The sequence below is a fragment of the Pongo pygmaeus genome, chromosome 5 (assembly GCF_028885625.2).
Source record: "Pongo pygmaeus isolate AG05252 chromosome 5, NHGRI_mPonPyg2-v2.0_pri, whole genome shotgun sequence".
In the NCBI taxonomy this organism is placed as follows: Eukaryota; Metazoa; Chordata; class Mammalia; order Primates; family Hominidae; genus Pongo; species Pongo pygmaeus.
In genome coordinates, this window is record NC_072378.2 from 112,030,482 (window position 1) to 112,091,429 (window position 60,948).

Here is a 60,948-nt window from a genome sequence, read left to right on the forward strand (position 1 = left end):
CTAAAAATTTAATGCCCTTGCTTAATTAGAGGTGGGACTGAAGGAATGCATGAACCGAAAATGCTGGCTAACAAAACAAAGTGTTTATACATGGAAATGCTTCAAGAGCCCCAAAACAGAGCTCCCATGTTCTCCACGGTGGGAAAGTTTCCATCCTTCCTCTTTTTGTAACTGTCCAGAAAAGACAGAATGTTTTTGATCAAAGTGGCTTTGAATCTTTAGCATTACTTTGTCCCATTAGAACAGAACTTTTTCCCATGCAGTGCCAATTCACACATTTAGTTTCTGCAGCAACTTAGTTTTATTTGGAATGGGGGTGGGGGTGGTGGCACCATCTTGTTTGAAAGGGTTTACAGCTGATACTACCGTTTACAGTAAATTCCTAGAGTGGGAGGAGGAAGTGGCACATTTTTGGAGCAGCTAGGTGGCTGGAAGAGATTCTCCTCCCCCAAGACTGGTCAGAGGTCCTGTGAGAATGGGAGCTGCTCACCTCTCCTTGGCAGTGTGCTGGGCTGGGGAGGTGCCAAGATATCCCTAGCAGCGACTCCAGCCAGGGAGATTGGTCCCTAGATGCAGCATCTTCCAGTGCACCAATGTTCTCATGCCCCAAGGCTGATACTGAAATAGCAGGATTGTCAAACCTGAGGGAACCATTGCCTGTGGGCTGCAGGGACCTGGAACACTGACCCAAACCAGGATGGAGGAGGTGCCCAAAAATGATTATGACTCAGCTGTCCAACAGCTCAATAAAAGGGGGACTTGGAGTTACATGCAACTTGATTTAAGGGATTCTAAAAATATTTGATATTTATTGTGAACCTGAGTTTAAGAACTGATATTCTTGCTTACTGAAGTTGGACATACTAAGTTTGGACATAAAACCTGAGGGGCAGGTAAGGGCAGTGTCTGTGTGCCTGGCATGCACAGGACACAGATGACATTCTGAAAGCCACCATCCAGGACTGAAGAGTTGCTTTCCACACTCTGAAACTGTGACACGAGGTTCACTTTGGAGAGTCTTTTGTGGATGAGCCTCATCGATTAACAGTCCTAGTGTGTGTAAGCGTGAGCTCAGTTTTGTTCTGTCAAGTCTTAAGACAGCATTTGATTTAGCAATTGATTCAATTACTTGTGGATTTGGAAAAGTGGTGTGTGTGGGGGTGTGTGTGTGTGTGTGTGTGTGTGTGTATTTCTTTTAAACAATGATGTAACCTTTCTGAATTCAGGTGGAAGCTGTCTTGATTGACCTCCGCCTACCAGGACAGATTAATTAACTCTCAGTTTCTTTCGTGAAACATACGAACACGCCCTGAGCTCACTGAGAGCTCACAGCCGGTAGGATAGGAGGCTCCTCTTTAGTAGGCCCAGTGTGTTGTTTGCCTCTTTCCTAATCTGTTCATTCCACTTAATTGTATCCCGATAACGACTCAATTTGAGCAAATATTACTAATACTGATGATACACAGATACATGAAGAAAGATATTTCCAATGGAAAGGAAAAGCAAAATGCTTGGGAATGATTCAACAGGAAAAGCTGCTTTAAATGTGTTGTTGAATTATATTTGATGGTTATGAGTACAGAATCTAAGATTCTTTAGTCAAGATGCTTTACACTGTCTCTAAATTCTCATTTCACAAAGGAAACTCAAATGAGACAACATGGAGGATGCATTATATGTGTAGCTCATAAAGAGAGGGAACAATACAGCACTCTAATCAGCACATCTATATTCAAAGAAAGGCATTGGCTAAATAAAAACACTCGTGAGTAAATAGACAACTCAGTTCCCTGCTAAAATAAAATGTTTGTATAGGCAGGACTCCTGCGAGAGCCCCTTTGACTGCCCGTTGAGCGCCCTCTGCTGGCCCGGAGGGAAGGGTGCCACGGAGTGGACGGCGTGGAGGCCCCACCCACGGGTTTAGTTTCAGATCAGCGCTTTTCAGTTCCAAGATGCAGATTTCCGGTTCCAATGAATGCCGGTTGAAAATACGGCCGTGGTTTTAAATATCATGAAACTATTTTACGTCCGTAGTACTTTCATCTATTTTTATAAGAATGTTTTGTAACTGAGAAACCTAAAGGGATGATGAATTTCCCCCACCGCCCCCGACTATTTTGCCTTTCAGTGACTCGGTAATATTTTACGATAGGTGCCGATTCAAATCAGTGGCTTTCAGAAAGTACAGCTGCTATTCTTTGGTGCCGCTATTCAGAATGACAATGTGAAATAAAAGTGATTCTGACTATGGGAAGGTCTGATCTTCCTATGAATGAAAACAATCATGTGGGCTACAGAGAGCTCTCTCCAGCTATCGAGGGGCTTTTTGCAGAGAGAGAAAAGGATCCTAAAGCCATGTTCCCGATACTGCAGACTTGGCGAGATGGCGTCGGGCTCCTCCCACCTCTGCGGCAGCGTCACAATCAATAATGCAGGGCTCTGCGGCAGAGGAAGCGCCTGCTTTTATAGAGGGGCGCCCGGACCCCAGAGCAGGGCTGGTCCCTTAACCCATTCCGCCATCTAGCGTCCGCAGGGGCTCATGGCAGGTTGGAGCCGGACAGTCTGGAAACTGCAATCTAGATTTTGCAGAAGGGTGACCTTTAGCCTTCTGCAAAACCTAGATCTCACTTAATGTAGATCTCACTTAAGAAGGCAAATAAAAAGTGAGTGGAGTGTTTATTCATTTGCCTGTAATATTAGTAATTTTAAGGCTAGAAACTATAAAGTAAATATTTACCAAGCCCCTGCTGTAGGTCAGTCATGTTGTGGGTACCAAGGCTATGAAGATGTCTCAGTCTCTATTTTCAGTGAGCCAGTCTAGTAGGGACAAGCCGCATGAACATATGCCCAGTTAAATTTGAATTTCAGGTTAACAAGGAATTTGTGTATGTGTGTGTGTGTGTGTGTCCCATATATGCTAAAGCAGTTAACTGGGCATCTATTATTATCATTATTTTTATAAGCAAAATCTTGCAACCGTGCATTTAAACAGATGATTGCAGTATGGGTTTTACAAGGGCAGGGTGGCACACTAATTGCTTGAGGAGCTTTGCTGTGGGTGCTGGTTAGGAAGCCTTCTCAGGGGAGAAGTCATTTGTGCAAACCGCTTATCAGATAAAGCAGTGGGCAGGGTTGTCCCGGTAGAATCGCATAAGCAAAAGCAAGAGGCTGGGGGACTCACAGTACAACAGGTCTGTGCTACCCCAGCTGGCAGGTGAGGCAAGGATAGCGCAGGGGTGAGGTTGCTTCATTGTGGAAGGCCTTCTACTGTGCTTCCCAGGAGCTGGGTTCTATTCCAGGGGGAGTGAAAAAGGGTTTTGAGTGGGAAAGTGACATGCTCTAATTTGTGTTTAAGAAAAAGAGATCAAATAGCAATGTTGAGGCTGGACTGAGGGAGGTAGGAAGCTTGGAGGCAGGGAGGCCTGAAGGAAATTGTCTGAGGCGAATGAGCTCAGAAAAGTAGCAGAGCTTGAATGTGAATGAGGGTCTTTTGACTCCAAGTCCAGGATGCCTGTCACTGTCCCCATCTAATTGAATTATGATTCACTTGTGCAAGCATTTTACAAATCAGGAATGACACACCACATTATGCATACTTTTCCTTCTCTGAAAGATTAGCTTCACCCACATTTGGAAATACTGGAAATTTTTCTGTCCTCCTCTTCTCTCGCTTCTCCTTTGCATGTGGTCAGCCTCGGTGTCTGCCTGTAACTCAGCCCTGTTTCCCACACAGAGCTCCCCCTGCAAACCAGACTAACAAGGTCAAGTGACAAAATGAATTATAAACCTCTGAGATATTTGGCCTTGTTTTCCTTGGGCCACAGCCTGACTTTTTTAAAGGCCCTTGGAATGAGGACACCTGCTTATTTTCAAGGAGACTCTGACCCAAGCCCCACGCAGATGGCTGGGCAGAACATTTTGTGGTGGTCAGAGGTTGCTCATTTTTGGACCTGGTTTATTAAAAGTTGGACAGGGGACCAAGCAGAGCCTGACACCTCTTTGTCCCTCCATCTATGGTGGGGGGCATTGGCAGCACCTTAGCACGCACAAAACAGCCCCTCAGAGAATGCACAGGTGTTGATTAACAAGGCTTGTATACGCGTTAGTGGAGAAAGAAGAGAAAAGAAACCTACTCTCTCATGCACATGTGACTAGAGTCATGTTGGGATCTTGAAGTTAGTGCTTTGTAAAAAAAAAAAAATGAGATGCTTTTAACAGAAAGACATATAGGAAAAAAGGTAAGTGAGATGTGCAATACAGTCACATGTCACACAATGACGTTTTAGTAAATGACAGGCCTCATATACAAAAGTGGTCTCATAAGGTTATAGTGTAGCTGAAAAACTCCAATCACCTAGTGACATTGCAGCCATTCCAACATCACAGTGCAATGCATTATATGTTTGTGGTAATGCTGGTATAAACAAACCAACTGCACTGCCAGTCATATAAAAGTATAGCACATACAATTATGTACAGTACATAATACTTGAGAATGATAATAAATACTACATTATTGGTTTATATATTTACTATACTATATTTTTATCATTATTTTTGAGTGTAATCCTTCTACTTATTAAAAAAAGTTAGCTACAACACAGGACAGGCAGATCCTTCAGAAGGCATCGTTATCATAGGAGATGACAGCTCCATGCATGTTTTTGCCCCTGAAGACCTTCCAGTGGGACAGGATGTTGAGGTGAAAGACAGTGATATTGATGATCCTGACCCTGTGTAGGCCTAGGCTAATGTGGGTGTTTGTGTCTTCGTTTTTACTAAGAAAAGTTTTAAAAGTAAGAAAAAAACATTAGAAAAAAGAATACAGAATAAGGATACAAATAAATTATTTGTGTATAGCAGTACAATGTGTTTTAAGCTGTGTTATAAAAGAGTCAAAAAGTTGGCCAGGCACGGTGGCTCATGCCTGTAATCCCAGCACTTTGGGAGGCCAAGGTGGGTGGATCATTTGAAGTCAGGAGTTTGATACCAGCCTGGCCAACATGGTGAAACCCCGTCTCTACTAAAAATACAGAAATTAGCCAGGTGTGGTGGCAGGTGCCTGTAGTCCCAGCTACTCGGGAGGCTGAGGCAGGAGAATAGCTTGAACCCAGGAGGTGGAGGTTGCAGTGATCTAAGACTGTGCCACTGCACTCCAGCCTGGGGGACAAAGTGAGACTGTCTCAAAAAAAAAAAAATCAAAAAGTTAAAAAAAAAGATAAAAAGTCTATAAAGTAAAAAAGGTACAGTAAGCTAAGGTTAATTTATTATTAAAGAAAAAATAGGCTATACTAAATCTATTTGTTCGTCAAGTCTACAGTAGTGCACAGTAATAATGTCCTAGGCCTTCCCATTCACTCACCACTCACTCACCCAGAGCAACTTCCTGTCCGGCAAGCTCCATTCACAGCAAATGTCTTCTATAGGTGGATCATTTTTAATCTTTTATATGATCTCTTTACTGTACCTCTTGTATGTTTAGATATGTTTAGATACACAAATACTTATCATTGTGCTACAATTGCTGACAATATTTAGTAAAGTAAATACAGGTTTGTAGCTTAGGTGCAGCAGGCTCTACCATACAGCCTAGGTATGTAGAAGGCTATGTCATGTAGGTTTGTGTAAGTTCACTCTATGATGTTTGCACAACGACAAAATTACGTAACAATGCACATCTTAGAACATATCCCTATCTTTAAGGGACATATGACTGTAATGGTAATGTTTGCAAATGGCAGGAAAGAATGCAATGGATAAATGTATGCAAAATTATAGACATGCTTAGCTTTGGTAGTATGCAGTATGTAGTATAAGGTGATTTAAAAGGACTCTCTTTTGAATCACCAAGTTTCTATTGAGCACCTACCAAGCAAACGTCCTTCAGCCTTGTTGGGCCTGCAGTAGCAACCTGGTGGGCAGAGTTGCTGCATTATTAGAGACCCAGTTGCAGGCTGGGCCAGGAGTGAACAGAGAGTCATGGGAGACAGTACAGATGCTCCGACATCGGTTTTGGTTCTGAGTTCTGTGAATTTTCAGGGGAGAGTCCACACTCCAGGAGAATGGCTATTTTGTGAAGCTTGTGGTATTTGTAGCAAGTATGAGTATGACTTCACAAATTCATTTTCTTTAATTCAAATTAAACCAGGCTCTGAACCCTCCTCCCCTGCCTCCATCCTGAGATGAATTTATTCTAAGGTATCACTGGTGCATTCCTCCCCACCCCCAATACCATGGCCACCATCATGGCCACCCACCCACCCACACCACTGCCACCATGAATGGGGGTTGAATGACAGCCCAGCAGGCCTCCAAGCTGCCTAGAAAGGGGCCAGGCCTCTGATGATCAGTTCCTAAGTTTTCTGCCAATACTTGTATCATCCAAATATGCATAGACACTTGAGGCTTTGCATCCTCACAAAGTTCTCTGAGGAACTTAGCCAGTGCAGGGCACCCTGGTACTGGGTCAGCCTCCTGGAAGCACCATGAATCATCAAGTCCCTCTGAGCTTTAGCCACCTCCCCGGGCTGCTGCACAGGGAGGCCTGAATGTTCAGTCCTCACCCAACCCTCGGCTGCACTCCTCTTCCTCCCCCTCGTCTCCCAGCGTCACCTCTCACCAGTGAGAACAAGGCAGGATCTCAAAAGGCAAGATAAAGCATGCCAGCAGCTTCCATCCTGTGCTTAGAGGATGGATAGGTGGGAACCCTAAAGGGCCTCACTAACTTCTTGAAATCCAGGAGAGGAGCAGGTGGAAGAAAAATAAAGAGAACTCAATGCAAATTAATATATCTATCAATCATCCTGCTACTGATCATGGTATCATTTACAGGCCATGCAGAGAGCAGCAGAGCATAGTAATGAAATTCTTGGAATCTTGGTTCTACCTCTTGCTAACCGTGTGACCTTGCCCCAGTTTCCTAATAAGTAAACCAAAGATGGTAATCATAGAACACAGGCCTAGTGTTGCTGAAGGATCAGATGAGTTAATACATACACAGCACTCAGTACAATATTGAGACACAGTGACACTCGGCCAATGTTAGCTCTTATTATTATTATACTTTTTTTTTGAGACAGGGTTTCTCTCTATTTCCCAGGCTGGAGTACAGTGGTATGATCATAGCTCATTGTTGCCTCAACATCCCGGGCTCAAGCAATCTTCCTGTCTCAGCTTCCCAAGTAGCTAGGACTACAGGTATTGCACCACGACACCTGGCTAATTTTTTTACTTTCTGTTTTGTAAAGATGGGGTCTCACTATGTTGCCCAAGCTGTGTTATTGTTACTATATCTCTATTTCACAGGAGCAAATATTGACCCCTCTCACAGCACACATTCAATACATTACTTCCACAAACAATATCTTCTCTTTTCTCAAGGCTGTCAATACACCCTTCTCCACAACCAGTAAGATAGGAAGATAAGGAAAGAGGGGATGAGGAAAGGAAGACTCATACTGTACTAAGCTTGCTGACCACAGGCATGGGCTCCAAACACTGCCTGCCCGGACGGCTGGTACTCCCAGGAGAAGGGACTATTCTAGCTGTGATGATGCTCCTAACAGAATGATTTTAGGAATCTTATGGGAAAAGGAGTGGGATGTGCTCTGTGCAGGGGAGCTCACCACCATTAGAGGTGTGCATCTTGCCAGTGGAAGGAGTCCTGGACTGGGAGTCGTCTCCCGACTCTTCATCTAGCTTCATCTCTTGACTCTTTAAGTATCACTTCCTCAGATGTCCTCTCTGCCCCCAATGTAAATTAGCTCTCACCTGTCATTCTCTCTTATAGTTTCTTCTTTGCTCTTATTAGCCTTTATTCAACTTTCAATGACGGACATTTTGTGTGTTTATTTGTTCAGCGTCTTCTCTCCCAGTAGATTATTTAGCTGTAGAGGGCAGAGATTAAGTGTGTTTTATTGACCAAGTATAATTGCTTAGCTTTCACTTTTTAATCCGTTAAATGAGGATGGTAATACTGCTTTTGCCCACCTCACTGAGCTGTGAAATTTAAAAATGTAATACACAGGAAACTTCTTTGTAAATCATAGAACCTTGTGCACATTGAATTATGCTTAGCGCCATGTCTATTGAAACGTACATCACAAACTGAACACTTGTGAAATGAGCTCCTGGACAGATTAGCATTCTGTTAAATGAGATAATAGGGAAACAAGCTCAGAACAGGACACACACTGTGAAAGCTCTTATTGTGTAAGGTCAAAAATAGCAGCCCCGACCTCTAAAACTACCATATCCACGGAGTCCACACACAGTCGGCTGGAAAGAGTTAAATAGGAGCTCCCACAGCCAAAGATGTCTAAACACATGTGGGAGTGAGTAACCCAGCGCCAGTGTGTTCTGGAGCTGGGGGAGGTTTTGCAGGTCACCTTTCAAGCAAGATGTTCCTTTCCTACCAAGAGGCAAGGATGGTCAACATCTGTCTTCCCCTGCTCCACGTCAGTGAGACTGCAGAGGGATGGAAGACGATTCCAGAAAAATGCCTGCTGCCACCAGCATTTCACAGACAGCAAACGGGAGGAGGGTGAAACTCCCTTAAATTCAAAAATTGCGCAGATATGTGCATTACTATATGTGGAACCGGGAGAGCTGGAGCTGGAGAGATACAGTTGATGAATACCCCAGTGTTGGGATGCGACTCCTCTGCTTTTCATAGACAAACCAGAAACATGAAATTATCCATCATGACGGCCGGTGTGGTGTGGGAATCACAGGCTGGGACCCACAGACCAATGGTGCTAACCAGGAAGATAAAAAGAAAAAGATCAGATTGGACACTGATGGGTCTTGACTCTTTATCCAATTTGCCAGTCTGTGTCTTTTAATTGAAGCATTTAGCCCATTTACATTTAAGGTTAATATTGTTAAGTGTGAAGGTTAATATTGTTATGTGTGAATTTGATCCACATTATGATGTTAGCTGGTTATTTTGCTTGTTAGTTGATGCAGTTTCTTCCTAGCATCAATGGTCTTTACAATTTGGCATGTTTTTGCAGTGGTTGGTACCAGTTGTTCCTCTCCACGTTTAGTGCTTCCTTCAGGAGCTCTTGTAGGGCAGGCCTAGTGGTGACAAAATCTCTCAGCATTTGCTTGTCTGTAAAGGATTTTATTTCTCCCTCACTTATGAAGCTTAGTTTGGCTGGACATGAAATTCTGGGTTGAAAATTCTTTTCTTTAAGAATGTTGAATATTGGCCCCCACTCTCTTCTGGCTTGTAGAGTTTCTGCCGAGAGATCCGCTGCTGTTAGTCTGATGGGCTTCCCTTTGTGGGTAACCCGACCTTTCTCTCTTGCTGCCCTTAACATTTTTTCCTTCATTTCAACTTTGGCGAATCTGACAATTATGTGTCTTGGAGTTGCTTTTCTTGAGAAGTATCTTTGTGGCGTTCTCTGTATTTCCTGAAGTTGAATGTTGGCCTGCCTTGCTTGGTTGGGGAAGTTCTCCTGGATAATATCCTGAAGAGTGTTTTCCATCTTGGTTCCATTCTCCCCGTCACTTTCAGGTACACCAATCAGACGTAGATTTGGTCTTTTCACATAGTGTCATATTTCTTGGAGGATTTGTTCATTTCTTTTTATTCTTTTTTCTCTAAACTTCTCTTCTCGCTTCATTTCATTCATTTGATCTTCCATCACTGATACCCTTTCTTCCAGTTGATCGAATCGGCTATTGAAGCTTGTGCATTCGTCACGTAGTACTCGTGCCATGGTTTTCAGCTCCATCAGGTCATTTAAGGACTTCCCTACAATGAGAACACTTGGACACAGGAAGGGGAACATCACACACCGGGGCCTGTTGTGGGGTGGGGAGAGGGGGGAGGGATAGCATTAAGAGATATGCCTAATGCTAAAGGACAAGTTAACGGGTGCAGCACACCAACATGGCACATGTATACATATGTAACAAACCTGCACATTGTGCACATGTACCCTAGAACTTAAAGTATAATAATAAAAAAAAAAAAAAGAAAAGAAAAAGATCAGATTGGACCAAAACAGACAAATTTTCTTCACTGCTCCGTTATCTGGTTTTGTCCTATTTCTTAGGGAGGCAGGATAAGGCGTTGGCACCCTAACTGCAGTGGGTGTTCCTTGTTGTTTGATGTGTGTGTACTTACAGTTTAACGACTCCTTAGTAAGCTCTGTGTGATCTGCAGGTTTTAGGGTGTCCATGGTTCTCCAAGGACACCAAATTCTCTGTGGTAGAGGACAGCCTCGTTTTTCCCAGGCCCTCAGCTCAGGCCTAAGCGCGGCTTGACGTTGTCTTTATACAGTAGTGACTGCCTTGAACAGAAACAAAGGTGAGCAATGGGTATAGGATAGGTAAGGCAGCAGGAAAGGAGGGATAGGTAACTGATCAAAGGAAATAGAAATAGGCCTTGGGATGGGGGCAGGCAGGTGGGACTCCTCAGGGACCTGAGAGGGACAAAGCACCACGGCAGCTGCAATTGAAGTTGGGAACACAGACCCAGGCTGAGAACATGGAGAAGCGAAGGTCCCACATGATGACACAGGAGGAGATGCGCTGGTGGCCACACCTTTCAGGGAGGTGAGTATGAAGAAGAGGAGTACAAACCTCTCAAAATTTTATTTTTAAATTTTTTTTTTTTTTTTGAGACTAAGTCTCACTCTTGTCCCCCAGGCTGGAGTGCAATGGTGTGATCTTGACTCACTGCAACCTCCGCCTCCCAGGTTCAAGCGATTCTCCTGCCTCAGCCTCCCAAGCAGCTGGGATTACAGGTGCCTGCCACCACACCCAGCTAATTTTTGTATCTTTTTTTTTTTTTTTTTTTTTTTTTAGCAGAGACGGGATTTCATCATATTGGCCAGGCTTATTTTTAATCTTAATTCATTAAATGAATGATTGCTACCAGTGTAATTGTTTTATTTTAGGCCCAGAAAAATGGAGGTTAACTTCATTGTCATCTGTCACGGAACTGTGGCCACAAAAAGAGGCGTCTCTCAGGCCAGGTACTGTAGGAGTCCGCCCCCTGCTCCATCTGTATTTTTTCCACTCACAGTCCGCCTGGCATGAGAAAGGTGTTGGGATAAAGCTGAGCCCAGGGCACTGTGGGTGCCTCTGAGAGAATCTGAGCTGGGGGAGTCAGGGTCCTTCGAGAGCCTGCCATTAACATGGAGGAGGAAAGCCAGGGCTAGGCTGCGATGGGTGCTGTGAGGGGACCAGGCCTGCACTCTGTACGTGAGGGTGAAGCGGGAGAAGGAAGCAGCCTAGAGAGGACCCGGAGCAGGGCAAACACAGATGGAGAAGCTGAGGGCAAGGAAGGGAATGACGTGGGACCTCACCCGCTGTCGGGGGCAGGCTCTGCTCTCCAGGAACAGGTAACACAGTCACTTAGAGAACAGTCACTACTTGCCCTGCCCTCCTGAGTCACGGGAGGAAAGTGCTCGCCCGCTCCTGACCTGTGACACGCTCACTGCGAAGGCAGGTATTAGAAGAGTCCCATGAAAGTAAACAGGGTGTTAAAACGGATTCTTAAAAATGAAAGTGCAGGCTGAAAGTTGGTAGTGTGGGAGGTAGAGGGTGTGTGTTCTTGTGCAGAGGAGCGTGGGGTTTGCAGAGGAGACAGGGGAGCTTTGTGTACCCGAAGCAATGAACAAGCGGCGACTTCTCTACCCCTCAGGGTGGCTCCACGGTCCCAGCGACATGCAGGGGCTCCTCTTCTCCACTCTTCTGCTTGCTGGCCTGGCACAGGTAAGTCCTCTCCCCCGACTCTTTCCCTTCCGGAGACTACAGCCATCCTTAGTTCTTCAGGCCCAAAACTAAACAAAATGAAGACGGGGAAGAGGGAGGATCAATGGCTTGTAGAACTACTTCACAAGAAATAGGAAGCCATTTTTCTTTCCAAATAAAGTTCTGTGCTCGTTCATGAGCTTCATGAAAGAAATGTAAAACATTTCTCCCTTTCAGGTAATGGCACTGAAGCCTCCTTTCGCTGTGTTTGAACAGCCCCATGCTTTCTTATATATTTTTGTAGCAGAGCCTAAGGCACATCCCGGCACAGTGCGGGAAACAGTGTCTCTCCATGCCAGCTCCAGGCGGAGGCTCAACTTTCCATTGCTGTTTGCAAAATGTGCAAAGAGCCCCTGGAAAAACGAATTTTGACAGCGACTTTTTCCAGTTAAGCCTGTCCTTGTTTGAAAGGGGCACTTTGGAATAAACATTTACATTTTTAAAACATTCTCTTACTTTGTCTTTTCTCAGTCCATGTGTTTCTCACTTCCTGAAAGGGAAGCAGTCCATGGAGGCTTGGAAATATTTCAAGCAACAGACCAAAGGGAAGTTTAACTTACTATGAGCAATTCATTGCCTTAGTCTTTTGAAATAAGAAGACGAAAACAAGGTGACTTAATTGTTGATTTATTTACACGGTAGACAGGAGACAGAGCTTTTGAAATCTGGTGATTTAGAAAACATGGGTGTGTCTGTGAGATAGTAGTTGATTGGCGCCGTAAGTGTAGATATATCTTAGAAAACAAGGAATTGGAAATTGTTATACCATATAGAGAGAGATTTACGATTTCAAAAGAATCATGCAAGAATATCAGTGGTCCGGGTAATTGCTGCCCTGTCTGTGTGTCTCCTATTCCACTGTTCTTGAGAAAAAGCCTGTCATTGTGGATTGAGAGCAGCTAGATGTTCTTAGACAGCAAGTATTCCAACACAGAGAGATGTGTACAAAATAAACAACAACAAACACAGAAAGGTGTTACACACAGAGCAGTAAGAATGGATTATTTTGTGCTTAACTTTGCTTTTATGAATTCATAAATTCATGAAATATCTAATAATACCTAGCATTTACTGAATATCTGCTATATGCCAAATAATGTGCTGGGTGCTTTATTTATTTGTTTATTTATTTAAAGACAGCCTCACTCTGTCGTTCCAGGCTGGAGTGCAGTGGTGCAGTCTCGGATTACTGCAACCTCCACCTCCTGTGTTCAAGCGATTGTTGAGCCTCAGCCTCCTAAGTAGCTGGGATTACAGGCCTGCACCACCATGCCCAGCCAATTTTTGTATTTTAGTAGAGATAGGGTTTTGCCCTGTTGGCCAAGCTGGTCTCAAACTCCTGATCTCAAGTGATCCGTGCACCTCGGCCTCCCAAAGTGTTGGGATTGCAGGTGTGAGCCACCACCTCTGGCCCAAGGGTGCTTTAGTTATTATCTTAATTATCAAAACAACTTTACAAGGTGGGCATTATTAATTCCATATTACAGAGGAGATCAAATGATGGGAAGTTCTGTAAGATCACAGAGCTATTGCAAAGCTCGGATCTGTTTTCAAAATGCTTATTCTTTCTATTGCACCATTCTAGTGATGCTTGTTGTCTTGAAATTTTGCTGTTGAAAACAATCAAAATATGCCTGAGGAAAAGAGAAAAATATAAGATTCTTTATATTTACCCACATATTGACTATGTCTAGGCCTCTTCATTTCTTCCTATATTTCTAAGTTACTATCATAACAGGAGATCTTCAGACTGAAGATCCTCCTTTAGTATTTCTTGTGAGGCAGATCGGCTAGCAACAATTTCTCTTAGGTTTTGTTTACCCAGAAACTGTTTTTATTTCACCGTCATCTTTGAAAGATGGTTTCACTGGCTATATAATTCTGTGTTGACAGGATTTTTTTTTCCCCGTTTAACATTGTCTCTGGGCATCTTGTTCTTCTCCATCTCTCCCTCCTCCTCCTTCTTTTAATGAGAAGTCAGATCTCAGTTTTATTGTACTTCTGTATGTAATGCTTCCCCCTTTTCTCAGTCTACTGTTATGATTTTCTTTATTTTGAGGCAGAATCTCCCTCTGTTGCCCAGGCTGGAGTGCAGTGGTGCGTCTTGGCTCACTGCAACCTCTGCCTCCTGGGTTCAAGCGATTCTCCTGTCTCAGCCTCCCGAGTAGCTGGGACTACAGGTGCCCACCGCCACGCCTGGCTAAGTTTTTGTATTTTTAGTAGAGATGGGGTTTCGCCATGTTGGCCAAGCTAGTGTTGAACTCCTCACCTCAAGCGATCCACCTGCCTCGGCCTCCCAAAGTGCTGGGATTACAGGCTATTTCAGCTTCATTTTTGAAAGATAGTTTCACTGGCCCTATAATTCTGGGTTGACAGGTTGTTTTTTTTTTTCCTTTCAACATTGTCTTTGGGCATATTCTTCTCCATCTCTTCCTCTTCCACCGTCTTTTGATGAGAAATCAGATCTCATTTTTAATGTAATTCAGTATGTAATGCTTTTCTCAGTCTACTGTTATGATTTTCTCTTTATCCTTGGATTTCAACAGTGTTGCCTTTTGACCTCAGAGATTATCAGGAAATGCTTCAAAACTGGAAAGATAAAGAGGCATCCGGGGGCAGTTTTGGGAGTGTGCATTTCATTAGAAAGAACACAAGAAAAAGCAGGGAGGAGAAAACCAACTCGGGGAGTCCAGCAAATGGCATGGCATGGAAGGAGAGTGTGTGAGAGCTAAAGCTCAAGAGGTAGGCAGGAGAGGGCTTTGGATACCTGGCTCAGAAGTTTAGGCTGCACAGTATAGACTGTGGGGAACCCCGATGGGCTTTAAGGAGAGAAGTAATACAACCAGACATGTTCTTTAAAGAGATTCCTCCAGTGGCAACGTAGTAGATGCACTTGAAAAGTCATTCTGGAGGGAGGAAGGTCAGTCAGGAACTCGTAGTGATGGTGCTTACTTAGTAGCAATGAAATGGGGAAGAGTGTCTAGTTCTGGGAAGACAAGGACAACAGAATACATAGGAGAGGTCACTGAATGGCCATAGGAGGTGAGAGAGAGGAAGACAACCTAGATGAATCCAGCTTCCTGACTCCAAACTTTGAAGAGTGAAATGATGACTTTCGGACTTGAGTATTTCCTGGAGGACATTTGGGTGGAGATGTCCAGTAGGTAGTTAGCTCATGGGTCTAGGCTCAGTGGAAAAGTCCAGGCTGGAAATTTAGTTTTGAAACTTGCATAGGATGAAAACTGAAGGCAAGGGTGTGAGTGAGATTGCCAAGATACAGTGTAGAATGAGGCAAGCAATACATTAAAGCTATGAAACACCAATAGGCCTAAATTTAAGTCAAATTCAGGGTAACAGGAGCCTGTGGAGGAGATTGAGAAAGTATGTTGAAAAGTAAGGGGAGGACTGGGGACACCAGATGTAATGAAATCCAAGGTAGAGGAGAGTCAAATGCCTTAGAGAGGTGGGGCAAGAGGAGGACTGAAGAGATTTCACGGATGTGAGACCAGCAAAGAGGCCACTGAACCTGGCATCCTGAATCACTGGTGGCTATAGCTGAACCTGTGCAAAATTGAGAAGTAGGCAAAATTTTTTTAAGTTTAAATTTTTTTTTAGGATTCTAGCTTCACTATTTCTACTCCCTTCTCCATTTTGGTGTTTCCTTTTCCCCTGCTCCTTCTCCAGAAGCCCAGCAGTGTCCTATCCTCCCCATCAAAACCCATTCTCATGTTGTGCATGCAACTTTTGAATCGCAGCTGAAATGTTACTCTTTACTGAGGCATGTGTGTTTTACCAGTGGTAAGAAAAAAGGCTGAGGGTTTAACATTAGGTGGAATTTCATACAGATACTTCTAAATGTAGAATTTTTGAGCTGCAAATGGACTTAGATCTAGGAATCAATTCAACAGTCCCCGGTTCCATCAAATAAACATTAAGGGTTATTTACATAAGTGAATTGCCAGGCACTGTGCTAGGTGCTGGTAGTATACTCACAAACAAACCACAAGCACCTGAGGTTGGGTGGCTTTATGGCTAGTGGAAGAGATAGGCACTTACATGGGTAATTTCAGTTTAAAAATGTGTGCAAGGCAGGGAAGTTATAGGAACCTTTCTGGAAAAGATGATACTGAAACAGAACCTTGAAGGATAACTAGATGAAGAAGGAGCTGGGTCTGGGCAGAATGTCCCAGGCAGGAGGAACAGCATCATATATGCAGGGAACTGCATGCACTTTAACTTTCTGGAACCTAATGCATACAAGAACTGCAAGACACGAGGAGGGCCCTGAATGCTGTGCGTAAGTGCTTGCACATTTCCTGTAGGTCAGACACTTTCAGGTGTGAAGGATGAGGGAGAGGAAGAAATCCAGATGGTTTTCAGCTTCCTGACTAGGGGACCTGAGTGGATGGTGATGCCATTCACTAAAATGGGAACTGCTAGTTGAGGAGCAGTTTGTCAGGGGGAGGGTACTTGTAGAACCTCAAAGTGCATATGTCCAGTAGCAACTAATAAGTTGTAAGCTTAAGGGATGAGGTCTAGGCTGGATAAATAGATGCAGAGATTTGGTGATTTGTTCTGTATCAAAACTGGGTTGCAGTATGATTTGGACTAGGAAAGGAAGGAGGGTAAATGTTGAGAGCTTAGGCTCTGGAACCTGCCTGCCTGATTTAAATCACTCTTCTACCACTTACTTCATATGTCACACAGGACAACTTAAATAATTTGAGTCTCAGGGTCCTCATTTACAAAATGGAGTATACAGTTTCCTATTGCTGCTGTAAGAAATCACCAACTTGAATGGCTTAAAACAACATGATTATCTACAGTTCTGGACATCTGATGTCCAAAAATGGGTCTTACAGGGCTAAAATCAAGTGTTGGCAGGACTGCCTCCCTTCTGGAGGTGGCAGGGGAGAATTCATTCTTTGCCTGTTCCAGCTTTTAAAGGCTGTCTGGCTTCCTTGGACCATGACCCATTTCAGCAATGGCATCGCTCCTACCTCTGCTTCTGCCATCACATCTTCTCTGACATGCCTTCCTCCTTCCCCAGTGGACCGAATGTACTTGTGATTACCTTGGGCCCACCTGGATAATCGAGAGTGATAACCTCAAGATTCTTAAGTTGATCACATATGCAAAAATCCCCTTCAATGTTTTAGGTAACATATATGCACAGGCCCCAGGGATCAGGACATGGACATCTTTGAGGGGACCATTATCTGCCTATCACATGGTATAATCACCACTGCACACTGTTACTATGAAGTTTGATTGAAATAACCATGTAAAGTGATTTATAAAGATGGCAGTCATCAAGACAGACATTAGGCAAAGACCTTGCTTTCAAGATGCTCACATTCTTGGTGCAGATATCAGAAAGTAAATAGCTGAAATATGTAGGTAATAAGAAAGGTGGTAAACTCTACGGCAAAAGGACTGGGATAGGGTGCCCTTTCACAAAGAGTGATCAAAGAGGGCCTCGCTGAGAAATTTGAGCACAGACCTAAAGACAGTAAAAGAGTGAGCCATGAAGATATCTAGGGGCAGAGTGTGCTTGGAGTCAGAGAACAAGGACGCTGGTGTGGCTGGTGTGGAGGCAGCAAGGGGGTGAGTGGCAGTGGGCAAAGTAATGTGGGGAGGGGGGACCACGGGATGCAGGGCCATGGTGGCACTTTGAATTTTACATTGAAATGGGAGGCCATGAGGAAGTCACTCCATATGAGCAAAGAGTGATATGAACTGGCTTATTTTAAAAGAATCATTCTGGATGTCAAGTGGACAAAGGAGCAAGCAAGGTGAACACTCAGGAGGCTATTGTAATCATCCAAGTGAACACTGGTGACTTGGATTATGATGGTAACAGAGAGGGTATCAATAAATGATCAAGGTGGGTATTTTTAAAGGTGTAATAAACAGGATTTACTGATGGAATTAGATGTAAAATATGAAAGAGAAGAGTCAAGCATGATCTGATCTCAAGGTATTTTGGAAATATATTGGCATTTGCTCAAATAGGGAAGTGTGTGGAAGAGCAGATTGGAGGGGGAAGCTTGGGAGCTTGTTTTTGGTCATATTAAATTTGCTATACCTATTAAACATCAAAGTGGAGATGTTAAGTAGGCAGTTTGAGTCTGAGTTCAGAAGAGGGGTATGAGTCGGAGATAAGAGATATAGTGAGGGAAGATACTTTAGAGGCCTTATCCATGGGGCTCTGAGGTTTACAGATTAAGAGGATGAGAAGAAACTGACAAAGGAGAGTGAGAAGGAGCAGTCAGTGATAAAGGAGGAGTAAGAGTGGAATAAGAGGAATAAGAGCCTCCAACAGTCTTGGAGGCTGAGTGAAGAATAGTTTAAGAAGAGTAATTGTGTCAAATGCTGATAGGTATTATTATAATGATTGTAACTCACCACTCTGTATACTACCTGTTTGGGGGAAATCTTCTATTCCTGTTATACTATTACATAGAGAAGCTATTTCTAACATCACCTTTATTATCAAATGAAGTTCTGCTGCAGGGCACAGGGCACTGGACCATTAGATACAACACCTGAAGGAAGGCCTGGAGAAGTGTCAGATGCACCTCAGCGTAAACAGTTTTGTCACTGGCCCTGCAAATGCCCTCATCGGAAGCCCCGTTGCCCTCCTGGAGTGAGCCTGGTGAGAGACGGCTGTGGATGCTGTAAAATCTGTGCCAAGCAACCAGGGGAAATCTGCAATGAAGCTGACCTCTGTGACCCACACAAAGGGCTGTATTGTGACTACTCAGTAGACAGGCCTAGGTACGAGACTGGAGTGTGTGCATGTAAGTGTCTTCTTCTGGACCTTCTGGAAAAGATTGAGTCTAGACAGAACTTTTTTTCCTGCAATTGTTAGCTTGGAGTGATCAGCTTAGTTTGGCTAAATATGAGGTGGGTTTAGTTTTCATGCACCAGTGGGACTGGCTCCATTGTATTGGATACTATGTGAAATTAGCAGATGCTTACACACATTCAGAAGCCCATTATTTTCATTGCATTGAGGTGATCTTGCAGTTCTTCTCAGGTAATTGCTTTTAATGATAGAAAATAAAAGGAATTATCTAGAGTCTGACTTTTTAAAGAGCTACAAAATGACAGCTTTTGTTAATACTGTCAAAAACAATCCGAATTCAGCCTTTTCTGTAATAAAAAATGATCTGCTTAAAAATATTAGAATGTATACCCAGTATTCAGACACACAACTTTAACCTCAGCTTTGCCAACTAATGACCGAGTTGCTGTGCTTTTTACTTCAGCAGATTTGTAAAAAAAGAAGGTGAGGTCACCCCAAACCACAACCTGACCCTCAGCCTTATGTGACTAAGCTCTGGAGACTGATTCAGACCATCTAAACATTGACACTAATTCAGGGTGCCAAATTATTTAGGATTAAACAAATAAAATTTATAAGGGAAGAGAAACACTCATCTCACCTGGGCAGTTTAGTCTGTCTGTAGAAAAGTCAAAGTAGGAAGGCAAATTACTATCAGAAGTTTGGTTATGAGCCACGGAATGAGAGCCTATCTTTGGAGTCAGACTGAATGTGTAGAGCGCTCAAGCTTGATAGCCTGATGCCCCTGCCAGCACTGTATTGTATGGTTAAAAACGTGGGATCTAGGTTCAAGTCCTGACTGCTCTGCTAACTGAATACACTTGATCAAGTTGTTCATTCTCTGTGTGCCTCAGTTACATAATATGTACTTCCTATTTTATAGAGTTGCTAGGAGGATCAAATAAAATAATGACATAAAACACCTAGCACAATAGCTGGTATTCAGTAGGCTCTCAAAAATGTTATTTATTGGAATCCTATAACGAAAACATGACCTATCAAACAACGTGGCATTCAGGACACCCATTTTTCCCAAGCTGGGCAGGTTATTTCATTAACCCAACAAACACTTAGTGACCATCCACTACAGAGCCAAGCACTGTGGCCAGCAACTGAGGACATGACAGGAAAAACAAGAGATACAGGCCTTGGCCTCAGAGAATGAAATATTAAGGTGTCAGACCTTTCCATAAGTAATTTCACACAAAATGTGATGAGACTTTTAACAGGGCATAGCCACGAGGATAGGAATGGGGATAATCTATAACTGGGGTCCCAAACTATGACCTGAGAGTCAAATCTAGCCAACAGCCTGTTTTCGTAAATAATGCTTTATTGGAACATGGCACATTAATGTAGAGTCTATGGCTGCTTTGCAATGGCAGAGTCAGTAGTTTTGACCAAACACTCTCTGGCTTGCAAAGGCTAAGATATTTTCTAGTTGGCTCTTTTCAGAAAACCTGATGATCCCTGATCAAGAGCAACATTTTAAAAGCTTTTTGATCTGCGGACCCCTTTATGGTCTTAGAAATTACCCCTTTATACTCTTAGAAATTAATGAGGACCTAAAGAGGTTTTATGTGGGTTTTATCCATTGATATTTGATGGATTAGAAATTTAGAAATATTTATTCACTTAAAAAGAATAAACCCATTGCAGATTAATAAGAATAACGTTTTTATGAAAAATCATATAACTTATTTTCCAAAGAAAAATTTAGTAAAAGAGTGTCATTGTTTTACATTTTTTGCAAATCTCTCTAGTGTCTAGCTCAATAGAAGATAGCTAGAGTCACACATTTGCTGCTTCTTTCAATCTGTTACTATGTGTTTTTCTGGTTGAAATATGTGAAGAAAATCTGGCATCACACAGATATGTAATTTGAAAAGGGAGGAATATTTTAACAGGCTTTTCAGATCATTGTGTATATACTTTTATGTTTATTGATATTATATTAAAACTTGGCAAGTGACACTGTCTTAAAAATTAGCTGCATCATGGAATCTGAAACCACATCAATGAACTTTCAACTCTGTGACATTAAAATGCATTGGTCTATCCAAGACCCATTTGGAATAGACCTTTTAGTCATGCATAATTTTGCCATTCTATGCATTGTTCATTTGGAAAATATGTTTACTGTGTTGTAGAGGTGTTCAAAATATTGATACACTTAATTATGTAATATCTAAAAAAAAATCACATTAATATCATCCTCACCAGAAAAGTCTACATATTGGATAAATATAAAGTTTTCAGTGATGGATACAAGTTTTCCAAAATTCTAATTTTTCCTTGAAATCTTGAATTCTCTCATCGGCAAAAAATGCTGTCACAGTTGTTTTCCTTGAAGTGACAGGCTCAGTTTGCTCATCTTCAAAAAAAATTTCCAAAATACACAAGTCTGAATAACCAGTTTATCATCAGTCATTTCTTCAAGTAAAATTCCCACTAAAAAAAGTGGTTAGCTCAGCTCACAACTTTACCAATGACATAGTTCCTTAAGTTTCCCTGAGACAGCCATTTGCTGAAGTTTCAAGGCAGCTGTTGCACTAAAATATTCTATGTATATTTCCTATTTTGTCACATAGAATATTAAACAGACCAGTATTTGATGATTAAGATTTAATAAAATGAATACTTTTTGCTATGTCATCAAGGACATTCTTAGGTAAAACTCCCCCCACCCCTTTTAAAGTATAAGTACCTGGCAAGGAAAAATACAAGATTACCTTTACAGTTTGATTCATGCCAAGGCACCAGCAGTTCAGTTTTAGCCACAGTTGCTTTTGTAGCACCAGTGCAAATACCAACACAGTGAAAAAGGCCAGCCACATCTTAGTATTTGGAAAAGAGTTTTGACCTTGCAGATCCCCTAAAAGTGTCTCAGGTACTGCCAAGGGATTAGAGGACCACACTTGGGGAACAGCCTATCCAGAAGGTCAAGAATACCCCTCAGAGGAAGGGAAACTCTCCTGCAATCTCTTAACAAAAACCATCAGTACCTTGCAGTTCTGTAGTGAACTAACATATAGTTTCTTCAGACATCCACTTATCCTGTCTTCCTAAGACTGTGTCCTAGCCTATTGTTGGAAGTCTGAGAAAACCTGTTTCACTAGGCATCAACATCAACTGCTACACTTATGGTGATTTTACAGGGTCTTTACTTGGTCTTAATTCTGGAAGTGACCATGTGGGGTTTATAGCCTGCAATATAATAAAAATGCCTCACTTTAGAAACCTTTCTACAGATGTCCTGTGAAGGAGGTTCCAAATGGAACCTAAGAGGTTGAGAGCTATACTTCATACAGGAGATAATCCATTTCTTCTTAGGTTTATAATTGGAGGTCTAGACTGTCACAGGTTATGGCTTCTTTGGCAATTTTGCTCTTTTCTCTTTTCAGACCTTGTAGCTGTTGGGTGCGAGTTCAACCAGGTACATTATCATAATGGCCAAGTGTTTCAGCCCAACCCCTTGTTTAGCTGCCTCTGTGTGAGTGGGGCCATTGGATGCACACCTCTGTTCATACCAAAGCTGGCTGGCAGTCACTGCTCTGGAGCTAAAGGTGGAAAGAAGTCTGATCAGTCAAACTGTAGCCTGGAACCATTACTACAGCAGCTTTCAACAAGCTACGAAACAATGCCAGGTGCTCAAAAGTAGAACTATTTTTCATGTATGACCTTGGTGGTATTCCTTCATGTTCCTTTTATGTATCATAGATACTCAGTAAGTACTTATTGATTGGTGGTCAGAGTGAGATATAGTTTGAGTGTATCATTTTACTTAATCTTTGCCTCAGACAGGGATAAATATCGGAAAAGGAAATTTTATAATGTTTTAGAATTTTCTGGTAAAACATTTAAAAACATTTTAAAAACATCTACTAGGTCAGGAAGCTCTTCTAAAATCTTACACCTCTGCTTATTCCTAACCTCTTCTCAGGAAAATTGACCAAATATTGTTCACATGTACCCTAGAACAACTTATTTTTTATTGTTCTATTATGGACAAGAAGTTTGACCATTCACTTCCCCAAATTTTAAAAGGCAACATTTCCATGTGATACAGGCAGAAATGGGAGGCTACTGCTGAAAAATATTTAAGAAATGACACATATTTTGAACTTGTAAATATTATTTCTAAAAATAGAAATCTCATAGGAAGTCCTTTCACTCACTCTGAAATTGAAGCTCAGTTGCTAATCTCTCTGTAAACACACACACACACACGCACACACACACACAGGCATTTTTAAGTAGGTTACCCATGTATCTATGTTCTCATAAAAATGAAGTGTGATCCTTCATTACTCATCTTGTGTATCTGGCCATTTCAAACAGCTTAAGTATATTTATAAACCTTGTATTCTGGTCTGCTCTAAGTTAGCATTTTATTTAAGCATCAGCATATTTTGGGAACAGGAGTTTCAAAACCACCAGCAAATAAAGTGTAGAGGAGGAAGGACTCAAAAGGGCCAACATCGAAGTCTGGTTCTTGTTCACATCTCTGTGTTCTCATCCAGAAATCAAGAATGCCTTTTTCTTAAAGTTTAGAGCTTAGTGAGAGGTGCCATGGAAATGCAGAATACTTGTATATGTTAACAACTCATAAGTTCACTTTTATTAAGTGGATATTTAATAAAGGCAACTATAAGCAGAGAAATGAGTTTAGATATTTAAAAACTAACTCTATGAAAGGAACATCCTCAGCAACTGCAGTTTTGTCAGTAAATTAGAAAAAAAATTTACTAGGTTGTAGTGAATTTGCATTTACTATACATGTTCAGTTGACAGCATGACACTGTTAATGCTCTGAAACCTCTGAAATTATAAGCCATGTCCTTATTTTTTTTTTCAAAATGTACAGAACAGTTGGTTTTCTGCATTGGATTTTAGTGATTCAATATAAGGCTCTTAGAACCCACACATAAACTTCCCTGGAAAGACTGCCTTGGAGCAGTTTTCCACAAGTGAAGCCCTTCGGATCAAGTTCAAGTTGGTCTCATTTTAGAAGTTAGAGCAGTTCAGTGGATTCACTTTGACCTTGGTTGGGAGAGGCATCAGATAGTCAGTCTTAGTAGTTAGTGCTTTGTCAGGTAAAACAAGAAAATCTCCTGAAGCGTTTTCTGGTATTTATGATTTAGACCTAGATGTGATTCAAATGAAGTATATGTTCAGTCTAATGTCTCTTCTTTGCTTAACTGTGAAATTATATTTATGGCCCACACAGGAATTTGGCTTTTAAAATTAACCATAATGACAAAAACACATACTTTAAGATATATTTATGACAGTAATTTATAGTCTATGGTTGGAATCTAGCTTTTGCTAGGTCAGTATGAAGCATGCAATGACATAATGCCCTCATGCTTTTTTCAATGCTCACAAAACACTAAGCTTCATTTAAAAAATCTCTTCTAGTTTTCTTGCTTTTTAATGAATGGTAAATTCCTGAACCACAGCTCTTGGTTTAACAAGTGGGATTACTGGTAACACGGTAATCTAACCTGCCTTTATTTATTGCAGATGTGTGCCAAGCTTCTAATCTGCTTCCTGCACTGAGGTCTTTAAACTGTTGTCTACCTTCCAGGTATCTTCACGTTTCTGCTTCCTCTCCTCAGTTCTATGTGCAATTGCAAGAGACTCTACTGTAATAACACTGAAAGCAGTGTCATGGTATCAATTAAAATAGAGCACATACTTTAAAGAGACTACTTCCTATGAAGAAGGCTTTTTTTTTTTCTGGGTCTTTTTCGAGTTTTAAATAGATTTTTTTGAAGTAATATAGCCAGAATTTTGCTGTGCAGACTCAAATCACAACCGTACTCCCAAAGCACCCATTTCAAGATGCACATTAACCTTAAGGAAATGCCTTGAGACAGTAAGTCAATATGTAGTTTGCTTAAAATGAGCCAAGGGCCTGATTCACTTATAACAAGAAGCTCCCAGTGACCTTACATGGAAATGGGAGCATTATTATATCCTCTTATATTCTCTTTTCCCCTCCTATTTCTCCTTAGCAGCAGACATTGGAGGGGCTCTGTCTACTCACTCACTGACCCATCTATTGATCCATCCATTCTCTCTGTTTTTTCATAAGTAATTTGAAATCTTAGCCAATTGGAGAGTGCTTTGGGCCTAAGAACATAGGGAGTGTGACAATTAAGTTGAATGAATGAAATTATACACTTGCAATGACTTTGTATATAAATGATTAGTTTAGTTCAGTGTAGTATTACTTAATTAGACAGTTTTCTAAAAGACTAGATTAAAACAAATGGAAGAAATCTGGTCTCACTGATAGTCTCATTCTCAAATATAATTTTTGTATTTTAGATTTTAACATATTATGAAAGTTAACATTAAGATCACACTGTTCTGATCAAATTCCCTAATTTTTATTTCAACGTCTGTTAGAAATGATGAAGCAAGAACAAGGGAAAAGACAACTCAACAGGAACATAAGCTTAGGTTTAGTATTCAGAGGACAGGCAAAGCAGAAAAATGCACATGAGTAAATCTTCTCAGTCTTTCAAAGATAAAGTATTTTGATTCCTCCTAAGGGACTGGACTATAATACTTGATTGAAAGTTAATTTTGGGGTTGGGAAAGAGGGAGATAGAATGATAAATTAGACCATCAGCTTCTTTTATTCTGAGTTATATTATACAAAAATACTCAGATTTCTTAAACATTAAACATGATTAAAATTATCTATTTATACAAGTACATTTATATGTATAAATATGTACTTTTCTCCCTTTGTTTTAGCTTATAGAAATCTCCCACTTATTTGGAAAAAAAAATGTCTTGTGCAAGCAACAAAGTGGACTCCCTGCTCCAGAACATGTGGGATGGGAATATCTAATAGGGTGACCAATGAAAACAGCAACTGTGAAATGAGAAAAGAGAAAAGACTGTGTTACATTCAGCCTTGCGACAGCAATATATTAAAGACAATAAAGGTAAAGTTTAAATATATTTAACTTAATTCAATATTAAGAGATTCCTGAAAAGTAAGCATGTGTGTGTTTTGGAGGGTGGGATGGTGTTCAGTTCTTAGAAAAATGAAACCATCTCATTATAATGCTTAAAGTCAAACTATTTCAGAGGAAAACAGGTATTAACTGCATGTTGTGGGGAAAATTTTACCAACCAGAGCAGATTCTAACTTCTTTTTTCTATGTTAATGAATAAAAGATTTTGGTTGCTACACTATAATTATGAAAACAGATATTATGAACATCAGAGAAGTCCTGATCTTAGATATATATCACTAACTTGGAAGGAAGCCACACCATTTCCAAAATGCTCTATGCTTACACAGTAAACTTGCTAAAACACTACAATAAAATATTTATCCTAAGATTGTTTGATATAACTAGAGCTGGTCCTACTTCTTGAATGAGGCAGTAAATATGTCTCAAAAAGGGTAATTTTTAGAAATGCTACACAATCCTTCTACCCCAAAGTTATTCTCTATCATATCAGCAAGTTGACAATTCAGTTTTAAAGAAAGATTAGGATAATTATTTATCTATGCATCCACTGAAAACTGTCTGGGCTGTGTTATGGAATTTGCTAAGTCTTAGATAAATATTTAATAAGACATGACTCTTGATATTAAACAAAACAAATTTCTATTTATTGTAAAATTGAGTCAAGAATAGATAGCAAAAAACATTGAGGAGTAGGTGCTATAATATGATGAAGAATAGAGAGGACAGACCTCTGATGAGAAGGGGATCTTAAGGGTAAAGAGAGTGCTGTAAATCACTACATAGCAACTTTTATTAATGCCTCCAAATAATTATATTTGTACTATAAAATATTCTACATGTTGATTTCCGAAACTACTGTAATAAAATTTAAAGAATGACTTCAATTTATGTATCTTTTCAGATTCCCAAAGGAAAAACATGCCAACCTACTTTCCAACTCTCCAAAGCTGAAAAATTTGTCTTTTCTGGATGCTCAAGTATTCAGAGTTACAAACCCACTTTTTGTGGAATATGCTTGGATAAGAGATGCTGTATCCCTAATAAGTCTAAAATGATTACTATTCAATTTGATTGCCCAAATGAGGGGTCATTTAAATGGAAGATGCTGTGGATTACATCTTGTGTATGTCAGAGAAACTGCAGAGAACCTGGAGATATATTTTCTGAGCTCAAGATTCTGTAAAACCAAGCAAATGGGGGAAAAGTTAGTCAATCCTGTCATATAATAAAAAAATTAGTGAGTATAAAATGGTGGCAAATTACTTTGTTTAAAACAGTATGAATGCCTATTCTCAGATCACTACATTTAAGGCATTAGAAGCTTTTAAAAAGTTATCCTAAAAATATACATAAAATTTGAAAAACTTAAAAATTGAACTCATTTCTAAAATATATCCTATAATTATATAATACACAGACATTTGGTACCATCTAAGCATTTTGTATATGAAAAAATCATGTAATTTACAAGAAAATATTTTACAAAATAATCTGGAATACTTGCTAAAGCTGTATAAAAAGCATATTAAATTTTAGGCTGGGCATGGTGGCTCATGCCTGCAATCTCAGCACTTCGGGAGGCCAAGGTGGGCAGATCATTTGAGGTCAGGAGTTTGAGATCAGCCTGGCCAACATGGTGAAACCCTGTCTGTAATAAAAAAAATACAAAAATTAGCCAAGTGTGGTGGTGTGCATCTGTAATCCCAGCTACTCGGGAGGCTGAGGCAGAAGAATTGCTTGAACCCAGGTGGTGGAGGTTGCAGTGAGCTGAGATCGCACCACTGCACTGGCACAGAGGAGCGAGACTCCTTTGGGGGGAAGAAAACATACTAAATTTTAAAAACTTAATCTATATTTGACAATGTAGCCTAAGGTGCCCATTAGCTGATACATCATTATAGGACAAGTGAAATTCTAGATTAATTCTTGAACAGAAATAAGATTAAGCTGTAAATATATTTAGACTTTTCACTGCCTGATCTTGAATATCAGTTTCTTTTGGAAAGGAGAAAATGCAACTTTTCTGGCCACTGTTAACAACTGCAATCTAAATTTTTTTATATGAAATATTGTAAAAAATTAAATTTCCAAGACAAAGACCAAGAACAGTATCATTACTTTGCAAAGGAAAGAAATATAAAGAATAAAACTTAAAATTAACCTGTGGATCTGAAATATAAATTGTTATTAAAAATAAATTAATGTTAAGGCTAGAACTGAAGATTATAGTAACTGGAACAATTATAGCCATTTATTACAAAGTTTGGAAGATATCAAGCCTAGTAACATTCTGTTCATTTGTATAAATGTCATGCAGAATAACAAGTAGCACTGTTGAAAAACATAGACATTTATTATAAAATCAATTGGTTTGATAAGAAAGTAATTATTTAAAAAGTTTAATGCAAATACATGTAAAGTGTACAAATTAGGATTCTTTTAAGCAAACAAGTTGTTATCTAAAGAAGAAGCAAAACCTCCTTAACAGTTGTAATAAAACCTATGCCTGAAAAGTTAGTGGATATTACATGGAAATATTTATATTGTGTTCTTCTACTCCCAGTAACTACTTTTAAAGAATCAGGATAACTTAACTTAGAGTATCAAAATATAAATTATAAATAATTATAAAAATATATCTGTACAAGATTTTTATTGAAGACACATCAGTGCATAAATGCCTAAATATGAGGCTATAAATACAGCAAAATATTCAAGAACTCTGTTCTCTCAATTTTAGAAAAGGGAACTTTTCTGAAGAGAAATGTTTGAAGTTAAGGTACTAAGATTTCACTAATTTCACACATTGGTATTACCAACAAATTGTGATTAAACAGAAATCACTCTTTTAGACAAAAATATTTCCTGATAACATGAAAAAAACTGGAGTTTCCAAATTAGAAAAATGTTGAAACAGAAAGGTCAGAAAAAACAACGTGAAATTAAGAAAGTTTTTTGAGGGTTTCTTTTTCACATAGCTATGCTTAGTCTGGGTAAATCTCGCACAGGCATGTTTTTTGTTGTGTCCAGTTGGTCATATTCCTGTATGAGTGCTGATAAAGATGACACAGCTTCTGTGAAACAGCTTTTTTCTACCCCTTCAACTTGTAGATAGTGATGAAGGTGAGCCTATAAATTAAAAAATTAGGTAACGTTTACCATTTCAGGAACTTTAATACATAAAACTATCCTAAAAGGTAAATATTCCTTATTAAAATTAGAGTTCATTCAACGCTACATTTGAAAGAGAACTTGTGTCAAATTGAATGAATCCTATAAACTCACAAATTTTCTCATTTAGAGTAAAAGTAGTATGAGTAAGCCTCTCCTCTTCAGTTATAATCAGTACAACACACATAATAGAAAAGATCACCCCTGATTTGTAATAGTGTAATTTTTAAGAATACATCTTAAATAGCCAAAATAGACACATTCAGTTACAAAGCTGTACAATAATTACCTTTTTCTTGTAGAGCCTCATGAATCTCTCTTTCAGTTCCATGAAGGTGGGCTTCACACAGGTGTTATTTGCTAAAGCTAATAACGAATGAGAATGGCCCACAGGAGGTACGGAACACAGGCTGGTCTTCCAGCCTTCTTGATTCCAGGAGACAAATTGTAGAGATGGTTTTAATCTGAGATTAAAAAAAAAAAATCTCAGAAGGTAAGAACTAAGGTACTAAAATTGTCTGCCATATTATTGCAGCTCATATTAGTTAAACCAGAACATTATGGATGGTATCAATCTAATTGCTTAGTTTATATGCTAAGTTATCTATTTTTTACTATTGGCAGTAAGATGGTACAGTGTGACAGTGAACTAAGAGAAGTTTTGTAGGGGAACATTAAATTGGCTGTGATGGTGATTCAAGAAGCTAGAAACTCATTCCTTAAGAGTAGAAATCTAGGGATACAAAGAAATGAAGGTACTATCATTTTCCTTATTTTGTAATTCAACAGACTAGTTGTCTTACAAATAGAATGAAATAGTAACACAAAAACCAGAAGTAGTAGTAGTTGTACTAGTAGTATTGATGGCAGTGGTAATAAAAATAGTACAGCTACGATTTTCTGAACACTTTCATAAAATAAAACATGTCATATATCATTTAATACTCCTAAATAAAAACTAGGTACCATTATTATCCTTATTTTACACTTGAAGAAAACAAGGCACAAAGAGACCAAGTAGCTTGTTCATGGTCACACTTTAGTAAGTGGCATTGCTAGAATTTGAAGGGCGGCTGTTAACTAACTACTATGCCACACTGTCCCAAGCAGCACACACAAATTATCTTTAAAAATATAAACCAAACCTTTCAATATTTCTACGAAGATCTGAAATTTGTACATTTCCTCTAACCATGAGCGCACAGGCGAGGTAAAGACTGTGTTTGGGGTCCGCCTGAAGCAGCTGGTGATCTTTACTAAAGGCATCTGAAAACATCTGATCCAATCTGCAACAATGAAAGTGTCATTGTTTATACAAAATATTGCTTCTTTCTTCTATGTATAACTATAAAATGAAGATAGTCCTCTATAAGTAAATAAACCACACTAAATATTACACTAACAAAATATTAGATTATATATATTCTAAAAATATTAAATAACTATAATTTTCTTGAAGCAATCTTAATGATATGAGAAGAGAAGAAATCATATAATATTTTGTTTTTCTGGGGGGAAAAAGCTTCTGCAGTATATGGGTGATTTCAGGTAGCTACAAAATGTTGACTGTAGCATTACTGAACTCTATGTAGTACTGATTTTTGAAGCTTGTATTATTATTACTTAGTTCAGTATACCTTATTTATTTCATAGTATCCAAACTACTAAAACTAATTAAAAGCCTATAACATTAAGACTATTACTTTGTAAAGTATATTATATCATAAATTTTGTTAACAGGAGGAAATTATCAAAGGACAATGTGAAGCTCTCCTATAAAAGATGAAACTCCATAGCAGTGCTCCTAAAAGTAGAGACTTTCAACCTAAGTCTTTTAACTGAAGGATAAAAGACAAAAGAAAATAAAGGTGACTGACAAAGTTTATATCTAACAATACACAGACTCCAATGCTAGGCTGATGCCAATGGACATTTAATAATCACCATGTTGCATACACTGTGTATGTTGCTTAGCTTGTTAAGGTCATCAGCATCCCATGCAGAAAGGGAGTCCTATCTATTAGTTGGCAAAGTGGTCATTTGCTGTTGGCTTAGATGAAAACTTACCAATATCACTTGTGACATTCCTGAAGTATAGAATTATCTTGTCACAACTTTAGTTATAAAAAGGAATCTTTAATTTAGTTTTCTTTAAAAACTTTTTAAAAATTATTTTCAATCTGTTTTAGAGACAGGGTCTGTCTTGCTTTGTTGCCCAGGCTGGAGTGCAGGATCAAAATCATAGCTCAATGCAGCCTCAAACTCCTGGGTTCAAGTGATCCTCCCACTTCAATCTCCAGAGTAGCTGGGACTACAAGTGCAGAGAGGGTCTCACTATGTTGCCCTGGCTGGTCTTGAACTCCCGGGCTCAAGTGATCCTCCCATCTCATCCTTTCAAAGTGTTGGAATTACAGGTGTGAGCCCCTGCACACAGCCAATTCAGTTTTCCCTTTCTTATTTACATACTGTCTCCTTACAGAGTTTGGCAGGACCTTTTCCCTCAGTCAACTGTGAATGCCACTGTGAACTTTTCAAGCTCATCATCAGTATACATGCTAAGAGTATCTTTCAAAACTACATTTTTTGTTAAGTATACTGATGTAATCTTTATGTTTAACAATGACACACAGTTACAAAGCAAGGTGTTCTGGAAAACATACAGAGTTACATCTGAAATTCTTCTATGGTACTGGGCTGTGACAGTAGCTTTAAAACAAACTCTCATTTAATCTACCCAATAAGTATATGAGGTAGGTACTATTTCATTTTTACAGATGAGAAAAACTAAGAAAGTTTAAGTCACTTGCCCAAGGTCCTGTAGCTAGTGATAATTAGGATTCAAATGTGTTTGTCAGACTTCAAAGGACTTTTCATAAGCCTACAAATTTAATCATTAAAGTTCAAATAGTTTAATATTGACATTTTCCAACAATTACTTCTAAATAAAGATGCATTCATCTAATGGAAAAATGGATGTCATCAACTGTATTTTACATACTTCTCACAGATAAGATGATACAATTAAATAACGAGTTATTGCAAACTTTTTTCTCTTAAAAATGTTTTTTAAAGTAATTTGAGGCCTCAAAAAATTGAAACAAAGTTACACTTTACCTTCTAGGAGGAATGTTAACATCTGTCAGTGTATACAGAGGTGTTAGGCTTGACACGAGATAATGAAGTTGAGGAAAAGGAACTAAATTCATGCTGATTTCATTAAGGTCCATATTAAGGGACCCTTCAAATCTTGCAGAGCTAAAAAGTTAACATTAAAATGAGAAAATTTTTAATTTTAAAATTATACACTTTAAATGTAGCTCGATTTATTCAGCAGGTAGTTTCTTAAATTCTTTTGTACACTGTTCTTCAGTGCAGAACACATGCTTTTCTTCCATATTAGTGAAATTTAGTATCAGAACAATCATGTATAAAATAAAATATAACACACAACATCTAAATTTTTTCTTTTTTCTTTTCTTTTTTTTTTGAGACAGGGTCTCACTCTGGTTGCCCAAGCTGGAGTATAGTGGTGTGATCTCAGCTCACTGCAACCGCCGCCTCCCATCTCAGCCTCCTGAGCAGCTGAGACTACAGTAGGCGTACAACACCATGCCTGGCTAATTTTTGTATTTTTTGTAGATATGGGATTTCACCATGTGCCCCAGGCTGATCTCCAGCTCCTGGGCTCAAGCAATCTACCTGCCTTGGCCTCCCAATGTGCTGAGATTACAGGCATGAGCCACTATGGCTGGCCCTACAGTCATTCTTGTTTCTGGATTATCTGAAGTGTAATCAATATACTATTATAGTTGCTTACTACACATATAAAAATATCCTATTTAAAACAAACTTTATATTTGAGTTAAACACATATGTCAATACTTAGTAACCGTAGAAACAACTAAATTCCTCAGGAATCTGCTTAATATACTCTATAATCTAGAATGTAATAATGTCAAAGCAATCTCTGATACCAAAAACCCACAGAAATCTTTTGGACCAGCTAATGAGGAGATACAGATTAGTTGGTTTAAATGATTAAGACATTCTACAGCTAAAAAATGTTTAATTTTGTCTACGTGTTTCACAAGTGTGTCAACCACAAAATCTTTTACATCATATGATATCTATTAATATTCCACGGAACATACTTGGGGAAATGCTGCTTTGGAGTCACAGAAGTTAAAATTCTGCTTGATCACTCCAAGAAAAGAAGATAGAAGACAAAATAAAAACAGAAGCAGCTTCTACAATTTAGAATAACTAAAAAATGCTACTATAAAAATTCAAAATATCACCAAAAGCACAATAAAGTTTTTTGACTAACCCTGGATAGAATTACCTTGTTAGGTTGAGCAGCAGATTTGCCACAATGTTATTCATTGCATCAAATGGCTTCTTATGCCGCTTTTTTAAAGTCCCAGAACTTGAAGTAACCAGACTGTTTGGCTTCACAGTTGTACCCAACTTTCCAGAATTCACCATGAGGTCGATTTTGCTAATGATGTCAAATAAAGACTTTTGAGGGAAAAACATTGGGAGAGAAGCTATTAAGAAGAGTGGATGTAGATGATATTCTACTAGGAAAGAGAAAGAAAAACAATTTAAACTGATTTTTTCTCTAAGAAGGCTGAAAAGTGAAGAGAATGTTTCATATAAACACATATACATAATACAGGACTGAATATATATAACATTTATCCATAAGTTCCAATGTCATTTCTTACTTGATTGTCAATGGGCAACACACAGTCTGCATGCTCATTAAGTTCCTTCATTGCCAAGATGCTATTATAAGGTGAGGTTATGACATCATCCTCACCAGAAGGATAAATGGAAGTCACAAATCTGTATACTTCTGGGAATTCGTCTTCAAGCACCTTTAAAAGAAATGTGCCAAGTCCAGATCCTGTTCCTGAGGATTAAAATGTTTTTGAAAATTAGCATAAATGTTCAGAATATAATTGTGAAGAATTTGAAACTTTATTTTTTTTGAGACAGGGTCTTGCTCTGTCACTCAGGCTGGAGTGCAGCAGCATAATCACAGCTCAATGCAGCCTTGACCTCCTAGGGTCAAATGATCCTCCTGCCTCAGCCTCCCAAGTATCTGGGACTGCAGGCATGCGCCACCACGCCTGGCTAACTTTTTAATTTGTGTAGAGATAGGGTCTACCTATGTTGCCCAGGCTAGTCTTGAACTCCTAGGTTCAAGCAAGCTTCTGCCTTGGCCTTCCAAAGTGCTGGAATTACAGGCATGAGCCACCACACCTGGTCAGAATTTATATTTGTAAAAATAATTTTCAACTTATTTCTGTGATTATATATTAACTAATCTAATTTTGGATAAGGAAATGAAGGCAACATTCAGGAAATGAAGTCCTGAATTCCATCTCTGGCTCTGACAGTGAGTTTCGGAGGGGCATCTATATCTTACTCCTTTTCATATTTAAGTTATACCTATATAATGCCACAAGAACCAACTGCACATGCACAAGTAAAAAATTCAACTAAGACAGTGTTCAGTCTGCATTTGATATTAAGCAACTTAAGAAAACTAACTTGACAGCTTTAGTGTAGTGTGTATATAATCTTGATGAAGAAAACTATCATGTCATCAAGCAACTTAAACAGACCTAAAATTGTTTACAATTAAGCATGTCTACCTCAAATTTCAAAAATTTTCAAATATGAAACACTACTTATTTAAAAGCAGAAACTCTAGGAATCTCATTAAAGATAACTTTCTGATACATAAAGTTACATCTACATAAATTCAGAAATTTTTCAGAACTTAAAACTGGAATCCCCTAATCTGATGTTTTTCAAACTGGGTTCTGAACTATTAGCAGGCTATGAAACCAATGAATAGGTTAGTACTGTTTTCTTAAATGAAACAGTAGAAAATAACATGTCAGATGTAGTATGAGTAAATAATGTTTTCTTAATATATTTCTTCATGTGTGTATGCTGCATTGTGATATACAAAATGTATTTCATACTATTCTGGTTAAAAAAAAGTTTAAAAGCCAATGTTCTAATCCATGCAGATAACTATTAAAAGGCTATGATGCTAAAAATACTATGTCAAAGTGAGGGAGATTCTTGGGGTGATCTTTAATGAGAAGGACTTTCTAAGCATCATAAAAAAAACCAGAGCCATTTCAGAAAAGACAGTTTTGATTTCATTAAAAATAAACAAAACTTCTATATATACTTAAAAAACCCATAAACAAAATAACAAGGCAAACTTACAAAAAAACCCTTCAATACATATGATGGGAAGGACTAAGTTTCTCTAAGAAAGAGTTCCCACAAATCAACAACAAAAAATATGAATAATGCCACCACGAAATGGGCAAAGGATAGAAATATTTAACTCATAACAAAAGAAATACAAATTGCAAATAGAAGTAAAGATGCTCAACCTTCCTTCTAATTAAGGAAATACAAATTAAAACTAGATATAATTTTAAATATAATAGATTTGTCTCATGATACTCAGTATTGGTGCTAGTGTAGGGAAATAGAAACTCATACACATTGTTGCCAGTAAGAAGCCCTGGTGCAGTATTGTAGGAAGGTATACAGGTAATATCAGCCAAAATTTAAAATGTACATATGCTTCGGTCCTATCTTCTTCTTAGGAATACTGTCTAAAGCTATAGTGGCACAAATGCAGAAGTATTTGTCCCAGACTTTCACTGATGATTGGATGTAAAAACTAAACACCATAAACACTTAATACCCATCAATAACAAACTCACTTTAAACTGTATAGTTGATTCTATGAGAGAGAGCTGATATGGAAAGATGTTTGAGAAAGAGATAAAGTGGAAAAGTTAACAGAATAGTATATATTGGATAATCTTGTTTATGTAAAAATATACATACATGCTTTGATAGGCATAGAATATATCTGAAAGAACAGACATAAAAAGACCCTGCAAACTTGGTCATCTGTGAGGACAGGAGTAGGGATTAGATGTGGGAAAAAAGAACTTACTTTTAACCTTTAGTATTATTAATATTTATTTTTGCTATTTTAAGTGAGTTGTAAGTATGTTCTTCTGAGATGTTGCATAATAAAGGTATTTTTTAAAAAGGTATAATGAACTATAAATCAATTAAAAAGCTAACTCAAATTTGCAGGTTAATTATACTAGTACAGAGACAAATTTGTTTCTTAACTGAATGATTATGAGGGTCTTTTAAAGACATGGTTACACAGCAATTTTAACTTTTAATCTTAAAATGCTATGTCAATGAATAATATGTATAAAAATCAACTGTACATACACATAACTTGCTGAATATAAAGTCTTAATCTCAGGTTGGAGGAAAAAAGTGTGACAATTTTGTTCTTTTAAAATTTGTTAAGCCTATTTAAAAATCAGCAAATTACATTCTGTTTCTATTTTTACAGAACAGAGGAGCAAAATACTTCAGTTCTAAGGTATAGACTTCCCTGGGGGAAGAAAGCAATGCCAATCATTTATTTTTACTTCAAGTCGATTAATTGCCATGTAATAAATGATCTAAAGGAACTGACTGAACTAGTTTCTTTTACTTTTTTTTCTCTTTTTGGAGACAAGAAAGGTTTGAAGATGGTTGAAGAAAGGGTATTGATATCCTTTGGCAAGCACACATTATGAACACGTCAAAAATGCTTCACTCTAGGAAACAGGACTGTGCAGGCAAACTCTAAGGAGAAAGTCAGCATTCCTCAAAAGCTCATACATCCCGAAAAGTATCTGAATGTTCTGTAAAAGAAACTAAAGGTACAAGAAAAAAAATTTTCCAGTATAGTTCTGTTGACTCTTAAGAGGGATTAAAAAAAAAAAAAAAAAAAAAAAAAGAAAATAGTGACATAATTCCACAAAATTTTAAGATAAAAAGGTGTATGTTTATATACTCAAACTATACACCCTCCGAATAGTTCTATCTTTATCAAGCACAGGTCTAAAAACAAGACTTATGTTTGCAAAATGAATTCCCACTTATACTTTAACACTGTTACATGCAAATGAGTGAAAAATTTTACCTCCTCCCATGGAATGTATTATAAAGAAACACTGCAAGCAATCACAGTGCTCTGCCGACTTTCTGAGTTTCTCTAAAATCTGGTCTTGGTAAAGACTGCCGAAAACTTTGTGACCCACAGCCCTGAAAATCAGAATATGGATTTTAAAAATTCCTTGCATTTATTTTTTTTATTTGATTAGTTCTAATCTAAATAAAAGGATTTTAAACAAATTTGAAAAGTATTTTTATTGAGCTAAGTAAAGTCTATTCTTGTTTCATGTAAATAAATCATACAATATCCTGAAGATATTAGATAGAAAACTTAACAAATATTCAGTATCTATAATCCTCCAATATCTGGATAAGTAAGCTCATTAGTAGTGAATATTAAACTATGATTTTCTAAATTTACCTTCTTAACCTTCTCTTAAGGTACAATTCCAACAAAACAAGATTTCAGTTACATAATTTTTTCTTCTCTCCATTTACGGTAAACTCTGAGTTGTAGTGGATTTTACATATTACAAAGCAAAATGTGGTAAACTACAGAGACACTGAAAATAAAAAATTTAAACAAACCTATTCTGGTTTCATATATGAGAAAAAAAAGGTCACATCATGTTATTAGATGAAATGGCACATGGTAGAAACTGATATTCATGCAGCTCTGCAAGTCTTTTTAAGTTGTCCAAATTTGCAAATATCACTATGATGAATTAAAACAAAAGATTTTCCCATAACATGCATTTCAGGTATAACTCAAAAGTTACATAATAAGTTACACAACCATTAGTGAAAATGCAGTTAGGTGGTCAGATGGGCTCACTTACTAAGTGACTGGTTCTCTGGGAACACAAGATTCAAATTTATGCTTTAGTAAAATTACACATCATTCCGTATTATGAACCTGAGGGAGTGGCTGCAAATAGTGAAAATAATGAATATGAGAGATTTGCAAATAACAAGGAGCTACTTAATTTCTAAAAAACAGCAACAGTCTCAACGTGAATTCTTAAGTAATCACTGTTGAAACTTTTTTCACAGTAAAGAGAAGAGACCATTATATACTCAAGGGCCTAAACAGCCTTAGGCTCAGCTTGAATGCTAGGATACTGGTCTGGCTTGCATCTCTATCAATTCTATCACATCTGACCAAATGGACAACTTGAGAGTGAGTCAAATAACATAGATAACAGTTAATGAAAGTACTTAAAACATTTGTCATTATTTAATGTCCTTCAAGAATCAATTTATGAAAAGGAATTCAGCAAATTTTTCACAATTCATCTTTTTCTTTAAACAAGTTCGACTAGGAGTAAATACAGGTGGCTTCCAAGAAACTATTTATTAAGGTGGTGGGCTGAAAGGCCTAGCATTATGTGGCAAATTACATCCTGTTTCGTATCAGCAGAATCTCACAATGAAGAAAGATTGCTCATTTTTTTTCAGAAGATATTCAATTTTTACGCTGTGTATTCTCACCAATTATTTCCTGAGCCAGAAATATCAGTGATGAGCTGTTTCGTATCAAATACATCTCTCAGTGGTCCCTGCAGAATTTCATTCACTACCCCTTCTTCCATATCAATCAAGACAGCCTGAGAAAGAAAAATAAAATATAATTAATGTATTTTCCTTTAGAGTTATTCACTCTGTAAATGAAAAGAATTTATGCGCTGAATATTGCACTGTTCTCTTTATAGTTTAAGCTTAATTAAAATCTTTATGTAGAATCTGTTGTAAAAATTAAAAAAGAATTTCACTCTGTTTGAAAGGTGGAATCCAATTAAAAAATGGATTCTAAATTCTTTTATCCTACTCCAAAATGCCTAGTTGGGGAAAAAAAGCCCAAGAATAATCCCCTCAACTGAATTTCTAACAGGGACTCAGAAATGTAGAAGGTATCCTTAACCAGAACAAGTTCTCAATAAATACAGGATGCATTAATGTACTTGCATACTAGGAACAATCATGCTGCTCTTTATGAACCACAGCTCAAAACTGTCCAATTCAAATGAGTAAATTTACCATTACGTGCAAAGCAAAGGCACTGGATAGATGTAAAAAATGACAACATGGTCCCTTCCCCCAAGTGATTCACAATCTAATTCATTACCACAAACTTCAGCTGGGACATGACAGAAAACCTACACTCCTAAGAAGAAATGAGAATATAAAACACAAAATTAATTACAGAAAGAAAAAACAGAAAAAAAAAAAAAAGATGAAGGACATCTAGTAAAACATAAAGCAGGGATAGCTTGGCAGTAGGATTACATGTCCCGTCCTCCCACTTCCCTGTGCTTTCCATATATTCTACAGCGAGGAAGAAGAGTGAAAAAGTAAACTAAGTAGAGTTAAATAAAAAAAGCAAAGCTGAAACAAATTCTTAGGGTACACTAAACAATGATTTGTTAACTCTTTGATTCAGTGTCACAGAGGAAGTGCTCGGTTTATGGCTTTCAGTTCTGTTACCATATAACATTAAGCAGTGAGTTTAATCATTTGTGTAATTAACCATGCTACTTTAAGATATTACAATTAAAATAATCCAGCAGTATATCATAAAGACTATAAAACTATGTTTTACAAATCTGCTCCTTTATATAGAGCAATCATATATACACTTTACATACAGAGGACTGTATAGGATTATGTTTGGCAATGTTAGGTATTTTCAAGGATATTTCTGACAATATGCAATTTTGACCTCAAATGCTGACTTTAACACCTAAACAAACCAAAGAGAGACTTCACTGTGTGGGCAAATTTTAGTACTACAAGTTGTGAGATTATAAAAGAAAAAACAAATTGGATTATACTGGCCTTGTTCCAAAAAAGATTTATTGAGGTATGTGGAAGATTAAACATACATAAATCATACCCTCAATTACTCTGCTATCTGGCAAGGGAAGCAATATACAAATACAAACTGATATTCAGGTACCTCCTGAAATTAGTTTTGATAGAATCATCACTGTCCTAGTCACTTAACATTAAAATCCTGACATATAACTCTTCCAGACCTTCCTTAGTTACATCAGGCCCTTGTTTTTCCTTTGGAAATTAACTAAACTTTGGGAGAGTATTTTGGGTTCTTCACTTAGGCATCCAAGGTCTGGAGTCACAACTGTTCCAGGATTTGATGTTTGTATTTCCTTTCAGAGCCACCTGGCTTTACAATTGTAACATAGGATTTATAAAATTCTGAGTATTTATTAACCTAAGAAACTGAACACAGTGGAGGGACCCAAGCACCAAGTTATCTTGTGAAGCCTAGACTCTTCAGTGATCACAACCACATAATACCAAGAGCTCTTAAGGAGAAAATGGAAGAGTACCTCCTTGGAAAAAAAGCCAAAGGCTACAAAAACACGCTGATTTATTTTTTCCTAAGTGTTTCCTTCACCTCTCAATCTGCTTACTGATATGGTTGTAGGAAAAAGATTCAATTGGGAGTAGTCTAGGAAATGTCAAAGTCTCTTTTTCTCTAAGATTTGGATTGGGATACCCGCTCTCTCTACATCACAAAGCATACTGTGTTAGTCAATTATTGTAACAGCCTGCAAGCACATGATCTCTGCCCTAAATTTTGTTTTCCAAGGGACATCGGAGATTGCAGATACTAGATGATTCCCAGATGTCACAAAACTATTGCTCACCAGTCTTTAAGCTACTACACCAGGTCTGATCCTTGGCATGTCAATTCCTTCCATAACATTTAAACTTTCTTTTCTGTTATAGTCAAAGATCACTGATCAAAAATCAGAAAAAGTAGTTCGTTACAGAGAAACAATCACAGAAATATTGTTGGAATGATTAAGACTGTAAATAAGACTATAAATGTGGGCTAAGAACCTGAGGTACTTGGTTCAGGAGAACTTACATGGTTAATGGTTTTTATTCACTACAATGTGGCTGGTTCCATGTTTTTTATTGGTAGTAACCTCAATGCAAACAAATCTTCCAGTATCTTTGAATAAAACATTAAACTGTACTAGTACGTATTTCAGGTCCTTAGAGTTAAGAAAGCTCCTTTTGTTATCATTTATCTAGACACTATTTCTCCTGAAAACAGGCTAACTACAGTGTTTTAAAGTATGGGCTTTTCCCCCTAATGTGTTAGGTGGACACAAATGTCTGCTTAGTTATATTTATATTAAATGTGGCTTAGTAATTTTTTTCTACTTTGAAAAGTTTAAAGTTTTATTCTCATGATAGTTACTGAGAATAGTTATTTAAAAAATACATGTAATATAAGAATCCAAGCATATGTATCTTACTCTTGCTTTTAAAGAACATATTTTTCCCTTGGAAATACTTCCACCATCACCAACCACTCTGAAAGATAAAAAAATGAGAAATGGTCATAAGCTCTTCCATGGCTAATAGTGCTATCAGGTAATAAAGTTAACTTTCATTTATATAATAAGACTGCTTATAGGCCAGGTAAGGCAGACACAACAGCTATTCCTAATCTCTTTCTTCCTTGCTTACCCCCCATTAGGCTGAAAAAGTGAGGTACTTAGTTTCCTGGCTTTCTTTGTAGTCAGGGCTGGCCATGTAATACAGTTCTAGCCAATGAGATAAAGGGGAAGTATTCTGGGAAGCTTTTAAAGAAGGACCAGATGCAGTTGGTGCCTATCTTCTTCCTTTCTCCTGCCTCAAACATGAATATGGATGTGATTCCTGGAGCAGACTGCCATTCTATAGTCATGAAGTAATAATACAAGTACAAAAAGCCAACACACTTATGGACACTGGAACATATACAGTATTAGATCTTTGAGGCATTCCTTTAAACCTAGAACATCTGATTTCCAGATTTGTGAGATAAATGGATACCTTTACTGCTTCAGCCACCATTAATGTAGTTTCCTATTGCAGCTAAACACCCATCAACTGATATAACTGGTATTTACCATTTAGTATCTAAGGTTGTTCTCAGAATTTCACGTTGGAAATAAGTTGCCAAAGTACTGAAATCTAACGCAGTATATGGATCAATAAAGATAGTTCACAAGACAGAATATATGAAGGGTAGCCAATCGTCAGGCCAAATTCAACTAGCTGCCTGTTTTCCTAAATAAAATTTTATTCAAATATGGGCACACCCATTCCTTTATGTATTACCTATGCCCACAATCATGCTACAGATCAAGTAGTGGTGCAAAAGACTTTATGGTTCACAAAACCTAAAATATTTACTGCCTAGTCCTTTACAGAAAATATATGCATGCCAACCCATGCTGTAGGTAAATTCCTATCATGCTACTCAAAAGGTATAAAAATTTGATGAGAATAGTACACAAAGATATGGTTTTACTTTGAAAAATATTTTTTGTACTAAGCTGTGGAACAGATGTTGCATGTGTTGATAGTACACAGAAAGAAGTGCAAGATGCCACAACCCTGCTTGCCAAACTTACTGGGAAAATAATAGTGCTTTCAGGTTAAAGTATAAAACATACAGAGTAGATGAGAGTGTAGTTATGAAGAGTCACCTTATGAAGAAAGAAAAGCTCCCAGGCTGAGTCTCAACTATGTAATACTCAATGTAAGCGTTAGATAACAAGAAGTAAAGAGGTGGGTGTAGGAACTTAGCAAGAGAAGCACCTGAAAGGAAGTATTACAGAGGCAAATTTGAGTCTCCTAAGAGAATTTAGAGGTGAGGATATTGTGGGCTACAAATAAGAGGTAATCTATAGTCTATATGACAGCTATCTCCATAAAATAAAGATAAATGATACCAGCCATTAAAATAATACACCTAACTTCCTTTGGTCTGATTCCACGGTCACCAAGCAACCTTCAGATTATTACATAGCTTTTCAGTTAGATTTCCTACAAAAGATAATGTAATGTGCCTATGAAAATGAGAATTTGGTCTTTGGTTAACCTGGCTGTACTGGAGAGCACTGAATCCATCTCGAGATGCAAATGACACTTCTGAGTTTGCAAGCCAGTGCCCTAGATAGACTCTGGAATTCTCCTAGGAAGAGGGGACTAATCAGCTTTCTCTGAAGATAACTGCTCACGTACCCAGCCAACTATTTTAAACTAGAACTGATGCTCCTACTGGATTAAAGCCTGACATGAAGTATACATTTTTCAGTTTAAGCACAGGACAGTTAGTTTTATGAAGTATTTTGAAAATGCATGAACTTAATGATTTAATATTAATAGCTTATGGAGATATCCTGAACGGCAACTTAAATTACTCTTCTAGATAAAACACATATGGTACTTACAAATACTCTTTATTAAATAAACAAAAACAATCCAACAACTGCTTGTCACCTTTTTAAGTATATTTTTATACTTACAGCATATATGTAAACAATATATTTTTCTTTCAAAAGTTAGTTATTACAGGATGCATTAACAAGATGCCCTCTGGGAAAATTTCAGCTTTCTTTTAATGAAACTTATTTCAAGGTTAAGTTAAAACACGTCACACTAAAGGGAAACCTGTTGTCTTGTTCTGCAAAATGATATGAGAATATTAATAATCTAATAGAATAAATATGCTTTCAATAATGAAACAAAAAAACACAACTTCGCAGCTACTGGCTATTTTTATTGTCCTTTGAAGAATTCTCTCTCAAGCTATTGAAATTTAAAGTATCACACTGTGACAGACTTTAATGCCATCTTACCTGGTGTCCACATTTCTAAAGAAGCTGCTTATTGCCTCATCATAAATTCCTTTCTAAAAAGAAAAACATATGTTAACAGCATTTAGGTTTTGCTTCTCGCCCAAATCAAGTTCTTTCAATTTTAATTACATAATACTGTAATGGCTAGGATGAGACTCTGATAAGAAAAAGCAAGTATCACAAAATGCAGAGCCTGACTCTTCCCAATCACCTTAGAAGAGTAAATGCCAGATCTACAGATAAAATTCAGCAGGGGGTGCTAAAGAAAGGATTTCACCCATAGGACTGTAGGACAGGTCCATCAAATGAGCGTTCTCTGGATTCTTGGTAATCTTTTTAAAAGCTGACTGGTTAAATTTAGGAATACAATAACCACACGTGTTATCTATTTTACAAAGTACTTTCCCATATACAAGTCTCACTGCTCTGCACACGAACACCAATAAAGAGGAGACCCTGAGAATCAGGAAAAATGTTAAGACTAAGGTCGCTGGCCAGTGTTCTTTTAGTTTAGTGTATGTCTGACAGCAACATGTTTAAAAACCCATACGTTTCTTTACTGGGAAGATCCCATGCATCTTAAACGGATCAGATGAAAGCGCAAGTCGATTATTTCCTGCATATGGACTGGAAGACCTAGCTGACAGGCGAGGGGGGCTCGCGGCGGCGGGCGGGTACCTGGTTGACCGCGGCGTGCTCCCGTAGTGCCAGGTCCCAGAAGCAGCAGCCGATCTGGTTTCCGCACTGGCCGACTGCGACCGGAGGAGAGAAAGGAAAGACAATAGGACATTAGGCAGGAAACATGGCCGCTGGATTCCGCGGCGACCAGGTCTCTACCCACCCGGCGTAGCTCACCCTGTACGACCACCGACTGGGTCATGGTGGTGCGCCGCCGGCTCCGGGAGGTTGCTAGCCCGCGGCCGCTTCTGCATTCCCCTCGCAACGGCGCTCTACTAGAGGGCTGCCGTAAGTCACGCTACTGCCGCAAGCCTCTGCCGTCGCTAAGCACGTCCGTAGGTTCAGGCTAAGGTTTTCCGTCAGAAGGCCGCGCAAGTGCACTTGTGTCTCACCGTTACCATAGCGACTGGGCTTCCGGACTGCATATCCTAGCTGCCTTGTCAACATCTTCGAGCATCGGCAGCTCCGGAGGCCGGGGTAACTGGCGGGTAACTAGGCTTTGGAGTGGTATTTTTAAATATGTGTCGTTAAGCTGTTCTAGGCTATCACAGGTTTAATTTTTGTTCACAGCCTCAACACCCTGGGCGGTGGATCAGTCCGTTTATTCAGATTCCACGGGACCCTGCGTTAGCATCTCTGTCCAACAAGCCCTTTATTCTAACAGAAAATAAACAGTGGCGTTGAGCAAAGAGAAACCCCAGAGAAATAGACATGTCAGGGCACAATTGAAACTAGATGGTTATACGCTTTGACAAAAATGGCATAGCTAAGGTCACAGACCCAACCAGTATTTGTTGAACGCTGTATACTCCCCAGATTAACTTGTAGGCTCGCTGGGAAGATTAGAAAGACATTAAGGCATAGATCCAGTTCCAAGAAGCTTACAATATAATTGAAGACATACACGCGAAATACTCAAAGAATTGTGTGGCGTTGACTATAAGTGCAATAGGATTCAGTGGTTGAGGATGTAGATGAGTATATAGAAGTCTGATAGAAGAGACGAGATTAACACTAGGCATTTAGATGGGTATTTAGATGGGATGGAGCAGGAGAAGATTAAAAAATTAGGCATTATGACAATTACCAACTCCTTAAAATTGTCAAACATTAAAATATGTAAACTTATATTGATCTAATTAGACCAGATTTTAATTAAGAACTCAAGTACTTCTTTAATGAAATTAATATTTTCCACAAAAATTCTGAAGAACTACGAAACTCTAAGAAGTCTTCTTTGTTTAATAAAAAGTTATATGGTATGTGCTATGAATATGTGCTAATATGAACTGTAATATTCAATGGATTGGAACACTTTATTGTCCCACCAAGACATGTAGTAGTTACTTTTAAATTTCTCTGGTAGCTGGTAGTTGCAATGGATTTTATATCTTTTGGTAATAGGCAGCTTTTGGTCAGTAAATTTTTGTAGGCTGGATTTATTCTTAACTTCTTACTGAGTATGGGGTCAGTGGTAGAGGTAGAGTTGGGCGTTTTAGGTCTTGATGCTAAAGTCCCAAAGTCTGGGGCTTCCAAAATTTGCAAGTCTTGGTCCGGTTTGTAGGCAGTGATGTGAATAGGTCTGTATCAGTGTGTTTTCAGTGCTAGGTGAGATGATACACTGGCCTTTGCAGAGTCCTACCCTTCATGCAGTCCCAGTCATTATTCCCCACACAGGAAAGAAAAGTCCTAACACATCTTATTAATAACTTCAGTCTGTAGAGAATCAGACTCAGAGACAGTTCTGCTTAAGAGCCAAGCAAGGTAGAGCCTCACATGCCAGCCACTCCAAAACTTCCGTATATGCAAACCCAGGTTAGCCGAGTTGAGATCGGTTGAACGGCAGTGGGCTATTCAGAATATTATAAGCAAGAGAAATGTTTTTGGTTGAAGCTACTGAAATTTTGGGGTGCAGTTTTATTGTAGTGATAGCTGACTAACATACAGAGCAAATAGAGTGAACAGAATTCCACATGCTGAAAATGAAAAAGAAAAAAATTATTGGGAATCCTATGGACTCCTAAAATTGAAGGAAGGAAGGAAGACAAGGATGGAAGGGGGAGAGGTTAAAAGATGAATAAAGCACAAGACCTTGGGGTAAAATCTAGCCTAAGTGGGGAGAAAAGAAAATTCATCATATCTACTTTGTGCTGAAGAAGAACTTAAGAATATGAATGCAATAAAACAGAAACTTAAAGACAAGATACTAAAATAATAAGACTCAAGCTCTGTGAGGGCTGAGTCTTGTTATTTTATCCACTACTAGGGATAGTACCTTGCATATAGTAGATAGTAAATAAATATTTGATGAATAAATGAAATAAAATGGAGATAAAAGAACTAAGGAAATTAACTGAAGACAACAACATCCACCTTAAAGGACTTAAAGGAATAATTTTTAAAAGCATTAAGAAGCAGACTAGAGAGATGCACATCAAATTATAATGTAGAGGAAAGTCTTAAAATAATAACAGAATACTAGGCAAAACCCAGAGATATGAAAGTTATTAAAAATAATATGTATGGAGGAGACAAAGATGGCTTAACGTAAGATTAACATGTGCCCACAGCAAATGGAGGAAAAAATGTACTTGATAAAAAAAAGGGAAGAAAAATGCATAGATTAAAAGGATACACACTATGTTCTATAGGACAATTTACAGAAAAATCAACACCAAGACATGTAGCCTCATTAAGTCATTCAACTTTTCAGAATAAAGAGAGAATTTTTTAGGTACCTAGGCATGAAATGAACAGGGGAGTGGGATGAAGAAAAAACAATTAATTAGACTACTTTAGACTCATCTATAGCACATTCAGTACTAGAAGGCATTGAAAACATGCTGCAAAGTTCTGAAGGGGAATAAAATGTTTTAGAAGAAAATTATTCTATAGCTTTTGTAAGTTGTCATTAAAATATAATTCAGATTTGTGGGTGGTCTATCTGTTTTTATTCTTGCTTGCACACTGCCATTTCTGAGCTCATCTCTTTCTCATATAACTTGACAAACAGTAGCAACTGACATGTTATTGTTTTCCAGCCTCTTCTCCCAACATTTAAATTCATTAGTTAAATCACATGCCTTCTAGGTTATCACAGAGTTTTCCAAAGGTTTTTCCCAATAGGTTTGTTCCTGGGTAACATAGATCACTATCCGTTTAGCTTTCCACAACAGTTTCCTTGTTAATTGCTGCTTGACCACTTGGGTATGGTGACTTATATTTTAGATTTTTGTTATAGCGGTACCTAAGTCTGGACCAAAGTCTGTATACATCAGCATAAACTTTGTTGTGCTGTGGTAACAATCAACCCCAAAATCTCAGTGGTGTAAAACAACATTTTTTTTTTTGTACATGATACATGTCCATTGAGGGGTGACTGGGGGCTATGCTTTATGTTATCCCCCTTCTGGCACTCAGGCTGATGATCTGCCATTATTTGGTCCATTTTTGATTTATTTGATTTTAAATTAATTATTGTGTATATTAATGGGGTACGGTTGATTTTTTGATAAATATTTACATTGTGGAATGATTAAATCAATCTGATTAACATATCCATCATTTCACATACTCAGAATTTTTTTGTGATGGGAACATTTAAAATCTGCTCTTTTAGCAGTTCTGAAATATATATTATTAGTAACTAGTCACCATGCTATGTAATAGATCTATAAAACTTATTCCTCCTGACTAAAACTTTGTATCCTTTGGACATCTTTCTGCTCTCTATCCCTGTCCCACCCTCCAGCTTTGCTACCCTCTGGTAACCACCATTCTACTCTCTACTTTTATGAGCTTGACTTTTTTAGATTCCACATATAAGTGAGATCATGCAGTGTTTCTCTTTCTGTGGCTGGCTAATATCACTAAGCGTAATGTCCTCCAGGTTTGTCTATGTTGTCACAAATGACGGCATTTTCTTCTTTTTTAAGGCTGAATAGTATTCCATTGTGTATATATACCACATTTTCTTTATCTGTTTCTTTATTTGTTTGTCTGTTGATGGATAGTTAGGTTGCTTCCATATCTTAGCTATTGTGGATAATGCTGCAGTAAACATGGGAGTGCAGATATCTTTTTGACATACTTGTTTCAGTTCCTTTGTATATATATCCAGAAGTGGGATTGCTGGATCATATGGTGATTCCATTTTTGATTGAGGAATCCATACTGTTTTCCATAATGGCTGTATTAATTTAATTCCCACCGCCAGTGTTAAAAAGGCTCTTTTCTCCACATCCTAGCCAACATTTATCTTTTATCTTTTTGATAGCTGCCATTCTAAAAGGTGTGAGGTGACAAATATCATTATATTTTTAAATTTTCATTTCCCTAATGATTAGTGATATTGAGTATTTTTTCATATATCTGTGGGCCATTGTATGTATTCTTTTGAGAAACGTCTATTCCGGTTCTTTGCCCATTTTTAATTGGGCTATGTGTTTTCTTGTGAAGTTGTTTGACTTCTTTATGTATTTTTGGATATTGGCCCCTTAGCAGATGTATGGTTTATAAATATTTTTTCCTAATCTGTGAGTTGTCTCTTCATTATATTAATTGTTTCTTCTGCTGTGCAGAAGCTTTTTAGTTTGATGTAATCCCTTTTGTCTACTTTCACTTTTGTTCCTGTGCTTTTCGGGTCATATCCAAGAAATCATTGCCCAAACTAATGTTGTGGAGACTTTTTCCTGCTTTCTCCTAGTAGTTTTAATTTCAGGTCTTATGTTTGAGTCTTTAGTTAATTTTGTTTGATTTTTATTTATGATGTGAGATACATTTCTGGTTTTTGTGGTAGAGACAAACTCAGGAGGGTCTTACACTAGCAATTAATGGTTGCTCATAATTCACTGACTAAAACTAATCACATGGGCTCCAAGTAATCATAAAGTGGCCAGGAATTTCAATTTCTGGGAAAGAGAAAGCCAGAAATATTTGATAAACACTTGGGTGTAATGCACAAGCATTCTGAGACATTACATCAGAATACAGCATCTGTGGTAGGCATCCTCCAAGATGGCACCCAATGATCTCTGTCTCCTATCTCTGTCTCCTGTTCTTGTGTAAGCCCCTCTCCTTGAGTGTAGGCTAGACCTAATGACACCTTTCTAATGAATAGAGTCCAAACACAGCCCAATGGCCACATTGAGTTGAGGAGACGGAGTTAGAAATTTTAGAGGATCAGACAGCTAGAATTTGCAGGGCAGAATGCCAAAGAGGAGAGAGTATGCAAAAAGAAAGCTCTGAAAATCTTTAGGGAGTTCCTCATGAGCCTAAACTGAGTGCTGATCCTTGCGTGGATTCATGGAAACTATGTAAGACTGAGGAAAGAACCACTGGAAATAAGCAGGCAGAACAATTCCTAGGGTTCATATAGGGCTAGGACTAATTCACATTCCCTGTATCTTGAGTGGAGAAACCTTAAAATAGCTGGAACATTGAGTTGAGTACTCAGAAAGGTACCTCAGTAGTGGAGAAAAATTAGCCCTGGATGAAAGGCTGTTGTGATCTAGCTTAAGAGAGCATGAAACCCAGCCTCCAAAGAACCAGCCTGTTTCCAAATAGCTGTGTCCCAGACCAAAACTTAAAAATACTTAGAGGAATAAAAATAAAATTGTTTAGCAATGTAAAATCACAATGCCTGGCACCCAAGTCAAAAATTGCCAGATATGCAAAAATGAGTCCCATAATGAGGTGAAAAATTAGTTAAAAACAGAACAAGAAATGGCACGAATGAAAGAATTAGTAAACATAATAATTACATAAAATTAAAAGAACATTAAGGCAGTATATGTTCAAGAGGACAGAAGGAAGCCCAGGCAGACTGAGAAGGGACACAGAAATATGAAAAAGAGCTCCCAATTACACTTCTAGAGATGAAAAGTACAATATCTAAGGTGAAAAATGGATGGAATAAAGAGCAGATTAGACATTAGGCAAAAGACAAGATTAGCAAACTTAAAGATGTAGCAATGGAAACTGTGCAAAATAAAACAGAGAACAAAAAGATTTTTTTAAAAAGGAGAACTAGTGAATGGTGGGACAACTTTCAACAGTGTAATATACATGTAACTGTCATGCCAGAGGAGGGAACAAAAAATACTTGAAGAAACAATGCCTACAAAATTTCAAATGTGATAAGCATTATGCACCCACAGATCCAAGAAGCTCGGTGAACCTTAGGCACAAGAAACAGAAAGAAACTATGCCAAGTACATTATAATCAAATTGCTTAATATCAGTGATAAAAAGCAAATATTAAAGCCAGCCAGAGAAAAAAGACATATTACATGTAGAGGAACAAAGATAAAAAAATCAACAGACTTCTTGTTGGGAACAATGCAAGCCGGAACATAGTGGACCCAAATCTTTAAAGTACTTAAAGAAAACAAAACTGCTAATTGAGAATTCTATACCCAGTTAAAATATTGTTCCACAATGAATATGAAAAAAAGAGATATAAAAGCTAAATTAATTAATCACCAATAGACCAGCACTGTTAAATGAAAACATTCAGGCAAAGGGAAAATTATATTGTAAGAAAATCTGGACCTACTCAAAGGGATAAAGAGCATTGAAAATTATAAAAATATAGATGAATATAGAAGACGTCTCTTGTTTTAAAGATAATTGCTTAAAGGAAAATGTATAATGACATGCATGGGGTTTGTACTATAGATAGAATTAAAATATATGACAACAAAATTATATATAGTGGGAGAGGGGAAATGGAATATACTTTTATATGGTTCTTCTAGTATATGTGAAGCGGTATAGTGTTATTTGGAGGTGGATTATGAAAAGTTAAATATGTATACTATAAACCCTAAAGTAACACAAAACAAAACACAAAGGTGCATAGTAATAAACCAATAATAGAATAAAATCGATTCATAAAATATATTCAGTTGATCCAAAAGAATGAAATAAGAAGAAAAGGACACAAAGAACTGATGGCACAAATAGAATACAAAAAGCAAGATGGCAAATTTTAATTCAACCATATCTATCATATTAAATATTAATATAAATGATAAAAACACCCTAATTTCAAGATAGAGGTCATCCCAGTGGGTAAAATAAGCAAGACTCAAATATATACTGCTTACAAGAAACCCACTTGGAATATAATAACCAAATTGGTTAAAAATAAAAGAATAGGAAAAGATATGTCATATTAAAATGAATGAATGAAAAGTAGCTATACAAGTATCAGAAAAGTAGACTATAGAGCAAAGATATCAGACATATTTCATAATGATAAAGGTGTAATTTCATCAAGAGTCTATAACAATACTAAGTATTTATGCACCAAATAATAGCTTTAAAATACCTGAAGTAAAAACTGCAGAATAGAAAGGAGAAGTAAATAAAATCACAATTATTGTTTGAGATTTCACACCCTTATTTCAATAGTTGATAAACCAAGTATATAGAAAATCAGTAAGAATATGGAAGACTTGAACAGTTCTGTCGATCAACAAATTACTTACATAGAACACTGAAGCCAACTGTAGCAGCATATACATTCAAGTACGTGTGGAACATTTACCAAAGCAGTTTATATTCTGGCTATAAAAACAACTCTAAATAAATTTAAAAGAATTCAAGTCATACAACAAATATTCTCTGACAAAAATGGAACCTAATTAGAAATCAGTAACAGAAAAGTAGAATATTCCTAAAGATTGGAAAATACTTATATAGAACACTGAAGCCAACTATAGCAGCGTATACATTCAAGTATGTGTGGAACATTTACCAAGGCAGTGTATATTCTGGCTGTAAAAACAAGTCTAAATAAATTTAAAAGGATTCAAGTGATACAAAGAATGTTCTCTAACAAAAATGGAACCTAATTAGAAATCAGTAACAGAAAAGTAGAATATTCTTAAATATTGGAAAATTAAACAATATAATTGTAAATAACCCATATGTCAAAGAAAAAAAAAACAAAGAAAAATTTTAACTGAAGGAAATGAAAATACAAAATTAAAAAATTTGTGGAATGCAGCTAAAGGAGTGCTTTGATGGAAATTTATAGAATTAAATGTTTACATTAGAAAAGAAGAAAGCGCTAAAATCAATGACCTAAGCTTCTACCTTAATAAATTAGAAAAAGAAAAGCAAATTAAGCCCAAAGTAGACAGAAGAAAAGAAATAATAAAGATTGGAGTGGAAATCAAATAAATAGTAAATAGAAAATAGAGAAAAATCAATGAAACCTAAATCTGTGTCCTGAGAAATTAAAATTCTTTGGTGGGCTTCCTTGTTCATAAGATAAAGTCTAAAATTTTAACTTGAGTTTTTGCTCCTGCATGATTTGGCCTGTACTTATGTCTCAGACTCCATTTATTTTCTGTTTTCCATGCTATGGTTATGCTGGCCTTTCAGATTTTTTATTGTCTTTACTGGCATGACCTTTGCGCATGCTGTTTTCCTCTTTGCCCCCTCCTCAACTGTGTCAACGTTTTTGTCTCCCACTCATTTCCACCTAATTAATGCCCCCTCATCTCTTAGACTTAAATATCCTAGACTAAAACAAATCCTATCGTAACCTACAAACTCTACCACAACAGGAACTGTGTTTGTTTTTGCTTAATCTTTTATCTTTAACACTTAACACATGCCTGGCTCATGGTGGATTCTCAGCAAATATTCATTAAATGAATGAATGAAGTTCATGGGTCTTTTTTTCTTAGAACATGACAAGTTCAAATATCACTCATTTTCTGCATCTCATGAATTAATATCTTGAGAATTGAAAGACTATTGCTCTTGAGCTTATGATACTTAAGGGGGTATTTGGATACTTCACCATCTTTTTATTCACCATTTGTATTGCTCTTGTTTATCTATTGCTTTATGAAAATATGCTGGAGACTCAAGTTCCTTTTGTCTTCTGATGTATCATTCTAATGTTGTAAAGTTTCATCATTAAGGCTACTGTTTGGTTTGTTTCATTGTATCACCCATTCTAAAGAAGCATGGTATGCCAAATGGACTAGTTAAAATGGTAAATTACAGGATTTTAAGAATATCCCACTTACAGATATTTTACTTCATATATATCCGTGACTAAAAAGTGAAATCAGTGTCTCAATACTCTGATTTCAAGAATGACACAAAAATATGTAGGAAGTAGTGCTGATTGAATTCTTGTGCCCCAGTCATTGGCTTTATACATGTTAGATTGTTTTTAATTCCTCACAACAGCTCTGTAAGGTAGGAATTAATACCATTTTACAGACAAACTTTTAGTGATTTGCTTAAAATCTCAGAGCTAACATTGTGTCAAAATTCAAACCTGGCTGGGCACAGTGGGCTCATGCCTGTAACCTTAGCTCTTTGGGAGGGCAAGGTGGGTGGATCACTTGAGCCCAGGAATTTGAGACTAGCCTGGGCAACATGGTAAAACCCTGTATCTATAAAAAATACAAAATTAGCTGGGCATAGTGGTGTGCACCTGTAGTCCCAGCTACTTGAGATGCTGAGGCAGGAGGATTGCTTGAGCCCAGGAGGTTGAGGCTGCATGCAGTCAGCCATGATAATGCCACTGCACTCCAGGCTGGATGACAGAGCAAGACCCTGTCTCAAAAAAAAAAAAAAAAAAAAAAAAAAGAAAAAAAAATTCTAACCTAATTCTGATGCTAAAACCCATCATTCTCCCACTGCTACCACCTCTCAAACATGTAAACTATTACATTTTTTTGCCATCCTAAGGACCAAATGTTTAGGTCCTAATGATACCTTAGGCTCACAATGGCCAGCAATTATTTGTTTGTGTGACTGTGACACCATCAGTTATTTTTCCAAGCTAAAATGGTGATCAACTTATTCACAGATATTCACAGATAGTACCCTAGTAAGAAAAAGAAGATAGAGGTAAGATTGTATCCAACATCAAGTTAATTCTTATGTAAAATGCTAGTTTTCTATAACATGAGTCATATGAAAACACAACAGTGGTAAAAATGCTCACTAACGTTTAATAGTTTAGTCATCAAATATGAAAGTTGAAAAACTGCTTAGCTGAAGAGTTATGTTCTGGTATAAGGGTTAAACTAAACATTACTGAGTAGAGGAGAAGTTCATGAGGTGAGCTATTGATCTAGAAGGCAAGAATGAGTTGGAAGAGGGAGAGCAGTTAGAGAAATGAGCAGAGAAGCAGCCCAGGGCCCAGGGAACAGAATAATGAGGACAGTACAAGATGGATTCTTCCTTTCGGCTGGGCGCGGTGGCTCACGCCTGTAATCCCAGCATTTTGGGAGGCTGAGGCGGGCGGATCACGAGGTCAGGAGATCGAGACCATCCTGGCTAACACGGTGAAATGCCGTCTCTACTAAAAATTCAAAAAATTAGCCGGGCGTGGTGGGGGGCACCTGTAGTCCCAGCTACTTGGGAGGCTGAGGCAGGAGAATGGTGTGAACCCGGGAGGCAGAGCTTGCAGTGAGCCAAGATAGCGCCACTGCACTCTGGCCTGGGCGACAGAGCGAGACTCTGTCTCAACAACAACAACAAAAAAGATGTATTCTTCCTTTCACAATTGTAATTATTCCAGCCATTTGGGAATTTGAAGACTCTCTTGAGGAAACAGGAAAAAAAAATAAGGTTAGTCCAGGCATTAGAGAGAGGGTGTAAACAATCCCATGTAAGAGTTATAGAGAAATTTGTAAAGGTACAATTTGGGTTTGAGGATATTGGAGTGGGATGAGGATGTAGATAGATTGGATTTATTTAGGATATTATAAGAGAAGGTCTAGGAGAGAAGGGGAATGAGGAAAATAGGATGTAAAATGAGAAGAATCTCAATTCTGATTTAGTACAGATGGATTAGACTGTAGGTCTCCATTCATGGATGAAAATACTAATATTGTAGGGAAATAAGCCAGTAAAAACAAGAATGAAACCCTCCAAAAAGCTTTAGAGAAAATTTTTAGCTAAGCTTCAGCTTGTTGTTAGAGCTATGCATTGAGATATTTGATTCTTTAGCAGGTAGGAAACTATGTGAAAGAATCTCCTGATGTCATAATTTCCGGGTGTCACTGGAACATTTGATCATCATTCCTTTGGCAACTCCAGCCTTCTATGGAAGGCCAGTAGAAAGCATTGATTTATTCACCTCTACAGGAATCAGACTCAGCCTCTTTTGGTAAGTCTATTTATCCTTGATCAAATTAGCTAAATGTTAATACCGGCATAGATAGGTAGTTATACTAAAGCACAGAGTTTACTATGGTTTCATTAAATCATCATTGAGCAAAAACACTTTTTTCTTGATATTGACACACAGTCTATAAAAGTTATCATATTCAAATTTTTAAACCTTAATTTAGTTTTATTATTACCACCAATAAACATTTACTTTTAGGCACAGAATACAGTACTAGGCATAAGAAATAGTTGCACCATTTTAAATTTTTCCTACCCTTTGTGTACTAATAGTTGAATATATTGTATACTAATAGTTGAATACATTGTGTACTAATAGTTGAAAACATTGTGTACTAATAGTTGAATACATGCAAATTATTTCAGGATAGAGCTATTAAATGTCCACTGTGTGACAAGCACTGTTCTAGGTATTAAGTATTCAGGGATGACAAAGACAGACTTGGAATGAGGGGGGATATTAAACGTTTACAAAAAATGAGGGTAGTGTTTCTCAACAGTGGGCAGTTTTGCCTCTCTCTCCCACCAGGGGACATTTGACAATGTCTATAGACATTTTGGACTGTCACAATTTTGGGAGAGGGGGTACTCTTTGCATCCAGTGGGTAAAGGCCTTGAATGCTGCGAAACATCCTACAGTGCACAGGACAGTATCCTCCCTCCCCAGCTAAGAACTATCTGATCCCAGCTGTGAATAGTGTCATGGTTGAGAAACCCTGAATTAGAAGGATAACTGTTACGAAGCAGAAATAAAGGTTGCTATGAAAACTTAGATAATGGGGGTTATAAAAGTAAGTTATAGAGTAAGTAAAATGTAAATTCAGACTTAATGGACTGCATTGGCCATAGCAAGTGAAGGGTGGGGAGCAGGGGGTAGGGAAGAGTTCCAAGGTAGGCAGTAATGAGTTCATTTATATGTGTTCGTGTGTACATATCATATCTATTTCATAATAAATTTCATATCTCAGGTATACTTGCAGACATTTATATATATTTACTAATGCTCAGCAGTACCTGCTAAATAATAATAGTTAACATTTACTGAGCACTTACTGTGTGTTAGGCACTGCACTTTACGTGTATTACCTTACTTAATCCTCACTATTATCCTAGAAGTAGAAAATATTATCACCAATGTACCCTTGAGAAATATAGATAAGTACCTTGACTAAGATCACATAGTTGGGAAGGGCCAGAGCCAGGGACTATACTGTGACTATAGAGAAGCAGGGGGGACATGAATAATCACCTGGAACTGAAGGATTAGCTGAAGATATCTTGGTGAATGTGAAACTGTGCTCCAAAGCAAGAGAAGGGCATAGATAGGTAGAGAGGTGTTTGTTGATTGCAACAACCATTTAAAGGCCTACAGAATTTTGTTTTCACACAGCAGAAATGGTCTTCAGTTACGTTAAGCATAGAGTACATTTTCCTTGCATCGCTTGGTTGCTGTTTTGTATTTTCTGCAAGACTTAAATTGTACATAAGGGATAGTTGTGAAATACAGTATTTTAAACACTATTTTTAGCTATTTAAAAATAGGATAACATTCAGAATTATAACAAAATAGTAATATTAAAAATTCCAAGGGCAGGCATGTTGTGTGCACCTGTAGTTCCAGTTACTCAGGAGGCTGAGGCAGGAGGATCACTTAAGCCCAGGGTTTCAAAATTGTAGTGCACTATGATTGCACTGGTGAATAACCATTGCACTCCAGCTTGGCCAACATAGTGAGACTCTGACTCTTTAAAACATTCCATACAAGTCTTTGAAGACAATCTATCTCCACCCCCAATATTTTAATTTTCTAATCTAGGTTTTCAATATTTTAACTTTCTGATCTAGGTTTTCAGTGAATTATGCCTTTTCGATTTGGAACCCAGCCAAGGAGGTTTCCAGTGGAAGGAGGAGATTCTTCAATTGAGCTGGAACCCGGGCTGAGCTCCAGTGCTGCCTGTAATGGGAAGGAGATGTCACCAACCAGGTAAAGTCTTCTGTCCTCACAAGTGAGGAGATATGTATTGGCTATCATCAATACAACCTTCAGCTGATATTCAGTATTAGCAAGAAAAAACCCTCAGCAATTCAAAAACGTTGTTTCTAAATTAGTATTAACAGAGCCCAGTTTTCCTTAGTGTAGAGTCTGTATTTTGTATTTTTTTAAGTCTTGATGATAGACCAATTCATTCTCTCTCTTTCTGGTGCATTTTTAGCTATTAACAACAACAACAAAAACACAATTACCTTTGCACCAACCTAATAGATTGTTTTGTTGATAGCTTCATGATTAGGTAACATTCAATTAAACAAAACTTCAGTGCTAGTATGTACAGGGCACTGTGCTAGGCATAAGGCTAAAAATATGAAAAAGACTTAGACCTCAGATTTAATGTCACTTTGGCTTTGATTAGTATCACTTTGGCTTTGCTGTGACCTTTGGCAGAAAGAGTAATATAGAATATGAAGATTCTGTGAGACAAAGTGTTTTTTCAGAATGATTAGTTCCACTTCTCTGATGTTTACCATAGCAAAACCTTAGATACTACATTGTTAGATTCTTATGGCTTGGAAATTTTGGGAACACAGATTTAAGTTTAACAGGTGTAGGAGTTTAAAAATCGGATTTAGTCAAGGATAAAATGGGCTGCTTTGGGAAGTAGTGAGCTCCTGATCTTTAGAAATGTTAAAGGCTGAACGACTATTTGGTAGGAATGTTGGAAAGGAAATTCATATACTCAATGTATTTTTGGACTAGGTGTCATTTAAGAGCCATTTCAAATCTGAGATTCTATCAACATTTGAACAGTATGTGGAATACTGTGTTCAGTTTTGTATTTTACCACAAACATTCTTGTTTTGAAATCACTCAACTGAGGTGATTTAGGGTGCATATGCACATGAATTGCCACGGTATTATCACTTATGTTTGTAACTATGCACTTTTGTTTTGCCATTTAGCAATCATTGCATACCTTTCAAAATGAACATCTGGAGGATTATCTTTGAATATATGAATTTCCTGTGATTAAATATATGTCAGAGGCCACAATTTCTTTGTTATGTCCATCTAAAATGGGTGCCTCATCAGCATCACCATGTTGTACTCATTTTATGACATTCAGAGATTTCAAAGTGATTTAAAACAGTTAAATATACAATCAAACTTTGGTGCTCTGAAAAAAAATATTTCCTCTTTTTAGTATCTAAATACATGTCATCTGCTTTTTTATTCAGGCAACTCCGGAGGTGCCCTGGAAGTCATTGCCTGACAATAACTGATGTTCCTGTCACTGTTTATGCAACAATGAGAAAGCCACTTGCACAAAGCAGCAAGGAAATGCATCCTAAATAGCACCATTAAGTCTTTTGTCAAGGTCTGACTAGGTCAAGGGTAATGGACCAGTATCATCTGGTGATCTGGTAAACAAATAAAAGTGGTGGCACCTTTAGATGATGACAACAGTTGAGCTATTTACTTTTAGTAAGACCGACAGAAATGTAGTCAGTAAAGCACACGTAGTGATAGGCTATCAGTTATGTCTGACACATAAGACAGAATAATATTTCACAATTAGAAAGTACCTTAGAGATCATCTTGCTCACAGTAGATCATTAATATCAATAATTAAAGATGAAGCTTAATCCACCATGGTCATCAGTCAGGTGGGGCTTATTCTAAATGCTTAATGTGTCTTAAGCTCATTTCCTTGTTCATATTTGGGTTGCTACTTGGCTAAATCCTTTCACCTTAGTACCCCAAGCCAGTTTCCTGGCTTGATATTATTTGATAATACTCTGCTCAGGAATAATTGGGTGAGAAATGGAGCCCTGGGGTTGTGTGTTTTGGAAGAGTATTCAGGATCAAAGGGAGTTCTTAGTCCGTGGTTAATCTGCAAGGCATTTAAGCTACTTCCATAGAGGAGCCCAGATTGTTGGTTAAATGTATTGATAATGAAGTCAAAGCTGTGGTTCCAACCCCGATTTTTCCAAGAAAAATGATGTCCGGTTATCGTACCCGAAGTGCTAACCAGGTATCTTGATAAATTGTTTACAGTAGGTATTGAGAAACCTCATATGGATTTTTTAATTTGGTTAGATGTAGGATCACTTTTGAGGTTGAGGTCAGCTCTCTATGTTCTCTTTTTCTTCTTGCAGTAGTCCCCAGAAACTCAGCCTGCTTTCCTTTTCTCTCGATGGCTGTCAGCATCCATCTAATGAAATTTTCTTCTCCAAAAGACTGACTTTAGGATCAGATACAATTTTCACCAGTGTTTTTTGTCTACCTTGCTGCTTCTGAAAATATACATATAAGCCTTTTAAAATGAAAAGTTTATTAACTTATAATTAAATAGACATAGATGCATATGTGTTGCATTAGGTGAAAAGAAAAACTGCCAGGGAGTTATAAGAGGAAAAACTCTCAGAGCTCACACTGAGCTGGGAGAAGTTTGAATGCCAACCAGTTAAAGTGGAAAGATCTTGAACATGTGGGGCATTGAGTAGAGACTCAGAAAGGTCGTACTTTCATAAGAGATCCAAACTGGAGCTAGACTAAAGGCTAATGTATACCAACTTTAAGAAAGCTTAAAAATAAGCCTTGAGAGACTCAAGATGATCTCTAAGTAACCTCATTTTATCTGCCAAATAAAAATAGAACATTCCTTAAAGGAAGAAAACAAAATCAAGGCAGGAAATTGCCTGAGGCTGGAGAAAGAATGACAGGAAGGAGAAAGGAGTGATGAAAAATTCCTCAGAGGGCCGGGCTTGGTGGCTCACGCCTGTAATCCTGGCACTTTGGGAGGCCGAAGTGGATGGATCATCTGAGGTCAGGCATTCAAAGCCAGCCTGGCCAACATGGTGAAGCCCCGACTCTACTAAAAATACAAAAATTAGTTGGATATGATGGGCGGGTGCCTGTAATTCCAGCTACTTGGGAGGCTGAGGCAGGAAAATCGCTTGAACCCAGGAGGCGGAGGTTGCAGTGAGCTGAGATTGCACCACTGTGCTCCAGCCTAGGCAACAGAGTGAGACTTTGTCTCAAAAAAAAAAAAAAGAAAAAAAAGAAAAATTCCTCAGAGCTCATACAAGGCTGGGTAGAATACGCGTTTCAACAATAGTGGAAGTTTACTTTTGTAATTCTTAGACTATTTGTGAAATGACATAATGGTATTTGACAATAGACTGTGATGAAGTAAAACTTGAGTTATCTCTAAAATCTAACAAACAGAGTTAGAGCTAATACAGTAGCTCTAATTATTGTATGGTGGAGAGTAAATGTAATAAATATTACTCATTTAATTCTACAGAAGACAGGAAAAGAGGAAAGAAGGAACAAAGATAATACATTTAAACCATATCATATTGATATTTGCATTAATTACAGAAGGTCTAAATTTCAGTTAAAAGGCAGAGATTGTCAGATTGGCTAGAAAAGAGGATGCAACTATAAGCTGTCTACATGAGCCCACCTTAAATACTAAGACTCAGATAAATTAAAAGTATAAAAGGATAGAAATAGATATGCCATGCAGACTTTAATCTGAAGAAAGCTGGAGTAGCTATGTTAATAATAGACAAGAAGATTTCAGAGCAAAGAATTTACAGAGGTAAAGAGAGACAATTCATA

General features: G+C 37.8%; 3 protein-coding genes across 11 annotated transcripts; 2 read left to right on the plus strand and 1 right to left on the minus strand.

Moving 5' to 3' along the window:
- The first annotated feature begins 11,242 nt into the window (after nt 1–11,242).
- CCN6 (cellular communication network factor 6) lies at nt 11,243–26,953 on the plus strand. 3 transcript variants are annotated; one of them, XM_063666510.1, is made up of 5 exons: nt 11,243–11,730; nt 18,275–18,572; nt 22,024–22,266; nt 25,391–25,584; nt 26,522–26,953. In XM_063666510.1, the coding sequence occupies exons 1-5, from the start codon at nt 11,629–11,631 to the stop codon at nt 26,801–26,803; spliced, it is 1,119 nt and encodes a 372-aa protein (XP_063522580.1). In that variant the 5' UTR covers nt 11,243–11,628; the 3' UTR covers nt 26,804–26,953. The 3 variants fall into 3 exon arrangements, with proteins under 3 accessions (XP_063522580.1, XP_054349464.2, XP_054349465.2); XM_054493489.2 differs by having other exon boundaries at nt 18,275–18,549; nt 22,024–22,055; XM_054493490.2 differs by lacking the exon at nt 26,522–26,953 and adding an exon at nt 24,146–24,209 and having other exon boundaries at nt 25,391–25,523.
- A 996-nt stretch (nt 26,954–27,949) lies between these two features.
- On the minus strand, nt 27,950–44,518 carry TUBE1 (tubulin epsilon 1). Of its 2 annotated transcripts, XM_054493487.2 has the most exons (12): nt 44,328–44,518; nt 44,151–44,224; nt 43,473–43,525; nt 41,097–41,154; nt 38,296–38,411; nt 36,833–36,954; nt 33,519–33,706; nt 33,134–33,309; nt 31,906–32,046; nt 29,937–30,077; nt 29,081–29,255; nt 27,950–28,749 (listed from the first exon to the last, which is right to left on the minus strand). In XM_054493487.2, the coding sequence occupies exons 1-12, from the start codon at nt 44,350–44,352 to the stop codon at nt 28,591–28,593; spliced, it is 1,428 nt and encodes a 475-aa protein (XP_054349462.2). In that variant the 5' UTR covers nt 44,353–44,518; the 3' UTR covers nt 27,950–28,590. The 2 variants fall into 2 exon arrangements, with proteins under 2 accessions (XP_054349462.2, XP_063522579.1); XM_063666509.1 differs by lacking the exons at nt 41,097–41,154; nt 44,328–44,518 and having other exon boundaries at nt 44,151–44,221.
- Nucleotides 44,499–58,782, plus strand: FAM229B (family with sequence similarity 229 member B). 6 transcript variants are annotated; one of them, XM_054493492.2, is made up of 4 exons: nt 44,499–44,627; nt 55,143–55,302; nt 57,168–57,306; nt 58,557–58,782. In XM_054493492.2, exons 3-4 carry the CDS (start codon nt 57,182–57,184, stop codon nt 58,672–58,674), a joined length of 243 nt encoding a protein of 80 aa, XP_054349467.2. In that variant the 5' UTR covers nt 44,499–44,627; nt 55,143–55,302; nt 57,168–57,181; the 3' UTR covers nt 58,675–58,782. The 6 variants fall into 6 exon arrangements, with proteins under 6 accessions (XP_054349467.2, XP_054349466.2, XP_054349468.2 ...); XM_054493491.2 differs by having other exon boundaries at nt 44,508–44,638; XM_054493493.2 differs by having other exon boundaries at nt 44,534–44,627; nt 55,146–55,302.
- Nucleotides 58,783–60,948: the final 2,166 nt, after the last annotated feature.

Excerpts from the sequence above, each read along its gene's own strand:
- FAM229B (XM_054493492.2), top strand. The coding sequence starts at position 57,182 with ATGCCTTTTCGATTTGGAACCCAGCCAAGGAGGTTTCCAGTGGAAGGA. Across the intron at positions 57,307-58,556 it reads AAGGAGATGTCACCAACCAG|GCAACTCCGGAGGTGCCCTG; the intron begins GTAAAGTCTTCT and ends TTTTTTATTCAG.
- CCN6 (XM_063666510.1), top strand. The coding sequence starts at position 11,629 with ATGAACAAGCGGCGACTTCTCTACCCCTCAGGGTGGCTCCACGGTCCC. Across the intron at positions 11,731-18,274 it reads TGCTTGCTGGCCTGGCACAG|TTCTGCTGCAGGGCACAGGG; the intron begins GTAAGTCCTCTC and ends TATCAAATGAAG. Across the intron at positions 25,585-26,521 it reads ATATATTAAAGACAATAAAG|ATTCCCAAAGGAAAAACATG; the intron begins GTAAAGTTTAAA and ends GTATCTTTTCAG.
- TUBE1 (XM_054493487.2), bottom strand. The coding sequence starts at position 44,352 with ATGACCCAGTCGGTGGTCGTACAGG. Across the intron at positions 43,526-44,150 it reads AGCACGCCGCGGTCAACCAG|AAAGGAATTTATGATGAGGC; the intron begins GTACCCGCCCGC and ends TTTTCTTTTTAG. Across the intron at positions 33,310-33,518 it reads TGTTGCCCATTGACAATCAA|TCTTTATTTGACATCATTAG; the intron begins GTAAGAAATGAC and ends TTCCCTCAAAAG.